Source organism: Dioscorea cayenensis, chromosome 12 (assembly GCF_009730915.1).
Source record: "Dioscorea cayenensis subsp. rotundata cultivar TDr96_F1 chromosome 12, TDr96_F1_v2_PseudoChromosome.rev07_lg8_w22 25.fasta, whole genome shotgun sequence".
NCBI lineage: Eukaryota > Viridiplantae > Streptophyta > Magnoliopsida > Dioscoreales > Dioscoreaceae > Dioscorea > Dioscorea cayenensis.
Window position 1 is genome coordinate 2477785 of NC_052482.1, and position 57405 is coordinate 2535189.

The window sequence follows — 57405 nt, forward strand, 5'->3', positions numbered from 1 at the left end:
GATTTAACCCCTACTACTGTGGTTGAGTCACGCTTTATTTGGAGACTAAAAACATCAAACAAACTTATAGTCAAAATACCGAATGTTCACAAATTTTTCTCAGATATTCCAATAAACAGAAATTCAAAATTTCAAAATCCCACTTTAGGGGAATGCAGATAAACAAAAATCAAGTATAGAATTTAGTAAATAAATTACCAAATCATTAATACATACCAAATCACTCTCAATTGAAAAATCAAAGAGTAAAACACTATATAATCGAATAAAGAAATAAAAGCGAGATTAAATCAGAGCAAAGCGGAAATAACATAAAGTAAATTCACACTCCAACACATAATTACATGATTGGTAAAATCCAAACAATTCCAAACAATTCCAAATACAAATAACCTCAAGATTCCCATTATCAACCTGGATTACATGCAACCATGCATGACAACCTAAAAACACATAGAAGCCAAGGTATAAAGCAAGATAAACAATTAGCTTATTATACTACATCCCACACCTCTCGGCATGAAAACACCTCTAAACATGCCTCATTCCATAACACATAACTCCAAAAACATACTATCAAATGCAAAGATATTTTGCAGAAACAAACTTAGGAAAATCCTGAACATTTACTTGTTTAATTCTTTCCCAAATTCAGCCTCCAAGAGTGCAAAAAATCCTTCTAAATCTGAAAATTCTACATAGAAACATCATCCTACACAAGCCCTCTTTAATAGATCATAACTCAAAATCTACAAATCCAATGAACTTGAAATTTTGCTGGTTGAAAGTTAAGGTGATAAGGAATATTTCCTATATCAGGCACTTTGTCTAATTGCACTTAATAAGTCCAGAATGTGCCTCTAAATCTGTAGGTCTACATAGAAGTACCTTCAGGACATGTCAAATTGAATGGATCTTATCTCATAGAATATACGCCCAATAAATATGAAATTTGGTAGGTAAATAGATTAAACAATTCAGTTTACAACTTTTAAATTTTAATCTTCCACAAATTCTGCCTTTATGACCTCCGAATGATGGCCACAATTTCCATCCACTCAATGTCATTTTCCAGATATAAAGATACATGCATTCATCTAGTCTTAAACCAACTCTCTTAACTCAAGTCATGCAACGATATGAGATATTATTTTTCAAAGGTTTCACAATCAATTGAAAGGTACGAGTTTAAACATTCATCCAAAATTTATACAACCATAAAAATTCCTCTAACCACACACCTTCACTTCATTAATACCATCATTTTCCCCAACAATCTCATAATCATAGGGTCGCTTTACTTCAAAAATAAATTCCTCAAATCATTATAGTCAAACACTTGGCATTCATTATTTAAATATTCACACATGAGCTCCAACATAACCAATAATGACTGATTTACATACACCAATCCTCTCCAATAACAATGATGCAATAACACCAAAGTAAACTCACCAATTTTTCAACTTCACAAAACTAGGACTATTTTCCATTCCAAATGTGGATATAGGAAAACTAAAGTCTTCTTTCACCGATCTACCAACCTACCAATCTAAAAATAACAATTCAAACATACCTCATAAAAGCATATATACCCATGCCATTAACATAAATATAAAACTCTCACACATAACATCATCTCCAAAATCCCTAACTCATATCATCATATTCTAACAATCAATTGGTCATTGCTCATTTTAATACTCAAGAGCATTTTCATCAAATATATTGCATGCAATGACTAACTTTCCACACATCAATTCTAGCATAATACATGAATACGACAAATTTACATGAGTCATTCTACAAGTATTTTTGTTCCACCCAAGATGGGAAAATCACCCAATTTAACACATGAGATCCACTAAATTCTTGCACATAAATCACATTGAATCTATCTCACAAAGGTCTTCAATTTTCACAACCCAAAACTAACATCAAGCATGGTGTTTGTTATCCAACACAAAATGAATCTTGGCAAGTAGAATAATAATGAGCCAAAATATATAAACAAAGCCTCGAATATCAAATAAAAATCATTAAGTAAATTCATGGAGATCTCCCAATTAAACTTCGTATGATACTCCAACAAGGCAAAACAAGAGTTCCAACATTATCACGCAAAATCATTTCAAAACAAAACCAATACATCATGTAAGAATTAAAGGAAACCAACAAAGGATTAGGTTAGCCCACTCACCTGAAATCTCTTCCTTTCCCCTTACTTCAAAGGATCTAGCAGGAAGAAACCAAAAGAGAAAAAAAAATGAAGACCAGATCTAGGGTTAAGATCAACAATTGCATAAAAGAAAAATTAAGGAAAATCCAAGATTCACTTACCCATAACCATCCACAATCAAAGGTGGAGAAAGATCTTAGGGCTAGGGTTCGCAACTCCATGAATGTCGAGATGGAGTTGGAGGAGACAAAAGGTTAATATTCTAATCTTGGGTTATTCTAGATGGCGACATCTACGATGGCGACTTCTATAGTCTTGAGACTCTGCGAGTAATGTCATAGCTGGTTATTACAATATATGCTTTATGTTCCTTTGCCTTCATTGTCACAAATCCATATACATTCGAAGAAAAGCTGTGAAGAGCGAGAATGGAGGGGATGCCATGAGAGAAGAAATCAATTCTATCTTGAAGAACAATGCACGGGAGTGGTCGCACTGCCGGAAGAAGTCAAACCGGTTGGTTTTAAAATGGATTTTCAAATCCAAATATAATTATGATGGATCTCTAAATAAGAAGGCTAGCGTAGTCGCGAAGGGATATTCTCAACTAGAAGGGATTGATTTCACTGATGTCTTCTCCCCTGTTGCTCGTATGGAGATGATCCGTCTGTTCCTAGCCATTAGAGCTCAACAAAGGTGGCCTATATATCAGTTAGATATCAAATTTGCATTCTTAAATGGTAAACTAAAGGAGGAGGTCTTTGTGACTCAATCGGGAAAGGGTATGAAGTTGAAGGAAAAGATAACCATGTTTATAAAGCAGAAAAGGCACTCTAAGGCCTCCTCTAAGCCCCTGAGCATGGTATTCAAAGATTGATGAATTCTTCTTAGCTCACGGGTTTGAGCAGCGGTGATAATGAGACCAAATCTTTACAAAAAGATGAAAGGAAATAGTGGTATTTTACTTCTATGTATGTATGTAGATGGCATTGTCTACATGAGTTCGTCGGAGAAGATGGTAGCCAAATTCAAAGAGGCAATGTTGAACACCTTTGAAATGTCAGACCTTGGACTTCTAAGCTATTTCTTAGGCTTCAAAGTTAAGCAACAAAAGGGATCCCTCTTTGTTTGTCAAGGAAGATATGCTGGAAGAGTCATTGAAAAAGTTTGGGATGCCTCATTACAAGGCCATGACAGATCCCTATAAAACTCCAGCGAAGCTTCAGAGAGGATAGCACGAGCATTGCGAATGCACAACACTACAGGAGTATGGTAGGAGATCTTTTATACCTATCGCACACCCGACCAGATCTCATGAACGCTGTTTAAGTAGTGTCTAGATTCATGCAAAACCCTACTTTGTATCATTTAGGTGCAGTAAAACGCGTACTCCACTACATCTCTGGAACAATGGGGAGTGGTCTATTGTATGAATGTGTGAGTGAACCAAGCTTACAGGCTTCACAGATAGCGACTGGTATGGCTCGGTTGATGATTGGAAAAGTACTACTGGATGGGTGTTTAACCTCGATTCGGCAGTGATTTCATGGTGCTCAAAAGAACAAGATATTACAGCACTTTCGAGCACTGAAGCAAAGTATATCTTGGCTATCTCCATAGCTTGTGAGGCGGTATGGATGCGGTGAGTTCTCAAAGGTATGAATCAAGTTCAGAATGGTCCTACAAGTATGTATTGTGATAATAGCTTGCCCATTGCCATTGCTAAAAATCCAACCTTGCACGAAAGGACCAAACACATTGACACAAAGTTTTATTTTATTTATGGGTTGGTTAGTGATGGTTTAATTTAGTTAAACTACTACAGGTCAGAAGAGCAAGCTGCTGACATTTTTACAGAGCCTCTTTCGACATAAAAACATGAGCATTTCCAGGAGATCTTGGGTGTTAGAAGTTTTTGAGTATGGGGAGGGTGTTGAAGACTTGAAGTATACATAGAAGGCTCGAGAGTGGTGGCTAGTCAATCGTCTCGAGGCTTGGCTTAAGTTTTTAATTGTTGACCTTTACATGGATTACTACTACACTTGTGTGGGCTCTGATTGGACTGCATGCATGCTATCTTATCTTTCTCTTGTTTCCAGTTGGTTGTGTCTTGTCTACCTTTTGCTTTTTGTATGGTGTGTCAGATTTTTTAGTTGGGATTTGGTTTCCTTTATCTTTGCTTATATGTATCCTTATTTCTAGTAGTGAATTTCAATCAAGTTAGTGTTTTTCCATTTCAAAACTCTTTGCTGTGTCTTCTCTCATGTGAGTGTGTGAGTGCAAGTGTGAGGCCTTTGAGTGCTTGAGTTTATCAGCTTCGTGCACTAGCATGTGGGAGAAGCTCGCCTCAAGCCTAGTAAGACCTGCATGGTTTTCAAGGCAAACGCTCCTATTATCGGTGGCCACCTCATCCCCGACCAAGGCAAAGTGAGTCCCCAAGAGACTAGGGTTATAGGTGGTCACTTGTTGTACTCATGCGATCAGGTGGGGCTCATTTTGGTTGGAATAAACTCCCTGTGGTGCTACACTTGCTCGCACATAGCTTCCTTAGAGTCAATCTTGTCTAGCTTTGACAAGTGTTGATGTTAGATAAGGTCCCCAATAGGGGGATAAAAATGAGGGTAAAAATGTGTTAATAATAATTGATCTAATCGAATTAGGGTTAGAAGGAAAATTCGTTCTAATTAAATTAGGACTATCAATGGAAAGACAACCTATACAAGCACATGCACACACACACAATCACAGAAAAAGCACTAAAATTTAAACGGTTTCTTAGCCAAATCAAACTTTTATTCAAGAAAAACAATGCTTCACTATATCTTAACGGTTTGCAAGAGTTATAAAGAGAAAAATGGCTTCTACCAAGTCACAAGAGGATTATAAAGCTTTCGCAAGTCACAACCTTCACCCACCTCTAACAAAAAAGAATTCACCGTACCCTTACAAGATGAATTCACTTTCAATTTCACTTTCACTTTCACTTTATTCATCTGTCTCTCATTCCTTTAAAGCCTCTCTTATTTTCAAAGCCTAAGAAGAAATCAAGACCATTGGATTAAAAAATGAAGATTTGGCTTCACAACTTCACCCATAACCACAGACACAACCACGAGGATCGATCAACCATTGATTATTCCAATAATTTGGCATCGAGCCTAACCATGAGCACGTAAAACATCAGACATCGCTCATGACACCATTGTAATACAGCATAACCATCATAGGCGATCACCAGTGGTTCTCCCATGAATTTGGTATCAAGTAGGCACCAAACACACAACCATCGGTTTTTATCACCACGCAGAGCCCCACCTTTAATTAAATCCTAGCCAATGATAATTATTATTATTATTATTATTATTATTATTATTATTATTATTATTATTATTATATAATTAGCCATTGATTATGTTTTCAATTGTAAACCTCTAGACATCTTCGCCCTCCTCCGATTTAGATCGCCATTAGAAAGAGAACCTAGTCTCATCCTTCTCTCCCTATTTGCAGGGTGGTGCTGCCGATGAGGAAAAAGAAGGATCTCTCGTCATGGGTTTGATTGATTCATTGTTATTGATGAGGTAAGAACCCTCTTCCCCGATCTTTGAAAAAAATATTATAGAATTATTATTCTTATTTTTTTTAGATCTTCATATGTTAATGTCGGATATTAGTGATGGATGGGTAAGGTTAACTTCTTGTTTGAGGAGTTTAAGATTAATTTGATAGGTTTCAGATTTAGTTTTTGATAATGGAGGAAACTCCACTTCGATTTTAGGGGTCTTAAAGGCATAATTTGGAGGAGAGTAAAATAAAAAACTTGTAGAGTTTGACGTTAGCTAAGGATCTTCCAAATTTCAGAATTTTTGAAGTAGTATCCTGTAATTTATAGGCTTTAAACTCAAGTGACACTGACAGCTTTTTTGTGCAACCCTTGAGAATTTATAAATTTATTTCATGATTGTAGAGTCTGATTTAGATTTAGACTTATATAAGAAAGTTATATAGGATGTTTTTATATTTGACTCTGCTGAATTTCAGAATTTTTTAGCCATGTAATTTGTGAGATATGATCAGATTTCTATAGTGGTGCTCAATGGCAATTCTGCAGGAAGCATGATTTTTTATCAGAGAATTTGAGGATCTTAGATGTTGAATCAGGGCTCATGTTTAATAAGGAAGTTGTTCAATTTTGAGTTAATGTTATGCTCCCAAAGTTTAATCTTATTTGAAGTTATATGTTGTCAGATATATCTTATTAAAAAGGGAATGTCTAAAATTGTTGGTTTACATATTTATGATTTTTAAAAGTGATGGCTTAAATTCTGTAGATCTCAAACCATTGTGAGATTTGGACATGTTATAGATGTAGATGTCTAGTTTTCTTAGAAAATTGAAATTTCTGTTTTGGGTTAGAATTTGCAAAGCTATGTTGATTTCAATCTTAAGGTTCGTAGTGGAATTGGTTATTAGTCTCGACCTTGGTAGTTTTGTTAGTGTCTTGATTATGTTTTTGCATTCGTGTGAATTTTAGAAATTGATTTACTTGTAATTCTGATGGGTTATTCCCAAATATAGGACTTCCTAAGAGAATTCAAAATCTGACCGTTAATCAGGTAAATATCCCACATATAAATCCTATTATATGTATATATTTAAAAATTCTAGTCTTTTTGAATTTATGAAATTTTTGAGAAAAAATGCTTATTACTTCGATTTATGTTTCGAATTATTTATTTATTTATTATTTGCAATTTGTATGTAAGTATTTAGTTTTGGAAATGAATTTGAACTATTTTTATCTGAAAACGGGATCATCAAATTTATGTATTTTGTTCTGATAAATGTTTCGACATTACGTATTTTGACATAGCAACTTGTAGTCCCCAACTAACTTTGCAATAACCCTGACATTGGGGGTTAAACATTGACCGTGAAGACATATATCCGTCAAATAGAAACTATAGTTTCCCACCGTTTCGTCGGTGAAGAATAACTGCTTCTGATAATTCTGGCTCGGGTCACCGAGGGTAAACTTATGAGTTCTGGTATTCTGACTCAAGGATCACCGAGGGCAAACATATGACCTTTGACATTTTGTTTTGGCAATAGTTATTTGTGGGACATATAACTTGACTTTTTGATCAGTTATGTTTTATTGAAAAACTTAACTTTTGAATTTTATTCTAATAAACTTGTATTTTATTATACTTGTTTTAGTTTTGAAATTTTGAAAATTTTATGATCCCTATATTTTTTTTAGTGGATATTTCATCGAGATGCCAAACTCACAACTGCTTGTTTAATTTTTCGATCACGAGTTTAATAGCTCACCGTTTTAAGAATCTGGTTTTGAGGCCTTGCACGCCCATCTGGGTCTCGGCCTTGTAGGTGTGCGGCCGTTTGTCAACACATCTGGTCTAACGAGCCAAGTTCGGGGCGTGACATGCCACGGATCAGCCCATGCTTCTCTCAACTCTTGATCACTATGTGAATATATTTTAAAAAGGTTTGTCATTAAATCTCCCTCTTTTTTGTCCCTCTTTTGGATTATGTACATATATTGGAATTCTAATTGGGAGTGATCAAATGTTTGGATCAATCTTGATGTTTAAATTTCCACTGAAAAAGAATGTGTTGAAAATCAATGCAAGTAACAAGAGGTGAAGTAATTCATTGAGCTTTTTGTTGGAGAAGTTGATTGAAGATAGAAGCAATGTCAGAAGATACATTGCATCTCAGAAGTCCAGTACATGCAACATTGAGTTTGAAAAGTCACGGTCATAATGTTATGCAGGAGAACTATAAGAATGTAATTAATTTAGATGGTTGCTGTCATGTAATTGGTGATGTGTAACAGACAAATGTATGTGTTTTTTAATTAAGGTGACATGTAAGAAGAGTCTGGAAGGATGTTTTCAAAGAAGTGAACTGGAGATGAAGTGAATGGAAGAACTGAGGAGTTGAAGTGGAGTATGTGTGTCTTTGTCTCTGTCTCATTCCTTGTTGATCTTCTTGTGTGTGTGTTTAGCTCTTCCGGTTCCCATTTTTACACTCAAATAGATTCCAACACTTTTGAGCAACCAGACAGGATTGTCCGCGAATATTACATGTATGTAGGTTTTGTTTGTTTGTTTGTTTGCTTTTCTGACTTTTAATAACACTAGTAATTCTACCATCATTATTTTATGTGGAAATTTATAACAGATTGAGAGTTGCTCTACAAACAGTATGAGTTCTAAGAAAAAAGTTGGTCAATGGGCTGGGAGGCCCAAAGGCAGAACCCTTGAAATAAATTCACTTATCTAAAAACCGCTGTGTGAGAAATTTATCATATTGTGCATTAAAATAATGTATAAAATGTCTTTCCAATTGGTTGGGTTTTGTAAAGGCTTTTTAATTTTTAGGGTGCATGGTTTTTTTCCTCTTTTTAGTAAAAAGAGTATTGATTATGGGTTAACTAGGCAAAATTATCAAATAGTGTTGTCATTTATGCATTAATGTTTTTGTGATTATCTTTTGGATCTATTTTATCTTGCAAATTTCAGAGGTTTTTTTTACAAAGACAACAAGCATCGTCAAAAAGATAGAGCAAGTAAAAGAAATACACTGGGCTAATGTCTGACTTAACGACCTCTTAGAAATTATAATAAAAAGCACAAAAGTTTGACACCTGTCATTTACATGCGAATACATTTTTTATGAGCATATTCATAAACGTATAATCTTTAAGTTTTTGGAGGCCAACATGTAAACTCCAATAAATTATTTCGATCATATTATTGTAAAAGTCATATTTGCTTGTGTAAGAATGACTACAATAAAACAAAAAATAGCCATGCATGTCTTTTAATCGAACAAATATATATTTTTCATATTTACATATAATATCTAATAATATATATTATAAAAATGTTATATAAAAAATATTTCAAAAACCATTAATTCCAACTCAATTAATAATATAAACAATTGTTCTAGAAATGATAACCAAAATAAAATTAAAAGAAGAGGCTGAAATGTAATTTTCAAAGAGTGGTAATTAAGGTGGGAAGTAATTTCATTACTTCTCCGGGTGGCAAATAAAAATCCTTTGAAAAGAACCTCATAGTCCTTAGAAAGATTTTAAATGCCCCAAAATAAAATCTTCATATTTTCTGAATATCCTCAAAAAATTACTTTTAGTTACAAAATAATAACAATTATATTTTTTTTATAATTACTAAATCACCATTAAAAACTTCCATTTTCCTTTTAAAATTGAAAAAAAAAAACGAATTTTTTAATTTTTTTTTTAACAAAATGGACATACTACGATAAGAACATGTACAACACATGATGCCGAGTTACTCTCTCAACACACTTACACTCTCACCTTGCGTAAGTTAAGATTCGAACATGTTTCCTCAGTAAAATATCTTATATAAGAGATTTATTGTCAATAGATTTATAGGTCATTGACAAATTAAAATTTATATAAACAGAATTTCTGATTAGTAAGTTTTTATAAAAAATATTAAATTAAAATAGGCAAAGTTAAAGAGACGCTTAATATATTAAGCCATCTTTTACTTGAAATTATAATTTTTTAATATTCAAATGTCATCACTTGTCAATGATATGCATTAATAAATAATAAAATGGAAGAGAAACTAGAATTTTAGACGCAAGAAACCATATCATCCTTATCACAATGAAAGCTACAAAGCAGGTGAGTTCAAACCATCCACCTCATTGCCATCATTTTGTCCTTTTTACACATCAAAAGCTAACAAAATGACACCAACTCACACTTCATCCACACTTCTTTCTTCCATTTCCATCCAAATGTCGTATGTCAAAAAAAATACAATCCAAAATATTCTATATATATATTTAATTGTTCATCAGTTACTGAAAGGTAAATATCTTGACTGGGTACTATACTATAGTTAAATTTCACTTTGAGCATTAAACTTCAATTTGTATCATTATGATTACCCAACTTCAATTTGGTTTCACTAAACAAATACCAAGAGGTTTCTGGGAGGAATTTGATGATATTGCTGCTAGAATTATCTTGTCAGTAGTAATTGATGACGTCATCTACTAATATGTACATACCACATCATCAACAATGTCTATGTTGCCACCTCTTATGTACAAGAGGACATCATTAAATTGCATAATAGGCCACATTGATGTTGTATGTACGCGTCAATAGATAACGCCATGAATTGCTGCTGACAAGGCAATTCTGAAAGCATTGTCATCAAATTCCTCTCAAAAATCTCTTAGTACCCGCACGGTGAAACTAATTGAAGTTGAATAACTGAAATGATACAAATTGAAGTTTGATGCTCAAAGTGAAAATTGACCATAGTATATTACCCACCGAAGATATTTACCCGTTACTGAACCACCACCTTAATATTTTGCCATCACATCTACCACCTCACCTCTGCACTACTCTGATTTCTAATAATATTAAGGGTAAGTTTATTTTTATTTTTATTTTTACTCATTTCTACTTATATACTCCGTTAACTGCAATATTTGAGTTTTGTAAAAAATTAAAATTGTCACTAAAGCTTCTAAAATCTAAATATATATAATCAATAAATGAGTAATAACATATTAACTCCCAAAGGTTGAACAACTCCCTTCTAAATTAGAATTAACAATTTAAAATATATAAAAATATTTTACCTGAATTATAAAAATAAATAATTAATTAAAAAATAAAACTCACGAGATATTTTTTATATATACAAAAATTTAAACTCAATATCAATTGGTTAAACCATTTAAACTTCTACAATTAAGATAAACATGTTGATATTTTAAATTATATGTACTTCATCCTATATATTTTAAACCAAACAATATTAAAAAAAGTGAAAATTACCAAAAACCCTAACTTTACTAATATTGCCAAAAAAACACCCCTTTAATTTGACAATCCCTAAAAAGCACTCTCCTTTTAAAGTCAATGATTTTTCAAACCCCCAAAAATTGTAAACTCATCTATAATGAGTTATTTTTTTAATTTTATGGATGAAATTGCCCCTCGCATAGGAAGTTGTGGTAGCGCAATCATGTGTTCGGTTTGGGAGGGAGTGGGGGTTATTGTTTTAGGTAATCCCTAGAGATAACCATTACTGGCGCCGATTATACTTTTTTTTTCTTTCGCCTCTTCAGCTTTTCCATTTCCAAAATTGTCTCTGCCTGGGCATCCTTGTCTAGAAGAAGAACTTCGCATTCCGCCATTGTTCAGAGAAGAATTCCAACTCAAGTATTCGGCATTTTATCAGCTCACAGTCTAAGGTATTGGGCCGAGGTCGACGCCGTTGAAGAAGTTGTGTTTATGGTTTTTTTTAAAACAATTCTGTTAGAAAAAGAGATTTTTCGGTGTTGTTTTGTGGTTCTGTTTTTATTGAATAATATTGAAGTCTGTAGGGAGATTCATCGGATAGGGTTTTGTTTTGGTTTTCATTTTCGTCTGTGTACACGATCGAAAGAGATTTATTGATTGTTATGCTGTGTAATGTTTACAATGTAGGTTTTCCCTTTACGTTGATACGGTTGTAGTTTTAAAATGAGGGTTTTCGCTTTAAGTAATGGGATTGTATTTAAACATTTGATGTATCTGCTTAACAATTGTTGTTTCATGCTTTAAAATGTGAATTTTCTGTTTAAATATTTATGTCTCCATTTAAGAATTTAGTTTACAGTTTAAAAAAATTTACTTTCCGCTTAAATTTGTCTTAATACTGTTTAATATATGGTTATTGTCGCAGTCTTGTGATTATGGTGGTCAATCTAGTTGATGGGCGATGCTACAGAAACGCTGGAGAAATGGTAAGTACTTTGATAACTAGAGTTTTATAAATAGTGCTATTTTAGTCGGGATTCTAACATTAAATTTTAAATATCGACAGCGGAAACTATTTAACTATTGTGTCGATATGGACCTAGGCGAATCGACGACTCTAGCCTACCCCTTGTTCACGACACTGACACCCCAAGGCAGAAATGAGAAAGTGTCGACTGCGCCGTCTATGTCATGCGGTTTATTGAACAACTGCTCGATGGTGAAAAACTACGGCTACCGCAAGCGGACGTCCCTTACTTGCACTTAAAGTATGTTACCCGCATACTTAAGGAAAGGAGCGCAGCCGGCATCACTGAAAAGGGGATTCGTCGACGGGGGAGAAAAAAGATTGATATATAATATTGTACAATAGAGTTACCGTGTAAATAACATTGTATATCATTTACATATCATAGTTTTTGCTTAAATATCTTTGTCTCTGTTTAAATTCTTAGTTTTATGTTTATTTTTCGAAGTTAACGTTTAAATAAAAGTGTCTCCATGTTTAAAAAATTATTGTCTTTGTTTAAATATTTTTGTTATTGTTTAAATATCGTTGTCACTATGTAAATTATTACAGTTTTTGTATAACTTTTTATTTATTTACAATACTGTTTTTTATTCTCAAAATGTTTAAGTAAAACGTTTAAACGGCAATATCTATGTTTAAATATCAAAAGTTGACACTCAAATAAGTTATTTTTTTAAAATAATTGTTTATTTACAATGGCTGGTCGGCGACAGTTTCATTGCTAGATCTATGGTTGAAAATACCTTGAAAACGTTGTCTGATATCCAAGAACAACACTTCAGATTGATCTGACGAGGAAGGAAGGCATGGCACAACGTTAGGGTCGCTATGAGGTGGAACGGGAGCGCTCGCAGAATCCGAATTCCTGCAACACTTCAGTTTAAAAGGAAAATGTCAATGTTTTAAACGGAAACATAAAATGTTTAAACGGTAACTAAACATGTTTTAAACGATTACAAAAATATTTAAACGGTAAGTAAATAATTTAAATGGTAAAGTAAATATTTAAACAGAAACAAAATAATTTAAACAACAAAAATATTTAAACGGTAAGTAAATAATTTAAATGGTAAAGTAAATATTTAAACAGAAACAAAATAATTTAAACAACAAAAATATTTAAACGGTAAGTAAATAATTTAAATGGTAAAGTAAATATTTAAACAGAAATAAAAATAATTTAAACGGAAAAAAAGCAACATGTAAATGGTAACGTAATATATTTAAAAAGGTAAATGGGATAATTAAACAATAATTAACTTCTACAACTACATAAACATAAAAAGACAAGAACTTTACAACGAGAAGAAATCATTTTCAATAGAATACGACAATGGCACATCATCTGTCTTAACAATAAAATCGACTACAGCACATTTGAAGATGAAGTACACATGACACATGCGCTGAAAGTCAACCTCGTTTTCTACTGGACAAATTGTTTATGTCCATCGAGTGTGATAAACTTCACCCTGACATAGGAAATATCGAGACCCCATCGCTCACATATTTCACTAACACTAATTCCCAAAAAGTCAACGCTGTGAACATTAGCACTCGTCCCCTCCCCGTCAGTATCTAAAGAATAGCACAAAAACTCTACATAACGATACGTATTTTTAATAAGTTGTTACTCTCTTCCCGCAGAATGATCAAACTGAGGGCAACGAAGAAATTCTCACCTTATCAGGAAACTAGCAGAACTCAAATCGAATAAATCGGATGAGGTGAAGAAGAAGAAGAAGAAGTAGAAAAAAAGAAAAAGATGTAATGAGCCTTCTAAACTTTGTTTGACAAAAAACAAGCAGGAAGGCCAAAAAAAAAATACACAATTGTATGCATAAAAATCGGGCATGATGTGATTGGGCGGTATTTTTCCCGCCATTTGCAAAAGTAAAAAATGAAATTTCATAATACGAACCCATTTTTAAATAACCGATAGGGGGCAAAAGGAAATTTAAACTATAACAAAAGTGTTATCCGGGTGTGAAAAATTAGAGGAGGTTTTTAGAGATTTTTGAATATCATGAGAGACAAACAGTAATTTTACCAAAACTAACCCAAAATACATTCCCAGTGTAAATACAACCTTAAAACCTGAAAGCAAAGAGGAACAGTACTGTATACATCAAAACCCTCTTTCCATTGAACAAGTAGTAGTATCAAATTATCAATATACATAACAATGAAACAAACAACTTCCATATACCCCATACATACAACTAGACACATTACTCCTACCAATACCCTAACCCTAAATCAAAACATTGGCCATTGCCATGCAAAAGCATGCAAGAAAGCAAGCAAGCTCAATCACATGACTCCACAAGCATTTGGGTTTTCCTCGCTAAAATAATCGTACGACTCCTGGCGTTCCACGTGGCGACCGTAATAAGCATCAGGGTGATACGGCGGCGCTTGCACGTAGTAGTTATCGTGCATCGGCACCGACGCGTAGTACGTCTCGCCGTAGTTGCTCGTGCTAGGGTACGCCGTGCTGTAGCTCAACACCGGCACGTGATGCACGTGCTGGATCACGTGCGCGGGAGGTGGTGTGGCTGTTGCGGCTTGATCAGGCTCCTCGTCGTCTTCGGGGTCTACTTCGCCACTAGCGGCGGCGATGTTGGCGTTGGGTTTCTTGTTCTTCTTTTTCTTCTTCTTTGTGCCGGCGGCGGGGTCGGTGACGGCGGCGGCGGCGGCGGTATCGATGGGGGTGGTGGGGGCTTTTCGGGTGGTGAGGATGAGGGGTTGGGTCTCGTCAGGATTGGGCTTCGCCGGAGCTTCATCGGCGGGTTTCGGGGCAGGAGTGGAAGCAGGAGTGGGGTCAGCAGTGGGTTTGGGGTCAGGGTTCGCCGGAGGATCGCTGGGTTTCTCGGATGGAGGTGGGTTGGGATTGGGGGCGGGATTGGGATTTGGATTAGGATCAGGGTTAGGATTAGGGTTAGGGTTTAAGGGTTTGGATTCAGGCCAGAGCTCGGCGTGCTTCTTGCTTTTGGCGAGCTTCTTGATCAGTGTCTCGGCGGCGACGTTGCCGGTGACGGTGACCTTGTGCTGCCGTGAGTCGATCAAGATCTCATAAACCCCTAAAAATTGGCCCCAAATTGGAAGAAATTGAGCAAATCGAAAGGAAAATTTAAGAATAAATTAGAGAAATCGAAAGCTTAAAGGTCAGGTCAGCTCACCGTCGATGTTCTGGAGAACACGCTTGACCTTCTTCCGGCATCCTTCGCAGTGGATTGAAACGCGAAGAACCCATGTCTGAGAAGAAGAAGATGAAGAATACCATAAAAATCACATCTTTGTGTGATATTGGAGATCAAAATCAGAACTTTTTAAGAAAAAAAAAAATTAGATTACCTGATATTTGAGTGACTGTGAAGGAGAGGATTCTCCTGAAGCCATGAATGAAGAGAGAGAGAACAAGCAATGGTGAAAGGGGAGTTCAAGGTGCTTCAATGGAGAGCTTAAATGGAGATAGATTTGGAGGAGAGAAAGAGAGAGATTAAAAAAATGTTTAAAAGAAAAGGAAAAGGAATGTGGGATAGTGAAAGGAGAGGAAAAGCTTTTGGTTATTATTATTATTATATTATTATTATTATTATTATTTTGTTTATTTTATAGTCTTCTTATGATTATATATATATATATATTTTTTATTTTTTATTTTGGTGGTGGTGGTGGAGAGTGAGATAGATTGGCAAATGGGATGGGAAGCTTTCAATGAAAAATCTTGTTTTGCCACCACTAGATATCAAAATATTAGTGTGCAAACTGGAAGGTGGCGGGTTGCATCCAGATCTTTCTTTTGTATCAATTTAGGAATAAAAATGGATAAATCAGAGGGCATGGATTTTTTTAATTTTATATTTTTAAATATTTTTCTGAAAATACATGATTTTTATTTAATATTTATACTAATAATACAAAAACACCTATTAAAAAAAATCAACTCTTTTTAGAGTTTTCATTGATTCATATAGTCACAAATATTTATTCAAATATATATAAATATATATAGTCACAAATATATATATATATATATATTGGGAGATTAACTTTTTTATACTTATAATTTACCCCTCATTGATTAACATAGTGACGAAAAAAAAAAAGAATTTATCCCTTAATTCTCCATATGTTTAATGAAGTATTAATTTTATCAATTAAATTGCATATTTTAAATTTATTTAAAATAATTATTTTATATTAAACCATCATCCCGTCCGATGTGGATCAAGGAAAAAAACAAAATCATCTAGTCATTCTCCGCATACAATTCAAATATTAAAATATAAGATTTTGACATATATCTTATTTCAACACCACAAGTTTGGTAGAATCTAAACATCAACATGTCCTTTCATCCGTGGATGAATCTTGACTTTCACTTACATTGGGTAAGTTTAGTTACTACATCTCAACCTCAATTCACATTAGATACAACCTCCTCCAAATATTGCATTTTAAGTCCTGAAAAACAAATTAATAATATATAAATATATATATCACTTTAGAAGATGAATTCATGCACATGATGTGGTGATGCTACCACAACCACACATGGTGGGAAAGTTGAAGAGTTGAAGATAGTAGAAAGTGCTAATGATTGTTCAAACATTTTACAAGCAATGTGTTTTACCCTACCTAAAACCCTAGCTCAGAATAAATAAATATTTAAAACTAAAATAAAAAAAAAGGGTCGAAGTTTGAACTATGCTTTGGTGCAAGATTAAAAGGAAAGGATACTCAACGGTTGTGGATATGTCAGTAAAGTCGAGGTTGGTATATGGATGATGCTTCAAAGACATGCTCAATAGACAAATGAATGCTAGTACATGTACTGCATGTATTATAGGCTGATTTTGCAGTAGAAAAGCAAATAAATTAGACGAATAAAAGTTACTTTGAAGTAAATATAAATCAGACTCTGGTACAAATGTAACATATCACATCTAAACTAAAAAAAAACAGAGTTCGTGTTTTCTTTTTTTTTTTAAAGAAAATAGATCAACACTGATTTATTGAAAAGCAGAATCGTGTGACTTGTCCCAAAATTATATATATATATATATTGTAACACATCGATTGATGAAGTTGATGAACATTTTAGTGCTAATTAATGTATATGTTATTAATCATTTTCTGGAATTTATGGGTAGAAAGAAATAATCATATCTTCAATTCTCTTGCTCCCCAAAAAAACATTTTAATGCTAATTAATGTATATGTTATTAATTATTTTCTGGAATTTATAGATAGAAAGAAATAATCATATCTTCAACTCTCTTGCTCCCCCCAAGAAAACATTTTAGTGCTAATTAATGTATATGTTATTAATCATTTTTCTGGAATTTATACAAAGAAATAATCATATCTTCAATTCTCTTGCCCCCCACACATTTCATCATCATTAAAATTATTCATTTACTGATTGTTAGGTTTTCTGTAGCTAGAGACCTGAGCCAGAACATCCCAGAAGATTTCATCTATAAGCTCAGGCACTTCTTTATTTTCCTAACTACGCCTAGACTGACACTCCGAACATGCGCATTCAAGTTTGATTGACTTCTTCTGTCAGCTTGAGAAGGCATCGGACGCCAAGGATGGACTTCGCCTTTTCAGCTGTCCTTGTCAAGCTTGGTTTCTTTTTTCTTCAGTTGTTGTGTTTTTCGCTTTTGTTGGTTGTTAGGCTTACTTCACCTCCGGCGACTGTTAGCCTTCTAGTCTTTTGTTGTGTGTTTTTTCACATCTTTTCTGTTCTTTTGTTTGCTTGCTCATGTCTGTTTCTGTTTTTTTAAAATAAAATTGTGTTTTTTTTTTTTAATAAAATTGTGGTTTATCCATTTTCAATGTCTTTATAGGCATGTCAGATCTAACTCAGCATGCTTAAATTGATTTGGATGGATTTAAATCAAAATGGCTCGACTCAGTTTTGTGTAATAAAAACCAGATTTTTTCATTTTTCAACTGAAAAAATGTATATTTTTACCCTCAGATGATGACTTTGTTTTGGATCACTTGTTCAACTCCATAACTTATAATTTCGGTCAATAGCCACCAAGACAGTTTATATGATGGCATCTAATGGTGATAATTGTTTGTGTGTATTTACATCATGTGCTACAATTGCAAAAGCAACCATAATAGTGGTCATTGGATGATATCAACACTGCAGGTTGGACAAATAGCTAAAAATGATTAACTTTTAATAAATGAACAACTTTTTAGTTAAAACATAAAAAAATAAATAAATAAATAACGTCTTAATTTAGGAATCAGTGGTGCCTTTAAACCTTAATAATATGATAAATGTATCAAATAACAAGATATTAACTCAAGAATAATCTAATCATGTTAAAATTGATATCTGATCGAACACAATCAACATTTCGTTTGGACATCACTAGGTACACTAGATATGATCATAATCATTATAATCATAAGGATTTAACAGCCTTACAGCCTTAATTTGATAAAGCTTGTGATGTTTCTTCCTTTATTATTATTATTTTTTTTATCATATGCAAAAAGCAGTAAGAGAAAAGAATGCCTTAACAAATACACATAAACAAAAGAACATACCAAAGTTCAAACCTTTGTATTCCTTCATAGATTCATCTTCTGAAAAAGAGCTTTCTCTTGTGTTTGGGAAAAACGCTTTGAGAAAAGTTTGCACATTAACTCTGTCAAAGCAAAAGCAGTGGAAAAGGAGTTAGATAAGTGGTCTCTAACTTTAATAATAAAATTTCAAGTGGGTTACACCACAGGGCTTACTCATTTCATATAGATAAGCATATACTTAATTGACCTTCTTAAAGATTTCAGCTTGGCATTTAATCAAAATACTATAATAATACTTGTATAATTGAGAAATTGGAAAATTAATCTAAAGCTAAACAGCTGTCCTAATTCTGGTGGTATGTCCTAAAAGTTTGCTTTTTAAAAAAATAAAAATCAAAAGGCTATATGAGGATCTCAAGGGATCTCATTAATGGCCTAAAATGTTCATTTTATTAATGCTTTCATGTCAATAAACATAGAGACAACTTTGGAAAAGAAATCCAATAGCTTTGGTGCTGTTAATGAAACATCTGAATTGGACTAGTTGATTTCTTAATTAACATGTCAAAAGTAATGGGAGTTAAAAGTATAGATTTGTTGATTGGCAAGATGGAGCACAAATAATTTAACTTTGAGATCAGTCATAGAACCAATTTTACAAATCATTTGATGGTTAACAATCTAGACTAGCTATTAACAACAACAAAATAGTGCTAATTTGATGATAAAAAAAAATGCCAAGGTCATGTAAACACTTGACATCTTGGATCAATTTATTTCGAAGTAGTGATTAATAATGTGAAATAGCATTTGATAAACTCTGTTGCATGGATGGGAAAGAGTATCAGTTGTGTTCATTTTTGCTCCTTCAACCCAAAATATAGATGTTTTAGTTCATCTAATTCACAACTAGCATGTCACCGCCACTAACACTTTGATTCAAGAGGTAGAGACTTGGATCATTTAAACAATGATTTTGAGTTCAACTTCTTTTATATGATAAAAAAAATAATAATAATAATAATAAAATACCAACTAAAAGAGGTTTAATTATTTCCTTATAGGACTCCTAGGACCTCATCTCACTTTGTGGATCCATGATAAAAAATTAAAATTAAAATTGTCATACCTCAACTACATTAAAAACAAAAATAATCCAATAAATGAATCAACTACCACCTATCAACTATGTGAAATTGAAGGACCAAAATGAATATTTTTCATGTGATTTAGAGACAAAATGATGCTTCCTTGGGTCCAGAGAGGAAAATTAACATCCCACTATTGTTTAGAAGCAATTTTGAACTTTAATTCGCCTTCTTGTATCAATACCACAACTGACTATTAACAGTAATAGGCCAGTTAAATGCTAGTAATTATTGCATCAAATTGCTCTAGGATAAGTGCTGAAATTAATGATCAAATTAATTATCATTGCATGAGAGGGGCCTTTTGATTAATGATAGGCTTCCAAATGGTTGGTGGTTGTGTCAAAAGATAACTAGTCCCACCAGGTTGTTAGCTTGTTTTTCTGATAATATATGTCTGCAAGTAGGGCCATTCTCTAAAAAGATAGAAGAGCAAAAGTTAATTGGGCACATCAAGAAAATTAAAGGATCATCCTAATCATGGTTGCAGTGGGTAAGCTTACAACTCAACACCATTCACTGAGAGCCATCCGTTGTGTGACGAAACTGTGAGGCCCAGTTTAGTACGGCCAATATTATTTTTGTGATTAGCCTAATTTTTATATTAATCATTAATTGATATTATTGTATTGTAACTTAAGTGAGTGTATTGGGGCTTCTCAATAAATAATGACATGTTTAATTAGAAGATGAGAGTAGGAACTATGGAAATTTTTCAAATATAAAGTTAAAGGGATTTTTTTTATATGGTGAACAAGCCATTTACCTCAACTAATGTTATGGGAAGGCGTTGATTCCTTGACCTCTCAATTGGCAAGAGAAAGGATTACCATTCATCTTTCTACTGTGGAGATGGTGGAAATTTTTTATTTGAGCTAATCAAAATTTAATTTAATTAATATTAATAAAAATTAAATATTTTAAAATTAAAAAATTATTTTTTAATATAATAATAATAATAATAAGTGTGTTAATATTAATAATTTTTTGAAGTTAATTATTACATAAATTTATTGAAATAATTAAATTTTCTAAAAATATTTTTGTAAGGGTTTGATCGGGAAACATGATCCAAATGTATCATGTTTGAATCTGACCATATTCACGTTGGAGAAAAAAAAACTATTTATCCTTCCAACTCTAGGTAATTGGCAGCTGATTTTTTTTTTATATAAATTGGTGACAAGTACATTTTTATTTTATAGTTGATCTTTTTTGTGACAAATTGGCAGTTGATTTTTTGACTCGGTTGTCTTCCAATAACATGTTTTAGTTCTCTCTGGGGTTTTTATTTTTTCAAATGCGATAAGCACTTAACTAATCAATGGTCTTTTACACATTAGTAATAATTAACAATTTACCCTTGCATCCTCACCCAGTTGACATTGAGATTGGGTTGCAAGTTCACTATCACAATTGGGAACCTTTAGTGCCATTATATTGAGCACATTTTGAACTTGGACAATGAAAGTCTCACAAACCAAACTTTATACAGTAGGACAGTACCACTAAATCAAAGATCTTCTAATTTTTCTTTTAAAAAAGAGTTGAAAATGACAATATAGAATATAAGCAAAGCTTCTTTTAAATTCTCTTTCAAAACAATCTTCCCTTTTGGGTCTATTTACCAAAGAACTCGAACATAATAATAATAATATAATTGAGTGAGCACCATCGAATGTAACCTCCTATATATTCAAGGTTTTGCCCAATTGCAAGTAACATCAACCTAGTTGATATTCTCCATCATGGTTTTCTCATTATTCTATAATATAATGCAACTTCAATGAATAATATTGTTCATGTTGTCAATATAAGACAGCAAGTACCATGCTCACTTCTTTTGCAACAGTGTTTTTTATACATCAGGGACATGCGCACCGAATGAGAATTAATCGTCCCACCCACACACTTTTAGTCAGAGACGAAAGGTAGGCTATGAGCCCTTTTGTTGCCATGCTCACTTTGATTCTATATGTAGTTTTCTTAGAGTTAAAAAAAATATTGGATTAGTTTACAGAAATTACAATTCAAGATATATTTTGATCAATACACACGATAAATTACGATAATTTAAATTATACTGATACACCCACTGATAATATCGAAATTTTATTTTTTAAATACATATTGTGCGATACGTATCCAGCATCATACGATATTGACAACTATATCATATATTATACAAGTTAGAACAATGCAGGACAAACAGGATAATAAGGTAGAAGATGCTCGGAACCACCAATAGTATATATGGGCATTACAAAAATGAGTAGACAGATATATAGAAGTATTAATACCAAGGAAATAATCGTCAAAAAAAAAAAATTATCCATGTTAGTGGTATATAAGTGAGTTAATAAAAAAATAAGATGTGAGGGAGTCGGAGAAATCATGGTTGCGTTTGATATTTGAGGTGGAGAGTCCTCTAGCTTGATCCTCCTCTGGGGGACATTTCTGGATAAGGGTTGATGAAATACATGATATAATATGTCACATTTGCATTAATAAAACATATGCAGTATTAAGCAAATATAAGAATAATCTTGATGTTTTGTTTGAGATTCACTATTGTGCTGGTTTAAATGTCAACAATTTGGCTTTTTTTAACACCACTGAGTTTGGTTGATTTGGATAGTTCAGAGTTAAATTCAAAAACCCAAACCACATAATAATAATTGACTAGAAGCTGCAGCCCACCATACCAACTTAGCTCAGTTATTTTGTCATTTAATTCAGTCAAAACAGAATAATGCAAACTCTTGACCTTTCGAAGGTTATAGCTCTTAACTGCTATGGAATGTTAAAGCCTCAAGAAAGTTCACTACAGAACCATTCAAGCATGATTTTACAATTCATGAAAATAATAATAATAATAATAATATTTTGTTATTATTATTATTTTTATTTACTTTATTTTATTTTTATTTTTATTTATTTATTTTTGGCCAATTGAACGACTAGATACCTAAAAAAAATAAGGGTGTGCATAATCTTTGACAGAGCAAACGGAGCAGGGCTGGATCAGTATACACATAATTAACTAATAAGATCACTCATATATGACTACTATTTACACTCCCAAAAATTTGTTTTTACACGGCAATCAAACTCCAGTCAGTCACTTTTGAAGAATTTTTATGGAGGCTTAAGTACTAATTGATTTCTGGACCATTGAATAAAAAAAATACATAATTAAGAAGAAGAAAGGAAGGAAGAAAAGGCACTTCAAACATTATCAAATAAATAACAAATTTCTTTCTTTGCCTAAATGATGGTCTTTATTAAAAGCAGCACAATAGAAATAAAAGAGAGATGGTAAGACAAGATAGAGAAAGACAACACATGATTGCCAAACCTAAGTAAACAGCACAAATAAAAATAATGCAAGCAATTCTAGGTATCCATCCAGCCTCCTGTTGAGAGAAGAACACAACTTATCTCAGATGTACACAAGCTTACTAATAATAACTCTAACTTGTTCTCACCTTGGATGAAACCAAGTGTCAATTAAAATATAGAACAAGAAGCAATTAAGGCATAGAGTGCACCAGATTTAGTGTATCCTCTTGAACAAACCAAGCTTCGGTTGCATCTACAGATCTGCCAACAAAGGAGAAGAGGAATTGATGAAGTTCTGCATCTATGTTGTGAAGAAGGTCACAATGTTCTGCAGATAGAAAAGAGGGCAGCAATCACACACATTCCATCATTCTCATCCTTACTGTCAACTTTACAAACACTTTATAAGTTTACAAGTACTTGATCAAAAGACACATATCTCAAGACAACCAACTTAACATACACCACATGATTTAGAAAACACATCTCAAGACAAGCTATTAAACATAGACATAATACAAGTTTATTTTACTAACACCCTTCCTTAAACTTGTCATTAGCCTTTCACTTCACCAAGGCAGGTTCTCATCCTGTAGAAATCTTCAAACTTTAAGGCTTTTGTAAACAAATTAGCTACCTGCTCTTTGGATTGCACATACTTCAGTTAGATCTCTTTCTTACCAACACATTCTCTTATGAAATGATATTTAGTGTCAATATGCTTGCTTCTTTCATGAAAAATTGGATTTTTACCCAGAGCGATAGCAGATATATTATCCACAAAAACATCTGTTGCTCCAATTTGCTCAAACTTCAAATTGCCCAAAAGATTTCTCAACCAAATTGCATGGCAAACACAAGAAGTCATACGAACATATTCTCGCTTCACATGTTGAGAGAGTAACAATTGGTTGTTTTTGAACTCCAAGCAAATGCAGAAGACTCCATATACAAAGACCACTAGTGCTTTTTATATCATCCACATCTCCTCCCCAATCATCGTCACATCAGAACCAAACAGCCTAAAATCATTGAGCACATGTATAAGACAACCCATAATTCAATGTTTCTTCCCACATATCGAAGAATTCTTTTAGTCGCTTTCATATGAGTCATAGTTGAGCTTCCATGTAGCGACTAATGACACCAACACCATATAAGATATCCGGTTTTTATACATGTTAGAAACCCGCAACCTTCCCACTAATCTTCTAAACATAGTGGAATCTACCTTTCAAAGATTATCAAAACCTTTGAAAGTTTGATTCCACATTCCAGCAGTGTAGTAATGGAGTTGCACCTTTCCATATGGAATTCCTTTAATATTGCTTCCCATGCATAGGCCTTTTTGAGAAAGAAAAGGTTCCTTCTTCATTCTGCTTCACCTCAATGCCCAAATAATAACACATGAGCCCCAGTCAGTCATTTCAAACCTTGCAGATCATTTGTTTTAAATTCTTCAATGATGGTCCGATTATTGCCCGTGAAGATCAAATCATCTACATACAAGCAAGCATACATGACCTCTCCATCTTTATTCTCTTTCACATACTGAGCATGTTCATATGGAGACTTTTGTGAAGCCATTTTTTCTGAAAAATATTCATCAATGCAATTATACCAAACCCTTGGAGCTTGTTTAAGGCCATATAAAGCTTTCTTCAACTTTAGCACTTTGTCTTCTTGCCCTTCAATAATGTAACCTTGTGGTTGATTCACATACACCTCTTCTTCTAAGACTCCATTCAAAAAAGCTGATTTTACATCCATCAAATATAGCTTCCATCTTTGTTGGGCTCGCCATAGCAATAATCAAAGCTGACTGTCTCCATCACGAGCCACGAGAGCAAATACCTCATCATAATCGATTCCTGCTTTTTGGGTGAATCCTTTTGCCACAAGGCGAGCTTTATATTTCTCCACTTCTCCTTTAAAGTTTTTCTTTGCTTTGTAGATCCATTTTACTGCTATAGGCTTCTTTCCTTTAGGCAGCGTTGCTAACTCCCACGTTTCATTTCTATTAATGGCTGTTATCTCCTCATTCATAGCCATTCTCCATTCTTCATACTGAATAGCTTCTTCAAAGCACATTGGCTCTATATCTGCAAACAAACAGAATAGAGTGGAATCTTCATTAATTTCTTCCGTCTCTTCATATAATTCAGCTATGCTTCGCATACGAGGTGGCCTTTCAGATGAGCTGGGAGAAGACAAATCTCCCTTGATCAACATGAGACACTTGGGATGACACTTGCGGTGTAGTAACTTCCACAATCTCACATCTTCGATGAATCAGTACCTAGAAACTCCTCAAGTAGGGGAAAGAATTTGTAATTTTCATTTTGAGAGATTTGCCACTTCCAAGAGCCTTCTTCATCAAATTTTGCATCTCTACTAATTATAGTTCTTCTAGTTTGAGGATTATAAAATTTATAACCCTTTGAGTTCTCAGCATATCCCACAAACACCAACTTCTCACTCTTATCATCTAGCTTGCTCTTTGTCTCATCCGGGACATGAACATAACTCGACACTACCAAACACTCTCATGTGAGATATATTTGGCTTTTCTTCCACTCCAAGCTTCTTGTGGTGTTTTTGCTTCAATTTCTCATGTGGGACTTCTATTACTCAAAATAGGCGCACATGCTACTGCTTCAGCCCAAAATTCCTTCGGCATTAATTTAGTCTTTAATATACTACGAGCCATATTGAGAATTGTTCTGTTTTTCCTCTCTACAACACCATTCTGTTGAGGTGATCTCGCCTCGATCAACAAATGAGCGAATACGATTCTGAGCTGGTTGAATTGTTTGGATGTAAACTCCCTCCTCGATCGATTCACAATGCTTTTGATCAAATAGCCACTTTCATTTTTCAGCTTGAGCTTTGAATGTCTTGAAGACTTCAAGTGCTTCTGATTTTTCCTTCAAGAAATAAACCCAAGTTTTTCGGGTACAATCATCAATAAATAATAAGTACCTATTCCTTCTAAAAGAACTTGGTTGGATAGGCCCACATATGTCAGCATGTACTAATTCAAGTGGCTTAGAAGCTCTAGAAAGTGACTCCTTTGGAAAACTCATCCTTGATTGCTTCCCATACATACAACATTCACATATTTGATTAGGATGATGTATGTGCGGCAGACCATAGACCATGTTTTCCTTGAACAATTACTCCAACCCACCCGAAATTCGGATGACCCATTTCGAGGATGCCAAAGCCAGAGAGATTACCCTCACGAAGTCTTCAAGCTCATGGGAGTGTCATAATTAATTTGCAACTTGAACATATTGTTCTTAGATAATGGCACCTTTGCTATTATCCTCCTTTTTCCATCTCTCATAAGTAGCCCATTCTTGTTCATATCTATTTCATACCTTTTCTCCAATAGTTGCCCAATACTCAAAATATTTGTTTTCAAAGCTGGTACATAATAAGCTTGAGAGATGAATTGATGATCACCATTTTTTGATCTAATAAGAATATCACCTTTGCCCATAACTGGCACTTTGGTCTTATCACCAAAAGAGATGCTACCTTCTAACACTCTCATCAAGGCTACAAAATAAGTCTTTATTACCGATCCTATGATTCACTGGCTCCGAATCAAAGAGTACCAAAACTTTGTATTTCTTTTCTTCTTCTCCATTGCAAGTTAATAATAAAGGTTGACTCTTCATTTTTCCTCAACCTCCACATAATTTGCTTTGTCATCCTTGTTTGTCTTCAACCAACAATTTGCTGCGATGTGACCAAATTTCTGACAATTATAGCACTTTACATTGGTGTATCTACCACGCCCCGACCACCTTGAAACCAACCACCTCACGCCTCTTCCTCTAAAGTTTCTTTTGCCCTAACACTTGACTCTTCATCTTTAGAGAATGTTACGCGGTTTTGCCTCTTCCACGTTGCCATGAAATCGACCTTGACCTTTGCCTCTTGTTCTTCCTCGTCTTCCACCATGACCTTGAGGGCAATTGTTGTTGTGAGTCCCCTTTTCTCTCAAATTTAGATTTGCTTGCAGAACATGAACAACAGTATTTTCTCTTTTCTTCAGTCTTTCTTCACGTGCCTGTAAAGAACCCAACAATTGATCTCGATCATTGAATCCAAATCTTTGGATTCTTCAATAGTTGTCACTATATAATCAAATTTTGCGGTCAATGAGCAAAGAATCTTTTCAACCATTTGAACATCTTGTATAGTCTCTCCATACCTTTTTAATTGGTTGACAACTACTAGGACACTATTGATATATTCTTCAATTGTTTCTGGCTCCTTCATTTTAAGAGATTCATAGTCACCCTCAAAAGCTACGGCACACTTTAATCACCTTATCTTTCCTCTCGAAGAATTTCGTAGGATCTCCATGCATCTTTTGCACTTATTCTTTGAAAGCAACCTTTTTCAAACATACCCTCATCTAAACACATATGAATGAGGGTAGGCGCTTCTTGATCTTTCTTTTTGCCTTCGAAGTGCATCCTTTTGAGCAGTTTGTCAATCCTTCTTCATTTTGCGGGTTGCTCATAGCCCTTCTCAACTATATCCCAAACATCTTGTGATCCCAACAATGCCTTCATTCTAATACACCAATTCTCATAATTCTCCTTTGTGAGTTTAGGAAACTGAAATGGAAACATGTTGTTCATGATTTCTGGAAAAGATGAACTCCTTCAAGACCTTCCTCACAAATCCAATCACCTTCTCCCTTATCAAATGATGAATCAGCTTTATGGATCTTCACACCTCCACACGACTCACGACTCACGACTTCTGACTTACACAAATGAGCCACGATTAGAAGAAATTAGGGCGGGTCTCCGATAATCCGAGATCGAAGAAGAAAATCAGCACAATCATTAGCATCTCTGATACCACTTTGTTGAGAGAAGAACACAACTTATCTCAGATGTACACAAGCTTACTAATAATAACTCTAACTTGTTCTCAACTTGGATGAAACCAAGTGTCAATTAAAATATAGAACAAGAAGCAATTAAGGCATAGAGTGCACCAGATTTAGTGTATCCTCTTGAACAAACCAAGCTTCGGTTGCATCTACGAGATCTGCCAACAAAGGAGAAGAGGAATTGATGAAGTTCTGCATCTATGTTGATGAAGAAGGTCACAATGTTACTGCAGATAGAAAAGAGGGCAGCAATCACACACATTCCATCATTCTCATCCTTACTGTTAACTTTACAAACACTTTATAAGTTTACAAGTACTTGATCAAAAAACACATATCTCAGAGACAACCAACAACATACACCACATGATTTAGAAAACACATCTCAAGACAAGCTATTAAGCATAGACATAATACAAGTTTATTTTACTAACACCTCCTTCATTCCTGCTAGCATTTTGATAATCCATTGTCCAACCAATTCAACACTGGTGATATTCAACTCAATGAATTTATTTTAATATATAAAAGGTAACCAAAATGAATCATGCTTCTATTACAAAGAAAACTATCTTAGTAGAAGCTAGAATTGATTGGCATACTATAAATTATACTCTCAAGTTGTATGCTTTCATGACATATATATTGGCATTGGCATGTATGCCCCTAGAATGTTTGTTTTTTTTTTTATATATTATATACATTATTTACCATGTGAGAAAGATTCAAACTTCTTATCATTGGGCTAGAGATCTATCAGAGTTTTTCACTCCAATCAGTTAACAGATTTAAATTTCTTTCACTGATTCACAAAGCTTGATCACTGAATTTCACACAAATATCAATGAACTCTGCTGAATCACAGTTCATATTATGCATTCAAGCATCAAAGTGACAATCAAACATCAAGAAAGACATCAACAAATTCATCTAATTAAGCAGTAGTTCATCCACAGCTACTACTAATCAGAAACATTGATTCACCAATTGAAATCAACAACAGTAAAAGAAATCCTTACAAACAACATCAAAAGATATAGAACTCCATGAGAAATCCTCTCTAATGAGAGCAATCCTATCAACTGAGAACTAGGCCAAATCCCTTTCCAAGACTTCAATTGTTCTTCCTTCCGGACCCTTCCCTCCTTTTATATATATCACTGCTCACGCGAATCATTAAGCCATAACGAAATTCTCGTATGCACGATTCACCCATCTACGCCTCGCGGACACCGTCCTTTGTGATTGGGTGCTACATTCATCAGCTCTCTAGACTCCTCCACGTGGCTTTCATTAATCTCATCATCTCCACCTAGTCTGACTGCAGTCAATATCCTTCATCAAGACATGGGTTTCTTCACCCATATACAATTCATCTCTGAAATCACCATTTGACTGGTCAATAACGCCCTGTTTCTCAACAATTCTGAATGGAAATATTTCGCTATACTAGGGTTGGTCAAAATGTTAAAAATTGCATATAAACTCCCATATTAATATATTTGTGTGTATATCTTGAAATCCTCATATTTTTGTATGTATGTGAAGGAGCATTTACTACGGAAATGGGAATTTGGAGGAGTTAAATAGGAATGAAAATGAGCCAAAATGAAATAAAAATATAAATCAAGAATATATTTGATTGGAGATATATGAGAGGCTAGTTCATTATGAATGAAAAAAATAAAGAAAAAAAATATGGTAAAATTATTTTTGTACATATTACATATGTAAGTAAATAATATTATATATAAAATAGAGATTTAAGTTAAATGATAAATATTATTTAATTATAAAATATTTTAAATAATATTATTCTACTTATTATAATTAAATATTTAAACTAAATATCTCATTTTAATTATTATTTATTATTAAAATTAACTGTTTAGCAACTTCGTGATTTCACTATGTTGCTCCAAATCTTGGGCTGAAATGCTTAGTTTTGTTTAAGATTATATATTATGGATAATTTCATCATTTCAACTCTGAAGAGTGAGTAGTCTTTCCATTTTTGAAAGGATTGGGATCCCATCTAGGATATTTGATCACGTGGTATATCCAAACGCACTATAGATCGAGATGGCGGGGAATTGAGGGAAGAGTAAAAATCTTATTACTCGATAAAAAGTGATAATCATAGGCGATTTTCTGCGCTTTGGAGCTTACAATAAATAATCGAATAAAAATAACACTAAGAAAAGAGATAATTTGAAAATTTGCCAAAAATGGTAAATTCTCAAATATCAGCAAGAAATAAAAGGATTAAAAAATAAATCTTATTACCTTTAAAGCGAACTACTGGTCGAGATTTACAGCGCAAGATATAACGAAAATCGATTATTCTTAAAAATGGCGAGATTAGAGTTTTAGAGGACTAAGCGATGAAATTTGGCGAAATTTTGGTATGACTCACGAGTTTGTGGGACACAAACTCTTACTTGTGTTCCTTGACCCGTTTCCCATCAAATGGGCACTGTTGAGAACTATAAAATCCGTCGCCTACCAAGTGCTCTAAATACTCTTACGTCGAACTTCTCCATGCTCACTTTGCATGCCAAGTTATCATCATCCCGAGTCATCGATTATTTTTATTTCTCAGTCACTCTTTCTCACTTCTCTTCACTCCATTCATGAACATCAAATAAAATCATGGATTCACACAAGAGTGATTCCCAATCTATCACAGGAATCAAACGCTGCCCAAGCTAGCATATATATGTGAAAATAAAAACAAAAATTGTGGCAAATGACCCTCTTGCTTTTGCATATAATATAAATGGATACTTAGATATCTCATCCAAGCCACAACGCGGATATATATATATATATATATATATATATATATATATATAAAAGCTTTGCAAGGGTCTGAGACAATGCTATTATGTTACAAGGGTTATAGATGTAAAATATAACTTTAGTGTTTAGGTATAAATGCAAGTTTCCCTACATATAGCATAAGTAAACTTAATCATACCAGTTAACCATGTGGTGTGTCTCGTTGGAGGTTATCTTAAGTTACTAGGTTGTCCCAATACCTACAATGGAACACCTGAAGTTAGGTTGTGGTTTTCCCAACAATCTTTATCTAATTATTTAAATAAATATAGTCGGCAATTAATTTTTTTAAAATACTGATTTAAAAAACAACGTATCATTAACTAAAAGAATAGTTTTAATCTATAAATATTTATTTGGTCTCTATCAACATACTAATTTGATTGTAAAACGTGTTGGTAGAAGTATACAATTGGTGGGTTCTCCCTATTCAATAAAAAAGAATAAGGTTTATTTAGCCAGTGGCGGAGTTAGAAACTATAATGTAGAGGCGAATTACAAAAGAAAAGAAAATCAATTAATAAATTTTTTATATTTTTTTTTAATTTACTTAATGTTAATTTATAATTTAATTTATAAAAATAAGTGTCAAACAATAAATTTTAAAATACTCTACTAAAAATACAATTTTATATATTATATAAAGTAATTTGTAAAAACTTTTTTTAAAATATATTGAATAAAATAATTTATAAAATATTATTAGGTTACATAAAAAAAACATTGTAAATATTTTTAAAAATTATTATGTTTTAGAGGATAGATATTAATTTGTTAAAAATAATTTTTAAAAAATAAAAATAAAAACAAAAACCCCTAGAGAGAGAGGGATATTTTAAAAAATAAAATAAATAGAGAGAGAGGATACTTCAAAAAAATAAAAATAAAAAGAGAGAATGCTTTCAAAATATCAAAATCCAAAATCAAAATCAAGGGGGAACCAAAGGGGTGGAGGTATTTTAAAAAATAAAATAAAAATAGAGAGATAAAAATAAAAACAGAAATAGATTATGAGAGAGAGAGAGAGAGAGGGGTAAACAGGGGGGGCGGGGGTTCGCCGGCGACACGGGGGACGGCCGCCCCCCCTCTCCCTCCACCCTTATATTTAGGTGCAGTGCAATAGGTGTAGGTAGTGTTCTGTCCATTGAATTTCTAACACATGTCCGAAAAAATATATTAAAATATAATAATTTTTCATAATGTTTTTACTCTTTTCATTAAATTATTCATCTCAGGACAAGTATTAGAAATTCAATGGTGAACTACATGAAATTCACCTATTGCGCTTCACTAAAGTTTTCTAAAAAAAAATGTATAAACTTAAAAAACATTGTCAAAAAATTGTTATAATTGAAATAACCAAATGTTTCAAATTAACCAAATAATTCAGTTGTTTTAGTTAAAAAAATGTTTTATTTCTTATTATGTCTATATGCAATTTTAGTGCCATTTGTTAAATATTGTTCACTCACTATTGGTGTGAGCCCCACCACTTAATTAAATCCTAGCTATTGGTATTATCTTTTAATCCTAGCTAGTTGATTTTGTTTTTCGGTTTCAAAACCCTAGACACATCTTCGGTTCCTTTCTTTTAGATGGCGTTAGGAAAGAGAAAGACCTAGTCTCGACTTTCTCTCCCTATGCGAGTGGTGTCGTAGCGAGGAAAGAGAAGGATCTCGCCGTCACGGCGGGTTTGATTGATTCACTGTTATTGTTGAGGTAAGAACCCTCTTCCTCGGATCTTTGAAAATATTGTACAATTATTATTGTTATTTTTCTAGATCTTGATATGTTAATGTCGGATATTAGTGATGGATGGGTAAGGTTAACTTCTCGCTTGAGGAGTTTGAGATTAATTTGATAGGTTTCAGATTTCGTTTTTGATAATGGCAGAAACTCATTTTCGATTTTAGAGGTCTTAAAGGCATAATTTGGAGGAGTAAAAGTAAATAATAAACTTGTAGAGTTTGATGTTAGCTTTGTATCTTCAAATTTCAAAATTTTTCCGGGAGTAGTATCCATGTAAATTATAGGGCTTTAAACTCAAGTGACATGGGACGACTTTTATGCGACCCTTGAGAATTTATTAATTTATTTCATGATTGTAGAGTCTGATTAGATTTACTTATATAAGAAAGTTGTATAAGATGATGTTATCTTTTCCTTTGTCAAATTTTAGAATTTTTACCACTGTAAATTGTGAGATATGATCAGATTTCTATAGTGGTGCTCAATGGCATTTCTGTAGGAAGTATGAATTTTTGATCGGAGAATTTGAGGATCTTAGATATTAAATCAAGACTCACGTTTAATAGTAAGTTGTTCAATTTTGAGTTAATTATATGATCTTAAATTTTGACCTTATTTGAAGTTATATGTTGTGAGATATCTTTATTGGAAGAGACATGTATGAAATTGTTGGTTTGCATATTTATGATTTTTAAAAGTGATCGCTTAAATTGTACAGTTCTCAAATCTTTGTGAGATTTGGTTATGTTATAGATGTAGATGTCTAGTTTTTTCAGTAGTTTGAATTTTCTGATTTGGGTTAGAATTCGCAAAGCTATGCTAATTTCAATCTTAAGAAGAATTAGTTATTAGTCCGACTTTTGTAGCTTCGAATGTTTTTTGCATTCTTGTGGGTTTTAGAATTTGTTTTGTTTGTAATTCTGATAGGTCATTTCCCAAAATATAGGACTTTCTGAAAAAAAACTCTATTGGTGTGAATTCAAAATTTGGTCGTTAGACAGGTAAGTATCCCACATATAAATCCTATTATATGTATATAGTTGAAAATTCTAGTCTTTTTGAATTTCTAAAATTTTTGAGAAAAATGCTTATTATTTTGAATTATATTTTGAATTACTTATTTATTTATCATTTGAAATTCGTATGTAAGTATTTAGTTTTGGAAATGAATTAGAATTATTTTTTTATCGACAGCAGGATCATCAAATTTATGTATTACATTACGATAAATATTTGAACATTATGTATTTTTGAGCATAGCAACATGAGTCCCCAACTAAGCTTTGCAATACACTTTCATCGTTTTCAGGTTAAACATTGACCCAGTGTCGACATGTATATGTGAAATAAAAACTATAGTTTTCCCATTATTCACGTCGGTGAAAAATAGCGAGCCTCGATAATTACGGCTCGAGGTCACGGGGTAAACTTATGAGCTCTCATATTTCACGGCTCGAGTCAGCTGGCGATAAACATATGACGCTCGACATTTTGTTTTAGCAATAGTTATTTGTGGGACATATATGCTTGACTTTTTGTCAGTTATGTTTTATTGAAAAACTTATTTTCTGAATTTTATTCTGATAAACTTGTATTTTATTATACTTGTTTGAGTTTTGAAATTTTGAAACTTTTATGATCCCAGATATTTTTTAGTGGGTACTATGGGTTGTCAAGCTCATGTCTGATTGTTTAATTTTTCGGACCCGAGTTTAATAACTCACCATTTTGAGAATCGGGTTTTTGAGGGCCTTGCACCTCTTGGATCTCGGCACTTTGGGGTCGCGGCCAGCTTTGTCGATCTGCTTGGAGTGCAGCGAGCCGGGTTCGGGCGTGACGATTGATAAATCGAAAATCAAATCATATAAAATATCTCGACAATAATTATAAAAATAAAACTATCGTTATAATTGTTTAACGGTTAAACATTTGATTCTCATGCAGGAAATTAAGGTTTTGACTCTCAAAGTTGAGAATTATTAATAAAAATTTGTGTGGTGAGTGGCTTGTCCATATTATCAAAATTAAATAAATAATAAATAAATCCCCAAATAATATCTAAAAGTATCTTACAAATCCAAAGTCACATTTTATCATAAAAATAAACAAGTCAACCAGCATATAAGGGTCATTCTACCCAATTAATTCAGTCAAGTAATATTTTTAAATCTCTTGCCGAATCTAAATAACTAAAATTCTAGCATAAAGTGAAGGAATCCGTCAATATAGTCCAGAGAAACAAGGAGTTTGCAGACCTCAAGAGGATGAGCCAAGTGACCAGCCCTTCATGGACTAGTGTTAGTGTTGGCCAACTGTGCATCAGTACTTGTAGCTCTCGGCTCTCTTAGGGATCTCTCTCTCTCTCTCTCTCTCTCTCTCTCTCTCTATATATATATATATATATTTAAATATATATATAAGGAGCTACTATTTTGTTTTTGTGTGGGTCAATGGACTTGTTTGCTCAACACTTAGGGGCAGTTTGTTTTGCAAGGAATAGAGTTGAGGAGGAATGAGATATGAATGAGATAGGAATGAGAATAAGGGGGATGGATTAGGAATGAAATGAAAACTGTGTTTGGTTGAAAGGTATGGGAGAGTAATTCATTGGGAATGGGAAAAGTAAATAAAAAAAATATGTGGAAAATGTCTTTTATGCCCTTGTAGAGTAAATATTAAATAAATAAATATATTGGTCAATAATCTTATTTTATTTGTAATATGTTGTCATTATTGTTATAATTATTTTTTATAATTAATTTTACAACCAATCTTCATTATTAATATTGTTGTTTTGTTACCATGTTATCATTTTATTTTTATTATTTTAGAATTAATTTAATTTTTTATTATTATTGTTGTTGTATTTTTATAGTATTAATTTATTTTTAATATGTTATCATTATTATTTGTTTACAACGTTCTCAATATGTATTAAAAAAACCATTTCATATATCCAGTGGAGAGCATGATAATAATGAATATAATCATTCATATTGATTATTAAGACATAATAAACTAAATGTGAAATGTGTCATAACAATAATAAATTGGTAACTAAGTTTTTCAAATAAAAAGTTTTTTTATTTTTCATCCTTAACTAAGTTATATATATTGCCAAGTGCGTGTGTTTTTGACATGTAACTCAAGTGATCAATGCAACATTTATTTTGGAAAGTGAGTGGTGCTTTATTTTCTTTAAAGAGTAAACTAGCCTTTTTATTCAGCTTAGCTTGTTCCTTCTGAGAAAATGATAGCCATTTTTTTTATAGCCATTTTTAAAAATTTATTTAGATGATAAGATTTGCAAATCAAACATGAAGAAATTTCAGAAGATAAGAAAGAAGAAATAAAGAACAAGAAGAAGAACAAGAAGAAGAGAAAAGATCTAGAATCTTGAGAGATCAAACAAGGAGAAAGCGAGCGAGGACAAGCTTGAAGATACTAACTAGTATCCATCAAAGAAAAGTGCAAATACTAACAATTCAAACTTAGAAAAAAATGCAAACCTTGAAGATCACGCGGTTTGGCGGGGACGGTTTCTAGCACATCCCGAAGCGGCGGTGGTTTCTCCGCGGACCAAAGGAAGAGGAAAGGAGAAGGACAAAAAGTTGGATGGAAAAAGTTTTAAAGCCAAAGGGTAAAAGCGGATATTTCACCATCAGTTGGGCATTCTCAACCAATTATCTTGAATGGTAATCAACCTCTACATATCTCATTCCCCCAAAAAGAAACCTCCCACATTCCCATGCATTAGTGAACAAACGCATTGGGCCCATTCCTAATTCATTCCCCAATCCATTTCAGATCGAAACCTTGCAAACAAACAGCTCCTTAATTAGTAGACCTTTGTATTTGTCCCTTTTTATTAGCTACTTATTTTGTATGCTATTTTTTATAATGTACTTTTTTCTCCTAATAAATATAGATTTATCCATTTTTGTAAAAAATATAGTATAAATATAAAATACGAGGAAAACCCTAATAAAACCAAATTGAGAAAATAACTTAATGAAATTGAGTGAATCCCAATAGTTTGGTTTTAACTGAATAATAATCCACACTCAAAATGCGCTACTGCCTCTTTCCATGCCACTATTTCTTTTCTTAATAAACATTCTAGAAAAGATTCAACATTTAGCGATAATGGGTGTCTTTGTTAGAGCCTAGGCTGAACTCTACGATCAAAAACCAACAAGGGAAAGCTAAAAATAAATAAATAAATTCCTCAAATCAAAATGTAAGTGTTTGATGATTGATTATGGACTCATGATTTGTGGTTTAATATTTGTTGAATTCAAGCTATAAGCAAACCAAAAAAAATAAAAAAAAGCATAGTTTTAATACAAACAAGTTTTTGAGGAAGCTTGACAAACGCATTCAAATCAATAACAATGGAAATCCTTAAAAAAAATATAAATTGAAAGTAATGAAAATAAACATTTATTTGAAGAAAAAACTAAAATCAGAGAAAAACCATGAATAAATCAATGGAACAATTTTACTAAAATAAGAAACATTACACAATTACCTTAAGTCTAATTAATCTTTGGATTCACTGGTGTATGGTCTTTAATACTATTGCCAATGATATATAAAATATGAGCACGTGATATATTTAGAAAAATTTTTCATACACTGCTCCTCGACACATGATTTGTTTGTATTTACCTTGAGAGTACGAATATCATCCATCTATCACGAATCACGCACTGGTGGGCTTAGGGATTGGGCTGGGCCCAGCCCAGCCACAAAAACCTACTTTTTCTTAGTTTGAGAATTTTTATAACAGTTTGACAACTCAAGGCAGACACAATAACTCGTTGAGCTTTTACAGTAATTCATTGACCAATAAATATCAAATGAGCCAGAGATTAGAGTTAAATCCAATTATAATCATTGTATTAGAGTCACTATGCCTTTTTAATCTTTATATTACAAAAATTACTAATTTGATCTCTCTATTATTTCGATTGGGCAAATCAAGTCTAATTGAAAACGGTCATCAGCTTTTTCATTCAGTATTGCTAATGTGGCTTAAAATAAGTGATGGTTTGTTATAGAAAATGAACATATATAAAATTTATACCATAAAAATTGATAAATATAAGATGTTTTAATTTACAAAACTAACATTGCATCAACTATTAACAAATTGAGAATAGATTACAAAATTAATTCAGAAGAAAATTTCCTCCATATTAATCTAATATACCAATGCTCTATTAAAAAAACATATATTCTCATATATATGTACATAAAGCACCATGTATGCTCTCCAGCTGATTAATTATTCATTAAAATGATATTATTTAAGTCAATTATATATTAAGGGCTAATTAATAATTAGTTCTTTAATATTGTGCTTTGTTTGGGATTGCAGATGTGGTGGAATCTTCAAAGCATGGTGTAGAGTTTTGGAGCATCTTGTGAAAGAGAAGTGCTACATCTGCATGCATGCAATCAAATAAAGGTATTTAATTATTTTTGTAGCAGTTGTTTATTCTCTCTTCCTCATGAAGTGTGACTTGTCTTTTGCTCTTCTTCATTCATGTGCTTAATTCTTTAACTAAAATTAAATTTAGATGCTTTGTTCCCTTTTACTTCTTAATGAATGGTACCGTTTGATAAGAAAAGAATATGTTTGTAATCAATTAATGGTATTGTTTGTGTTGTTGGTAACTCTATGGTCATCTAAAATATTGCTTGATGAGATATATATATACTATAGAAATATTATTAATTGATATCCATTCAAATTTACCAAGAGATCAATGAGCTTGGATAATTAAAAGAAACTTTTTATTGAGTTTATTCCATGAATTTTTTTCTCTTTAGTAAATACTTTTTTTTATAATTGTTCTACTAAAATATTTTGAATGAATTAATTAGTATAGCACAATCGCAAATAAGTAAAAATAAATAAAGGTTAATCATCTTCATGAAAAAATTTAACATAATTTCTCTTCATTAAATACGTGGAAGAACACGTCCTCTACGTATGTTAGGAAAAAAAATGATTCGAGAAACTACCCAGCTATCTATTTTATAACTTTCCACTTTCACTATAAAACTTTTTAGTATCAACATCTTTAATATATTTTTATTTTATTCATAAATATATCTTTCAAAAACTTTAATTATTCCTTTTGGCTTAATAAATATAGTTCTAGTTGTAGTTGTTTCCAACATACTCATAAATTATTATATTTTTAATCTCAATTAACATACAAATGCCACAAATGGAAACACTACAAACCGAACATTTGTCTTTTGGAAAGCATTATGAAATTTCCAAATACAATCTCAAACAAAACCTCTAATTAATGAGTCAACACTTTAATTTCTTGATCAGATCAATACAAGACCTAACTAGCATATAATACATTCATTCATTGCTTAATTTAAAGAGTCCCATAATAATATTGCAATCACTTGCAACACACATGCACACATACACACAAAACCATGCATACAATACAAAACACACCTTTCAGACTAGTACTACAACAAATCAAATCTTCAAACCCTAACTATATATATATACTTTGTTAGCACGTACGTCACCAAACAAACAGGCATGCATGCATGCATGCATGCATGCATCCGTGCATAAGATATGAAGAAACCCAACCTAATTACTGCATATCAATAACCCTAAAAGTCTCCCTGTTCTTGACAACAATATCATACATATGCATGGACTTAAACCTTCTGAAATCTTTGGGAAGGGAGATGAGGTCCACAGAGGATCTTTTGTGGAATTGAAGAAGATCAGGGTCATCATAATACCTCTCCCAACCAAGGCTTAATAACTTTCCTTCAAGAGATTCATAAGAAGTTATCACTTCATTGCTTGGAGTGTGGAGCAAAACCTTCTTACGTGCTGTTGATGATTGTTCATTTGCAGGGTTTTCCACCAACTTCACCACCCCATTCCTAAACAACCATACTCCTGACATGGCTAAAAGCTTCCTTAACTTGTTTTCTGTATCCAAGTTATATATCTAGAAAGAAAGAAAGAAAGAAAGAAAAAAGGATATATTGTTTAAGAAGATGATGAAGTTGTGAGCGAAAGGGAGTTCATGGTGTATACATATATAGGTATGATAAAGAAGAGACTAAAAGATTCTTATGTTTGCTTTGGAGACAATGGGGGTGTATATATTATTATCACCTTGGTGAAGAATAAAGGTGAAGTAGTACTCCACACATTACCAAACAAAAGATGATGTGTTTATAAGTCTATTTTTGTTCTCTTTGTAATTTGTTTTTGTAAGAATGATGATAAGTAGGGTTTTGTTAGAAAGATGTTAAGTTTGGTCTACTATATATGTATTAGGGTTTAAGGGAATGATCAACTTGGTTTTTCTATTTCTTTTTATATAAATGTTTGCTTTGGAAATAAAATGGGTTTGTATGCATGCATTATTATCACCTTGATGAAGAATGAAGTTGAGGTAGTAATCCCCTAAAATGCACCAGATGATATATTAGAAGTTTATTATTATTCTTCTCTAAGTGAGAATGATGATAAGAAGTTTTATTATAAGAAAAGATATCATAGATCTTAAGTAATGATCAGTTAAAATCAAGAGGTTGTCTTTCTTTTATTTCTGTCTTATATATATATATATATATCTTATATGTAAAACTTGTTTATACTTGATAATTGGTGTAGTTTTTCTTCTTGATAACATTTTAGAATTAGATCGCATTTCTCAAGATGCTTAATGTGCATTACTTTTGTGGAAAGGGCTTTTGTTTATTAGTACACTTTCCTATATAGCTTGCACCTTAAAAAGAATGGCTTATTAAATTTGTAGTTTGTAGGGTGGGACATTGGAATAGATATATGCCCATAGGTTTCTTAGATTTGTTTTTGGGGTGTTTTAATATGCATCCTTTACTCTAAAGAAGGACATTTACTGCCTAACTTTCTTTGACTTTTGCATTAATTTTAGACTTGTTATGCATGAAAACCTACTTTATGTTCATTTTTATGCAACATTACACGCGTACACGTGTAGTTTATCTTAGAGAACTTATTCTAAAGCTAATTAATTGTATCAATAATGATAAACCAAATACAAGTTTAGTAAAATTAAAAATTAATTTATTTCTTTTTCTTTCTCTTTGGGTAAATCATCAACCAACAAAGAAAGATAACTAAAGGTGTACGTGTATAGACGCATTGCTAGCTTACTTGCAAATACAACTTAACCGGTTTTCTATATTTCATGTTTTGATGTAAAATCAGTAAAATTATTTAAAATATAAGATAAATAAATAAATAAATAAACAATAATATTCATGCATGGCTTGAGAATATAGAGAAGGAAAAAGAAGGCATTCTCTCATATATATACAATTAATCTTCTCCTAACAAAAATATTCCTATATTAGTGTCTATGAATTAAAGTAGAGATACTAGAGAAGAAACAAGATACTAATGCACCAGGAAAGTTGAGAGTGTTTTTTGTCTTTTTCCTGTTTATAATTGAGACACATAATTAGACAACCATATTCCTAACGGTTCTCTTTTGGTGAATTTTATTCTCCATTAACACCTTAAAACAAGGAAAAATCCTAATCTATTTTGGAAATTTAAGCATTTGGAATCATTTACAGATGTAGCTTCTTTTCTAATACTATAAATTCAAAAAGCTATCATCTCTTGGGTTGTGTTTAATGCCTCACATGTAATTTTTGGTAAAGCTAAAGTTAGAAATAGATGTGAACAACGAAAAGCGGGATATGTACGATTACGTTTAGTCACAACTGTTTATTCTAAAAGATGATAGAAATGTGTCATGTGTGTTTACATAATACTTGACTTCTTATTGTCTTCTCTTTAAATATATATATACAAGTATGCTTTGCATGCGCATGCATGCGATGTCATCAGTACATGTAGAGATCGCATGAATGTCTGGAAGCATTTTCTTGGAGTAAATTCCATGATCAATTCAAACTTTTATTATCGAGATTTTCAGCTATGTTGCTTTGCAGTTTGTGACTGTTTAACTCAATCCAAAAAGTCATTGCAGTATACCTACGTCATTATTTAAATTTATGAGAATTTTATCTTAAAAAAATCTTGTGGTTTCACAAATTTGATTTGCAAAATTGGAACAAATTTTTTTTTTCTAAATTCATTTAGAGAATACATGGTTTATCCCAAAGACTAAATGAATTCATATATAAAATCATGTCGCATGAGCAGATTTTTAAATAAAATAATAATTGTGTTCTTGCCAAATAAAGAAAAATTAACATCATTAGATCTAATGAAGAAACCAAAATTATCGATGTTCTTGTTTTTGTAAATCTCACGAAACCGCAAAATTTTGCTTTTTTTTAATTTTCTTTTATTTTTGGTGGATTTTGTGGTGGTAGTGGAGGAAGGATCAAGCGAATGATCCATTCGTGTATTCTAATTTAGACAATCAAATTGCACCAAATGAGAAATAGGGTCACTGCCACATTCCCAGTTGAAATAAATCAAGCAAATTTATATTAATTATACCCTAGGACCTATGTAAACATAGTTTTAAATTTTTGTTTTGATAAAATAATTTTAAAACAAACTGAGCAGCCATACTACATTTAATTTTTAACCTAACAATTTTTCAACATAGCATAATCTTCCTTGTCCTAAGGTTTTCTTAAAATTTGAGATTTCAAATTTTTTTAGATTTTCAGCTAAATTTGTAAGTTATTGAATGGTATACACCGAGATTTAAACCTCGATTACCGATGCTAAATGCATCATAGACTTGGCAATTGGAAACTCCAAGATGCTCGAAAATTTAGATTTGAAGACATTTTCTCATCTTTTGATAATAGTGTAATTATAGTTTAATTATGTTGATTCCAGCACCCCTATGATAGGATAGTTACATATATATATATAAAATAGATAAGCACCTAATTTATTAAAGCCAGGAGAAAAGGAAAGTACAAAACAAATGCATTCGAACAAACTATAAAAGTACAAATTAGACCCAAAAATATAAATGAAATAAAAAACAAACAAAGAACAAGCAAAGATTAGGAGGCGTCGTCGGAGAATGCTTGCCTCAAGCAAATCGCTTACAGCGGGAAAAACAAGAGAAAAAGACATGGCGAGGTTGACAAAATGCAGAAAGACAATAGAGGTCTACTCAATCGATATGAAATGAATCACTCTTGAGGCTACTGCTGAGACATAGTGGTGGCCTAATCTACCGAACTAGCGCTCAAGAAATCAAAGAAGTGCTTGATGTTCTGAAGAAAATCACTGAGAAATTGATGAATAAAGCCCTTAGCTGCGGAAATCCAAACAAATAACAATGAAATTAAAAATACTATTATTTTTTTCTCCCCAAGTTGAGGTGTGTTCAGATACCACTTGTGGCTTATCCACAAATTTTAAAAAAATAATTTTTTTATGTTATCGATTTTAATTTTTATTTATGTAGTTTATTCTTTTTATTAAAAAATTAATAAATAGATAAATGACTTTTGTTATCCTTTAATTTTTTTTTAAAAAAATTGCATGGTAATTTGTCCCAAAGTTTAAGAATTAGGTTGTTTTAATAAAAAAAATATATTAATACTAAGAATATGAGTAAATAAAACTGAAAAAAAGTCACAAATACATTAAAAAAAAAAAATGGATAAACTACTCATCTCAAACTAATGTTGCCGGAGGGAATGGAAAGAGATACCGTACTCCTTCTTTTTCTTCTTTATTAATAAATAGGTGCCAAGCACTTCACATTTAAGCAAAGTCAAAAACATGTATATGTGTAGTGTTAATATCTTTGGAGTTCAATCTTAGGTTCTCTTTAAAATGAATACTTTACGTAAGAGATTCGGTGCCAATACCCAATAGACTAAGAGGTCATCATCAGATACCCTTCTTCTCAATGTGGTATAAGTATTTTTGGTATAATTCTATAAATAGTCTCTCATCTTTGACAAACTTACCACTTTGGTCTTTCTACTTTAAATTGTAAATTTTTAGTTCCTCTATTATTTTAATTGAGTCATATCAGTCTCCTAAACTTTAAAACCTAAACCCTCAAGAAGTGGACTAACAAACTCCAATTAAAATAGCAGAGGGATTAAATTGTTACAATTTAAAATGAAAGGACTAAAACGGTAAATGTAAGAAAGTAGAAGGACTATTCAATGAGTTATACTAGGGGCAACTTTAATCGTTATATTATCATAGAGTTTGATATTCATCCCACCACATCAACCCATTAACCTATTATACTATAAAATGGAACCCACAATCATTTCATTCATCTTTTTAACTATTTACATTATATATTTCATTAAAACATATTTATTTAATAAAATCTTAAATATTATTAATAAAATAATTAAATAATATAATATGTAAGTGATTATAATCCTCTTAAAATAACTAAAATTATTTAAAAAATTAAAAACATATTTTAAAAATTACAGATAAAATCTACCGGGGCATGATAAATATGATTTCATTTAATCTTTTCTCATTAAATAAATAATTAAATAAAATTAATTATGTTATAAAGATGTAACCCGATGCTGTGTTACTAACATAATATATATATATATATATATATATATGTAATCTAAATTTGAACATTTGGATAAAAGTGGAAAACAATTTTGTGACGCAAGATAATTTTGTAAATTTTGAGAATAATTTTAAAAATTTTGCTCATTGGGTAGAAATAAAGAATATGAAAATTTTTGAAAATTATTTAAAAATTTTGAAATTGGGGAAGATGGAGGAATATTTTTTTTTTTTATAATATAGTTAAAAATTCAAAGATGAGGAAGTAGAGAAGAATGCAAAATTTTGTTTGAGAATATAGGTGTATTTATAGAGATAAAATTTTTAATTTAAAAATTAAAAAATTAAAAGAAATTAAAAAAAAATAGCCGTAAGATGCAATCATGCAACGTTTAGATTTTTAAAGTTTTAAAAATTAATTGTGGCCCATGCTTTATTTGAATTTAAAAATTATTTAAAAATATATATATATACTGCCCACCTGAGCGCGCATAGTGTGGATGTTTTTGGCATAGCGTAATTGTTATCCCCATTATAGATGTTTTAATATTTTTCGATTAATATGCGAAAAACCCCCTGTTTTTTAATTAATTGATGCAGAGGGCCTTTTCGTAATTAAAAAAAAATATAGTGGTCTATCTAAAAATGTCCAAGCTCGCAACAGGCCAAACACTCGCCTGAACTTCGTCCATAGAGCGCAGAGGTCCATCAATGGCGTCCGCTTTGATGTCCAGAGCTTTGAGAAACCGATCGGTCCCTTCTTTTTCAACCTTAGTTGCGAGATTCGTGAGTTCTTCTTTCCCATGTTCCCTTGATTTCGAATTTTTCAATCTTTGGACGCTCTTTTCTCTCATTGAGTTTCCCAATTTTTGTGTTTTCCTTAAATTCTTGGTCTTTTCAAATTATTTTCAGATTGTGGAGTTTGAAATCAATTTCTTTTGTTGGAACTTGATGAATCAAGTGGCAATTGATGTTACTGCTTTTGATTTGCTTCTGAATTTGTAAATTAGCAATCAATTTGTCCATGCATTAGGTTTTTGATTGATAAGTATTTTATTTGTAACCTAGAAATTGGCAATGGTCACCCTTTACCACTGATTCTGAATGATGTCTTGATTAAGATTGATAGGCAAGAGAATAGCAATGTTTGCTGTCATTAGAATATGGAAAAATTCATGGAGAATAGCAGATGGATCAGTGTGTAATATTGGTTAAATGCTCACTATATTCAAATCTTAGATCACTTTTGAGCAAGAGATGATGTAGTTGATCATCAATTAAGGAGGTTTATGAGAAAAATTTTATTGTGTGTTTCACTTTAAGGATGACTGCAGGAGATGAGTATGCCAGTTAGGGTTTATTTGTTGAGGATAAGAGGCATTTATAGGGCTGCATGTGTGGATGTTGTCCTCATGAATATGATCTGTGATTATGTTGCTAAACCCTGTTGATTTAAAGAAAAGGACAAATATTATTAAATCATGTGGGTGAACATTGTGAGTTGTTAACCAATAACATGACCTGAATTAAACATGGTTTTGCAATGTGGATGTCGAATTAAATTAATTTTCATCTTGGATTGGGTCCAGAGTCTGAATTCTACCTTCTTAGCAGAGATGAATTTAGCTACATCTGAAATTTCCTATTAATTACTAACTACTAGATATACAAAATATTTGATGCAGAACCAACTTTGAAGCTTTGAAAGATATGATAAAAGGGAAGATTAAATTAAAAAAACTAGCTCAAATCCCCCTAATATGTTCATCTATTTTGGCTTTTACATGAGTTTGAACACTTGCTTTTGATGTGTACCAGTTGTTTCACATCATCTTTTTTCTGGTTGGTATTAAGTATGTTTTTTTCCTGACTATGTTAACAAATCAAAATCCTTTCTCATCAAGTTACAATCTACACTCTCAGTTATTGGTTGCACCACAATCTTTTGCCTGATTAGAACAATAAGGACATGATTCATGTCCTTTGATTTTTTTTTCTTATTCAGCATAGTTAATAATCCATTTTTTATTTATCCACAATGTCTTTTCTAGATGAGCACATTGGTTTTAGCTGAACATGAAGGTGGATTGGTAAAACCATCATCACTAAGTGCAGTTGAAGCTGCAGGGTTTGTTAATAAAGAAAAATCTATAACTGTTCTCTTGGCTGGCTCTGGTCCAAGTCTTCAGGAAGCTGTGTCACATGCTGCATCATGCCATCCTTTGATTTCTCAGGTTGGCTATTATCAATTTGTGAGCCATTTATGTTTGCTAGGATACTCGTTTCTTGTGTTTACCATTCATGACTATTATTAGTAAATAGTTGATAATGTCGCGATATTTCTTCATCTTTACCAAGAGGTAGGAAGTTTGTTTAAGCATAGAAAATTGTTCTTGATGTTTTGCGCCTGCATTTATTTCATTTCTTGTCATGTAATTTTGAGACTACAATCCATTTACTGCAGGTTCTTGTCGCTGAGGCAGACATACTGAAGCATCCATTAGCTGAAACATGGGCCAAACTTATCCAGTTGGTCCAGCAGAAGGATGGCTACTCATATATAATGGCTTCTTCAAGTTCATTTGGCAAAAAATATACTTCCAAGAGCTGCGGCTCTTTTGGATGTTCACCTGTTACAGATGTTGTTGAGATATCTGAACCACGATTATTTGTGAGGTTCCTTCTGATTCCTCCTCCTTGTTCTCATTGGGTTTTCATTTGATATTTGAAGAGTTTGGTTGTTGTTATAATGAACTATTGCTGGCAGTTTTAAGTGCATTGCATAATGATCTATTGCAATCTGAGACGGGCATGTTCAATTTGCCAGTGAATGTCTCTCTCTCTCTCTCTCTCTCTCTATATATATATATATATGTAGAAAAACTCACTTCTTTTGACATCTGAACAATTTTCTTTCTATGCTTGTATATGTTGAAATTAACATATTGAGTAACATCTCTCTATAATTTTTTCTTACAGTACCACTCATATACATAATGATAATGTTATTATGTTAATCTAATGGAATATATAGTTCTCATTTTGATGGTTGATGCCCATTGCTTGATAGGACAACAAACCAGCATCTGTGAATGTCTGTGGATTGGAAGTGATTGATACCATGAATATTTCTCTGGTTTGATATGTATCCTAGTTTTTCACTCCCCATTGTTTGCCAAAGAATGTAGCCTGATGTGTTCTTATGTTCTATTTAACATCCTAGATCATTATGGGTTGATGCTTTGCTCATTTTGATCAAATCATATAGGCCAATATATGCTGGAAATGCTCTGTCTACCGTTCGTTATACTGGCCCAGATCCTTGCATGATGACCATCAGGTCCACGTCATTCCCCATTTCATCTTTCTCAAAAGACACAAACTCTGATGCAGTACCAATCTCCCAGGTTGACCTCTCAACCTTCAATGAAGGTCTGTTTTGTCGTTCACCATATTACTGAGTTGATCAATTCTTGTGTTTTTTGGTTCCGACATTTACAAATTATATGATAAATTTGAAATTCTGTCTTTTTAAAAATTGATATGGTTGTTTGCATGTGTATCATATGTTATCCATTAATCCTGTGGTTTTAGCATTTCAAAGGTCTTCCCTCATTGTCTTATCTTTAACGATGTCTCTCAGTTCACAAAATTGTTCATGATATCATATTCATTTCTCCTAATCTTAGGTTTGTTCTTTTTTCATGCCTTCTTTGGGATGAAATCAATTATGGGAGAGCTCTCTTCCTTTTCCTAAGTTGCTGAAGAAGTTAATTTTACAGATTATTTATATTGTAGGCTTCATTTTAAATGGTTCAATATTCTAATAACTAGAATTCCTAGGAGGATGAAAATGTTTGAAAGACCTCTTTGGGACACATTCTTTCCAGTGTGTGACTCAAATGACACATAGCCGCTGGTATTTGACAAACTAAAATCAGTGACACTGATCAATTTTTATTTTAAATTTTTTACAGAAACCTTTGGAAAATCAAGGTGGTTAAATCTTACATCCCAGGATAGTGAACGACCTGATTTGGGGAATGCACGTGTTGTAGTCACAGGTGGGCGTGCATTGAAGAGTGCAGACAACTTCAAACTTTTGGAGAAACTTGCTGAAAAACTTGGTGCTGCAGGTACCCACTTATAGATTCTCTTTTTTACCTTTTTTTTTTGGCAAGAAAATGGCATCACAAATGCAATAACTGGGCCAAACAATTTAATATTTCTTCTGGTTAATCCCTTATAACCTCCCTTGAGTGTGGCCTGATCATTTAAATTAATCTGATATGCAAACATTGCAAAGAAGTTCTCAAATGATAAGCATGTTTCAGCTGATATAAAATATAAATACAAAGAATAAAAAAGAAAATTATATGCTTCCTTCATTTCTGTGTGTATAAAAAAATTTAATGTTTCCTGTTGTAATATCGATATAAGAATATTTCTGATTGCTGGATTTCTGTTACATAGTTGGGGCCACTCGAGCTGCTGTGGATGCAGGATTTGTCCCTAATGAGCTGCAGGTAACTTTTTAATATATATGCATTTTTTAGTTAGAACTTTAATGTTGTTCCTGCTACATCTTGAACTTGGGTAAACTTTATAAAAGCTTATTCAGAACAGCTAATTCAGCAGCTCGTATTCCATTATATTTTAAGATGGAAATACCTTTTGTTGGTAGAGCACAAAAATTTCCTTTACCAAATTTCTATTGTTGTCGAACAGATGATTGACCTTTGAAGGGTTATTAATTGTTAGCATCTTTTCCCTCTACAATGCTGCATGTGCCAACACTTCTGGCCTTATTAAGATTTATCTTTTGACTTTTTTTTGGGTTTTCTAGTTAGATCTCTGGACAAGTCATTTTGAGATGCATTTCAATTTTATTCTAAGAACAGCAGGGATCTTCCTGATGCTTTCATTGCCGGGAAACAAGTCGATATGAAGCTGGCTTTTTATAATCTTAATCATATAACCTTACCTGAAAAGATGGACCATAGCCCCCTGTGATTGTTTTCTATCGTTTGTTCATTCCAATTGCATCCTAGTCTCCCAGGCCTTGTGTGGGGATGGCAAGTGTCTGATTTAAGAAATATCATTAAAACACTCAATGGCATGCTTAAACATGCAGTTGTCATCCTGCTCTTAATCTCTCTTTCTATTTGGTGTGTGCATGATTACTGGAGATCAAGGGATGTGGTTTGGAATGGTGGAATGATTAATTAACTTCGTTTGTCAGTTCTTTTCTCTGTTGTGATGGAAACCCTGGAAAAATAGTTTTGCTTGCTTCTATCATTCTCCACTTGCATCAGATATTCACTGTTATGTGCGATTGCCATCCTCCTTAGAAGCACCTTTTTTTTCAAATACATGAACTTGATATTTTTGATTACTTTGAAGCTGTCCTCTCACTTAATTTTCAAAATTAAAACCAACCCTAATTTTTCTCAGGTTGGTCAAACTGGGAAAATAGTTGCTCCAGATTTGTATATGGCATTTGGGGTTTCGGGCGCCATACAACACTTGGCTGGAATGAGAGATTCAAAGGTCATTGTAGCAGTTAATAAAGATCCAGATGCACCCATATTTCAGGTGAATGATCTATCCCTTTTTCTTCCTATTTTATCAATAATCTCTAGTTATGTTGGTATATCAACAAAATTTTTGAATCATGCTTCAATAACTTTCAAAGTATAACATAATCTATTAAGATGTCAGAGATTTTTTTTGTTCAGGTATCATCCTAATTGAATTGGATAGCATGTATGTAACCACTAATCTTGATAAAGAAAAACAAATTTATCTCACTCTACTCGCGAGCATTGTCTGCTTTACTATGGATATCGAAACCTGAGTTTCTTCGGCATCGTTTATACATTCTCTGTTGCCTTTCTTCATCTGCAAGTGTGGTTGATCTCATAGCATCTTCACTTTGCTTAGATCTCAATTGTGTGAAAGTGCTGGAATGCAGGTTGCTGATTATGGCCTTGTTGCTGATCTGTTTGATGTGATACCTGAAATGCTGGAAAAGCTACCTGAGAAGAAGTGAAATGAAATTAAAGGTATACTTGTCTCAATGGTACAACTATCCAAAAGGTTGAAGCAATTCCATGATAACTTCCATTCATTGTGTAGGTCCTCCCCCAAGAATAAGTCCAGTTGGTGTACTTTTTATTTGGTTATAAACTTTGAATGACATGGGCAAGGACATAGTTACTGATAAAAAGTAAAACAATGAAATTTACTTGAATTGCAAGGAAGATATTGGTTATGTCCATATGTCAGTGAAATAATAGATTGATGGTTTTATTTATTTTTTTATTTATTATCAAGTTCCACATTTCAATGACTTGTTGCGATGCATTTTATGTACGTGTTAACACATTGATGAACCATATGATGTTACCTAACATCAGCAAACATGGTCGGTAACTGTTAAATCATGATACATCCCTGGATAATGTGGCCTCATCTAATATTAGAGTTTTAAATTTTAAATTTTGTTGTTTCAGACTAAAATAAATTGTTAATAAGTTTTAAATTTTTTTTTTAATGATTTTAATTATTTTTTATCTAAACTATATTTGTCACATTAATACCTATCATTCCCCAACCAAAAAAATCAAGTAAAAACCAAGCATTCCAATAATAGAATTCAATATTCACTCGCAAACGCACAAAAAGTGTTAAAGGAAATCACCCATTCAATACAAACAAAATATTACTTTAATATTTTTCTTCGAATTCTTTCCCATTAAATTATATTGGCATAAGATACTAACTCAAGTGCATTATCATATGGTCAAGCACCTTCAAAGCCATGCTGCTGATCACAAAAGCTTTGTTTGTTTCCAGCAAAACAAGCATTTGCACACATGTTTACATGCATGACCAGAGTATTATTTACAGCAGCTTGATTTAAACAAGGAATGCATCTGGTTTTCGATATCCATCTGACAAAGTTTATCTGAAGCAGGTCAATACAATTTATATTTACATTTCATCATGTTCTGAAAGAGTCTAAAAATGCTTATATTTTTTACAACAGTATCCCAGAGAGAAATAATAGGTTATCATCTTATTTAGGCTATTAAAAGGCTTCCTCTGTTTTCAGAAAATTGTAACATTCCAGCTGTTTCATCTCTCCCCCGGCAACTGGGTCATACTCGCACCGATAAAAGCTGCAAGGAATACATAAAAATGTTATTGGCCATCTCATAGGGTGCATCAAGAAGTGATTGTGATTAAATGTATCATGTGCGTGGCTAAAGAAGACATGAATTGCGTTATGGAAATCCAAATGTTTTTGAAATTTGAATACCTTCCATCCATTCCCAAAATCACAATTGTGTTCTTTTGGTGGCCAAATGCAACAATGTACTGAGATCCTTCGTGCAATCTGAATTGTGCTACTGACCATTCAGAATGGAAATACTTTGGTAGCACTCCTGCAGAAACAATATGACATCAGCTTCTAATAGCCATTGGCAATAACAATAAACACAAATTAAAAAAACTGTTTACTAGGTAGGCTGAAGACCGTTATAAGATCAAACTAGATTCTGCAAAGGTTAATAATGTTTACCTCTAAAGAAAGAGGGAATTGAATGGACACCTTGAGAATTTGGCTCTGGAGAGGACCGAGCTTTTTCACTTCCTGTTGATCCTAAATTTACCTTCAGACTGAACACATGGACAGTTCCTTTGTCACTTGAGACTACCAACCACTGCATGTTTGCAGAAAATGCAAGGCTATGTATCTCAGCTCTATCAGCGCCTCTCCTTACCTATATGAACAAATAATCAGTCCCAAAACTAGAGTTGAATCAAAATCATAAGTTTATCATAGACAATCATTACTAAGAAAATAAAGTTTCAAAAGCATGAAAGATATCAGAATACATAACAATCTGGAAGGTGAAAAGGAATCCACCAAGAGAAAGCATAAATTATTCCATAATCCCTCACCAAGCACAAAATGAAACAGGAGCGTACATTCAGCTCCAGTGCAATCAAAGAATGATTAGCCAGAAAGCTCACAACGTGAAAAGAAATAGGTGCAAATGAGCTAAATTATGAAGCCAATCTATTATTGTGTCTTTTAAATGTTACCGAGAAGCAAAACAAGTCAAGACAACAGCAAACAAACACCGGAACAAATAAAGTACACAATTTTTTATAAACTTACGCAATGTGATGCAATGGAGTTAATACATTAGTGGAAAGATATAAGTGCAAAAGAACTGAATGATGAAACCAAATCAGCATCTTCTATGAAAGTAAAAAAGGGACAAATTATATAAGCCATGACAACAACATACACAACATGGCCAAGAGGGATTGCTAGCTCCATCTACAGCAACTTGGACCACATAAAAATGTCATGCATGGAGAACACATAGAGACAACAACTCGGACCACATAAAAAATGTCATGCATAGAGAGCACATACAGGATATATAACAAAAAAAAAGGAAAGAAACATTCAACTTCAATATTGAGGGAAAGCACAAAGATAACATTTTGCAGCAAAAATTAAGGTCATGCATGCTTTAAATAGAGCTACATGATCTTAAACAGTATACCAGCACCAAATCACTAAATCAGCATAAAAAGAGTCAACATCACCATGCAAAAATAATAGGACAAACATTTACGCTGTTTATCCAAGCTTTATAAGCCAAGATATTTTCAAAAACCAGAAAGGGCAAATCAGCCTTAAGCAAACAATGCAAGATCATATAAGAAGATGCTACTCTTTGTCGATATGAAAAATTTACAAATATTATCTAAAGCATAATTGCAACATCAACTTTGAAAGCACAATACTTAAAATGAACGGGGGATACACAGGTGAGTCAATATTTATGATACAGTTCATCTTCATCATTACTGTACTTTTTCAACTGCAATAATGCATTTCCTAAAAATAATAAAACCTCCTAAGAAATTAAAAGTTGGTATGGAATCAATCCGGGTGCCTAATAACACAATTGGTAAGATAACAAAACCAAGAATGGCGCTGCAATAAAATGCAAATGTTTTCAAGGTTTTTATTAAATATAACTAAGCCAGGAGGAGGTCTACCACAAATTAAATTACAACCCATAGACCATCTATTCAAATCAATGAGCTAATTAAGCTGCAACCACATGAAGTTTTGCAATAAGCACAGGAAAAATAAGTGTTAATGCCATATAAAATGCCCACCTATATTAGTTTCATCCTGATCAGTGAAGCCAAAACAAGGCTGTAACCTAAAAATCAAATTAGCCACTGTCACACATCAATTATGACCAAAACTTCAGATTTGATCATTTGATATATTCTCATCTCCTTTCAAGTAAGCTCTCAGGAAATAAAAAACTACAGCTTCAATATTGCTAACCTTCAACCTATAATCAATCAATAAGACACTAACAAAATCATGCTACTTATTGTTCACTGGCACAATAAAAACAGAAAATTTCACATTTAGCTGCCTACTTTCAATCATACTCCGTTAACATCGTTTTATTTCAAATTTTCAATCAAGCCAATTACCAGAGCTTCTAGTAATTAAAACAAGCTCAAATTCAAATTCTCAATACCTCTTGAAGAAGAGTCCCATCAGCAGTGCTGAACACCCGGATAAGCGTCCCCTTAGTACTGGCCGTTGCAATGAGTTGCCCATCCTGCGACAAGGCAAAGCAAGCTATCCTCGAATCGTGCGCCATGATAAACTTGGTCTTGCGAGCGCCATAGTGCTCCACCCTCACTTGCCCCTTCTGCCCACCAGGGCAGACAAGCACCAGCGATCCTTGCTGCTGCGACACCGCGCAAAGCCCCTTAGGATTCGGCACCGTCTCGATCTGGTGCACAAGCTTCAAATCCGCAAAATTATACACGAAAATCTTGTGATCAAGAACCACAATAATCCTATCCCGCCGAAGCCGAACAGCCCGCACTTCCGACCGAAACGAGAGCTCACCGATGCAACGCGATTGGTGATCATCCCAAATCATGACCTTACTGGGCGGGTAGTGCGGCCGAGAACCACCGCCCACAAGAGCAAGAATATTACATCGGAAAAGCATCTCAACAACACCGATGCCACCTTCATCAAAATCACGACGAAAGATCTCCCGAAACGGATCACAGTTGTAGATCCGGAAGCCACGGTCAGTGCCGGCGGCGAAGCAGCCATGGTCCTGGTTGAACGAGAGATGGAGAAGCGTCAGCGCGGACGGCGTCGGTACAGCGTAGAGGCTAGGGTTAGGGCTAGGGTTTGGGGATTCAATAAAGGGTTGGTTATCCAAGCCACCACGATCTGTGCCATCGCCGCCATCGTCACCATCGTCTTGAACCGATTGTTCTGGAGATTGGGGCCGATGTTCGTCATCGAGAGGAGAAAGGAAGGAAGGAGGATCAGGATCAAGAGCCGAATTAGGGTTAGGGTTAGGGTTTGGATCGGGCCAAGAAGGGGGTTCGGAGATGGCGGCCATGGATGAAGGAAGGGAGGAAGAGAGAGTAGAGTGGTATAATGAAAACAGAAACAGAGAGAGAGATAGACGTGAAGAAGAAGTAGAAGAAGGAGCAAAGTGGGAGAGAATTGATGGTGATTTCTTTTTTATGTCCGTTTTAGCCACTTGGATTTTACTATAATTACACTCCTGTGCCATTGGAAATATCGGATCCAATATGGCGGATCCTTTGTTAGTGCAGATCCGGATCCAATTACATCAAAGGTTCATATTTCTATTTTTATTTTTTATATATATATATATATATATATTTTTTAAAATTTTTATTTAATTTTGATAAACAACTAGTGTTATATCCGACCGAAGAGATATATATAATAATTATTATTTTGATAATAATATTTCAGTAAATTTTAAAAATTATTTATAGATTCTCTCATTTATGAAAGATTTTTTATTTTTTTTTTCATACAGAATTAAAGTGATAAAAAAATTTATCTTTTGTAAATAAATAAAAAGCACTATAATAAAATAATATGTAAAAGATGAATTCATACTGCATATTATTTATAAATTGCTTTTTTTTAATAAATTATAATTAACTTAGAATTAAATTGTAACGTTTCATCGAAAAATTTAAATTATCAATATTTTTTGAATTATAAATATTTTTAAAATTATAATTTGTTTTTAAATTTTTGGAAAAATTAAAAATAATTATAACTATTTTAATATTATTATAATATTATATTAATAAATTAAAAATGTTACTGGTATTTATGAAGATTTATTTTATATAATGAAATCTAAAATTTGATTATTTATGTTTTATTTTTAATTCTATTTTTTGCATTATCAACAAGTCACTGTACACATTCACATTATGTACACTTTAAATATGTACTTGAAGAGAGTTGAACTAAAAACTTTTGAAATCAAATGCCTTAATGGTTTGGTTAAGGATAGTTTTGTTATTTTCATAGGTTTATAAATGTGAAGTTATAATGTGTATTTAATGTTTTTTTCAATAATTAAAAATAATGAAGTTTAAGAATTCATTATTTTTGTTATTTTCATAGGTTTATAAATGTGAAGTTATAATGTGTATTTAATGTTTTTTCAATAATTAAAAATAATGAAGTTTCAAGAATTCTTAAACTTTTGAAATCGAATGCCTTAATGGTTTGGTTAAGGATAGTTTTGTTATTTTCATAGGTTTATAAATGTGAAGTTATAATGTGTATTTAATGTTTTTTCAATTAATAAAAATAATGAAGTTTAAGAATTCTTAAAAATTAAGGTAAATCAGAAGAATCCCTTTTTTTTTTTAAAAAAAAAAACATATCTCACATGTTAATTTATTTTTATATGAACAAGTGAAATGAAATAGTTTAGAAAGCAAAATTTAAAATTTTATATTAAGTACTTTAAATTTATTCAATACTAATTTAAACATAAATGTTTTAAAATCTTTATTTCCATTCATTATTAAATAATAATAACAATCTATATATGTCTATTAAAGTAGGAAAATCTCATGGCACGTGTCAAGTTCTCATTTAAAAGTTTTTCCACCAAAATAATTTCATTAAAAAGTTGTTTTATTTCTTTTCTTGTTTAATGAAAATTTTAATAAAACAAAGAATTTGAACCCTTAACTTTTAATTTGAGAGAAAAATAAATACCAGTTCCTTTGTTGTACAGTTGACAGGTGTTGTTTTCATATTTTCTTTATTACAATGAATTTACAATTTATATTTTTACAAAAAATATATATAATTTATATTAAATTTTTAATTAGAGGATTTTTCAAATGAACCTTGGAATTTTTATTTTAAAATTTAAATAAATAAGTTTTAAAAAATAAAGATATTACCAATTAGGATTAAAGAAAAAAGATAATTTTTTTTAAAAAGCCCAATTTCAATTTAATTCAAATTGTAGTCATGATTTGTTCATGATTTTTTTTAAATGATTTGTTTGTGAGCAAATCTCACACAACATCAAGCTTATCGGATCCCATTCTTCAGCGTATTGGACTCAAAAAGATAATGATCCGAATCCGGACACAAGCTCATACAAGTAAAATCGTAAAACATCCGAATCCGATAGTGCAATGCGGATCTGAATCCGCATGTCATTCTTCGCCCAATCATGAGTCTCATGACAAGTATTCGGATCATAACAGAATATTCAGTAGCTAATGAACATCCAATATGGAGATCTTTTTAGTCCTTTTCTTTTGTCGCCTTGTTCCATATCGGATCAATCATAATCGGATCTGAATCCGGATCCGATAACAACAGTGAAGTTTCCCACTCTTTAAACCTAAATACAACACGGCGGACACTCGTGTCGCTTCGTCCGGTGCCGTTAAGACATCCACCAGTTAAAGTTAACACACTAAAAAAGTTTTTTTTTTCATTTTTTTGGCTTAAAAAAATCTTTTTTTATATACACCCTCATAAGTACTGTATTTGCAATTAGTTTTTCATTTTCCCAATTACATTGGAATTTCCTTAGTTTTTTAAATACATTAACACAATATTATGTTATTGAGTTGTTTAAAAACAATAATACTAAATTACTGTTTTTTCTTTTTATCTATTGATATCGTCTTTTTACAAAATATATTTATTTTAAAAAATCCAAATTCAAATTTCAAATATCAATGCAAATAATTATAAATACTTATTGCTCTCATTCATCGCCCACGATCTGAGTAATCCCATGACAATCCACTTTCATATCAGAAGG

The 57405-nt window shown here is 32.6% G+C and overlaps 4 protein-coding genes across 5 annotated transcripts; 1 reads left to right on the forward strand and 3 right to left on the reverse strand.

Annotated features, from left to right (window-relative positions):
* Window positions 1-14376: 14376 nt before the first annotated feature.
* LOC120273793 (heavy metal-associated isoprenylated plant protein 36-like) lies at window positions 14377-15585 on the reverse strand. Its single transcript, XM_039280495.1, has 3 exons — window positions 15421-15585; window positions 15246-15321; window positions 14377-15146 (listed from the first exon to the last, which is right to left on the reverse strand). The coding sequence occupies exons 1-3, from the start codon at window positions 15463-15465 to the stop codon at window positions 14377-14379; spliced, it is 891 nt and encodes a 296-aa protein (XP_039136429.1). The 5' UTR covers window positions 15466-15585.
* Window positions 15586-38945: 23360 nt separating this feature from the next.
* LOC120273998 (flowering-promoting factor 1-like protein 1) lies at window positions 38946-39678 on the reverse strand. The gene has a single exon (XM_039280745.1). It carries the CDS (start codon window positions 39585-39587, stop codon window positions 39264-39266), a length of 324 nt encoding a protein of 107 aa, XP_039136679.1. The 5' UTR covers window positions 39588-39678; the 3' UTR covers window positions 38946-39263.
* Window positions 39679-44838: 5160 nt separating this feature from the next.
* LOC120273095 (electron transfer flavoprotein subunit alpha, mitochondrial) lies at window positions 44839-50498 on the forward strand. 2 transcript variants are annotated; one of them, XM_039279744.1, is made up of 9 exons: window positions 44839-44968; window positions 46234-46416; window positions 46647-46858; window positions 47451-47614; window positions 48160-48318; window positions 48656-48708; window positions 49637-49777; window positions 50157-50247; window positions 50321-50498. In XM_039279744.1, exons 1-8 carry the CDS (start codon window positions 44894-44896, stop codon window positions 50232-50234), a joined length of 1065 nt encoding a protein of 354 aa, XP_039135678.1. In that variant the 5' UTR covers window positions 44839-44893; the 3' UTR covers window positions 50235-50247; window positions 50321-50498. The 2 variants fall into 2 exon arrangements, with proteins under 2 accessions (XP_039135678.1, XP_039135677.1); XM_039279743.1 differs by having other exon boundaries at window positions 44840-44968; window positions 50157-50498.
* A 514-nt stretch (window positions 50499-51012) lies between these two features.
* LOC120273887 (autophagy-related protein 18a-like) lies at window positions 51013-54745 on the reverse strand. The gene is made up of 4 exons (XM_039280626.1): window positions 53776-54745; window positions 51771-51972; window positions 51507-51633; window positions 51013-51366 (listed from the first exon to the last, which is right to left on the reverse strand). The coding sequence occupies exons 1-4, from the start codon at window positions 54667-54669 to the stop codon at window positions 51276-51278; spliced, it is 1314 nt and encodes a 437-aa protein (XP_039136560.1). The 5' UTR covers window positions 54670-54745; the 3' UTR covers window positions 51013-51275.
* Window positions 54746-57405: the final 2660 nt, after the last annotated feature.

Bases quoted from the DNA above. Each gene is read 5' to 3' on its own strand.
- LOC120273887 (XM_039280626.1), bottom strand. From the start codon at position 54,669: ATGGCCGCCATCTCCGAACCCCCTTCTTGGCCCGATCCAAACCCTAAC. The intron at 51,634-51,770 runs GTAAACATTATT...TTGTTTCTGCAG, and splicing joins AATTCCCTCTTTCTTTAGAG to GAGTGCTACCAAAGTATTTC. The intron at 51,367-51,506 runs GTATTCAAATTT...TATTCCTTGCAG, and splicing joins ATTTTGGGAATGGATGGAAG to CTTTTATCGGTGCGAGTATG.
- LOC120273998 (XM_039280745.1), bottom strand. From the start codon at position 39,587: ATGTCAGGAGTATGGTTGTTTAGGAATGGGGTGGTGAAGTTGGTGGAA.
- LOC120273095 (XM_039279744.1), top strand. From the start codon at position 44,894: ATGGCGTCCGCTTTGATGTCCAGAGCTTTGAGAAACCGATCGGTCCCT. The intron at 46,417-46,646 runs GTTGGCTATTAT...CATTTACTGCAG, and splicing joins GCCATCCTTTGATTTCTCAG to GTTCTTGTCGCTGAGGCAGA. The intron at 47,615-48,159 runs GTCTGTTTTGTC...AATTTTTTACAG, and splicing joins CCTCTCAACCTTCAATGAAG to AAACCTTTGGAAAATCAAGG.
- LOC120273793 (XM_039280495.1), bottom strand. From the start codon at position 15,465: ATGGCTTCAGGAGAATCCTCTCCTTCACAGTCACTCAAATATCAG. The intron at 15,322-15,420 runs GTAATCTAATTT...TCTTCTTCTCAG, and splicing joins CACAGTCACTCAAATATCAG to ACATGGGTTCTTCGCGTTTC. The intron at 15,147-15,245 runs GTGAGCTGACCT...GCCAATTTTTAG, and splicing joins TGTTCTCCAGAACATCGACG to GGGTTTATGAGATCTTGATC.